This window comes from Phaseolus vulgaris, chromosome 9, assembly GCF_051622355.1.
Source record: "Phaseolus vulgaris cultivar YP4 chromosome 9, ASM5162235v1, whole genome shotgun sequence".
In the NCBI taxonomy this organism is placed as follows: domain Eukaryota; kingdom Viridiplantae; phylum Streptophyta; class Magnoliopsida; order Fabales; family Fabaceae; genus Phaseolus; species Phaseolus vulgaris.
This window is the reverse complement of record NC_143506.1, coordinates 33627806-33688753: the sequence shown is the minus strand read 5'-3', so window position 1 is coordinate 33688753 and position 60948 is coordinate 33627806. Positions and strand designations below refer to the sequence as shown.

The 60948-nt window shown below is 32.4% G+C and overlaps 5 protein-coding genes and 1 long non-coding RNA gene across 10 annotated transcripts; 3 read left to right on the top strand and 3 right to left on the bottom strand.

Moving 5' to 3' along the window:
- The first annotated feature begins 1013 nt into the window (after positions 1–1013).
- Positions 1014–9612, top strand: LOC137820318 (RAF-like serine/threonine-protein kinase 20). 3 transcript variants are annotated; one of them, XR_011082605.2, is made up of 11 exons: positions 1014–1433; positions 1517–4786; positions 4882–5060; positions 5395–5515; positions 5603–5671; positions 5763–5915; positions 6013–6176; positions 6727–6874; positions 7531–7653; positions 7756–7843; positions 7930–8495. XR_011082605.2 is itself a non-coding variant. In XM_068624346.2 (10 exons), the coding sequence occupies exons 2-10, from the start codon at positions 1639–1641 to the stop codon at positions 8145–8147; spliced, it is 4290 nt and encodes a 1429-aa protein (XP_068480447.1). In that variant the 5' UTR covers positions 1014–1433; positions 1517–1638; the 3' UTR covers positions 8148–9612. The 3 variants fall into 3 exon arrangements, 2 of the variants coding, with proteins under 2 accessions (XP_068480447.1, XP_068480448.1); XM_068624346.2 differs by lacking the exon at positions 5395–5515 and having other exon boundaries at positions 7930–9612; XM_068624347.1 differs by lacking the exons at positions 5763–5915; positions 6013–6176; positions 6727–6874; ... (1 more) ...; positions 7756–7843; positions 7930–8495 and having other exon boundaries at positions 5603–5674.
- On the top strand, positions 9065–9612 carry LOC137822394 (uncharacterized). Its single transcript, XM_068627281.2, has one exon. The coding sequence runs from the start codon at positions 9065–9067 to the stop codon at positions 9485–9487; it is 423 nt and encodes a 140-aa protein (XP_068483382.1). The 3' UTR covers positions 9488–9612.
- Positions 9613–16501: 6889 nt separating this feature from the next.
- On the bottom strand, positions 16502–22809 carry LOC137822941 (homeobox protein knotted-1-like 3). Its single transcript, XM_068627969.2, has 6 exons — positions 21626–22809; positions 19806–19926; positions 18214–18407; positions 17869–18000; positions 17386–17522; positions 16502–16981 (listed from the first exon to the last, which is right to left on the bottom strand). The coding sequence occupies exons 1-6, from the start codon at positions 22091–22093 to the stop codon at positions 16942–16944; spliced, it is 1092 nt and encodes a 363-aa protein (XP_068484070.1). The 5' UTR covers positions 22094–22809; the 3' UTR covers positions 16502–16941.
- Positions 22810–27298: 4489 nt separating this feature from the next.
- LOC137823078 (uncharacterized) lies at positions 27299–29405 on the top strand. The gene is made up of 3 exons (XR_011083054.2): positions 27299–28201; positions 28292–29062; positions 29197–29405. It is a non-coding gene; the product is annotated as an uncharacterized LOC137823078 (long non-coding RNA).
- Positions 29406–35335: 5930 nt separating this feature from the next.
- Positions 35336–43667, bottom strand: LOC137820590 (PPR superfamily protein). Of its 3 annotated transcripts, none has more exons than XM_068624740.1 (6): positions 43182–43667; positions 39712–43088; positions 39167–39318; positions 38850–39079; positions 37556–37679; positions 35336–35679 (listed from the first exon to the last, which is right to left on the bottom strand). In XM_068624740.1, the coding sequence occupies exon 2, from the start codon at positions 43057–43059 to the stop codon at positions 39799–39801; it is 3261 nt and encodes a 1086-aa protein (XP_068480841.1). In that variant the 5' UTR covers positions 43060–43088; positions 43182–43667; the 3' UTR covers positions 35336–35679; positions 37556–37679; positions 38850–39079; positions 39167–39318; positions 39712–39798. The 3 variants fall into 3 exon arrangements, with proteins under 3 accessions (XP_068480841.1, XP_068480842.1, XP_068480840.1); XM_068624741.1 differs by having other exon boundaries at positions 38850–39059; XM_068624739.1 differs by having other exon boundaries at positions 38850–39056.
- A 10571-nt stretch (positions 43668–54238) lies between these two features.
- On the bottom strand, positions 54239–57956 carry LOC137822923 (LRR receptor-like serine/threonine-protein kinase EFR). Its single transcript, XM_068627947.2, has 3 exons — positions 55177–57956; positions 54701–55061; positions 54239–54584 (listed from the first exon to the last, which is right to left on the bottom strand). Exons 1-3 carry the CDS (start codon positions 57875–57877, stop codon positions 54518–54520), a joined length of 3129 nt encoding a protein of 1042 aa, XP_068484048.1. The 5' UTR covers positions 57878–57956; the 3' UTR covers positions 54239–54517.
- Positions 57957–60948: the final 2992 nt, after the last annotated feature.

The following is a 60948-nucleotide window of genomic DNA, read 5'->3' as shown; positions in this document are numbered from 1 at the left end:
TATATTAATATTCAATAGGTCTCAAATATTAATTATACTTGTAATGATTTAATAAATTAAATTGTTGAAATAGATAAGCAATGTGCGTTTTGTTGATTGCAACTATTTAAGATAAACTTTAAAGAAAATAAGCTATATATATAAATGATTATATAAAGAAAATTGTTTTTCTAAATTATTATAATATTATCAAATATTTTAATCTATCACAATTGATAATATTATCAATTGTTCCCATAACTCTTTGGTATCTTTTACTTTAGTGAATACAATTTATTATCGATTTACTTTTATCAATATATTCTATTTTATTATTTTATTCTTTAAATTTTGTAATTGTTTGAAAATCAATTAACTACTCACACCAAATTAATATGGACTAAATTTAAGTTAATATTAATATGATTTAATTTAAATTTACTTTTTTATTTAAGTTTTTGGCCCATTCAGTCTGATATTCAAGATTTGTGGATCAAATTAATGAATTTTATTTTTAAATATACATTCTTATTTTTTTAATTATTAATTTTTAATGATTTTTAACTGTGAATTATTTTCTAAGATATGAAATAATTTCTCTTTATGATTGTCATAAATATATATTAAATTAAATATTTTTTATATAAGTCCTTGCATTACCAAAATCAATTATATTACAATAAAATAAAAATATGTATGATATAATTTACAATAATTAGTAATAATATATGCATTGAGAACACATGTTATGAAAAAATATGTTTTTAAAAAAAATTAAAGTAATATTTTATTATTTATTAAATATTTAATTTAAAAAATAATTTTCCAACACTGAAATTATTTAAATCGTAAAATTTAAAGGTGGCGTGACTAAAAAATGTTAAAAAAGATAGAAACAAAATAAAATAAAAAATAAAGAGAGAATATGGTATGGTGAGATTTGGTGGGGGAGACACGAGGCCCCATCCACAGAAGTCTTGGGCAGATGCAAACATGTCACCATAAATCACTATCCACTTCATTTTCCTCTTCCCAAATTCATTACACTCTGCATGAAGCGGTCCACTCCACGTGCCCTCTCTTTCTCCCTTTCTCTTTCCTTCTTTGCGTCTCTTCTCCACCGCCGTTTACCACACTTTCTCACTTTCCCGGCAAAAAATCTAACTGCACGCCTTCTGCATGCCACCGCATTCTCTGCCACTGTGCTTCTTAGTTTCAAACCGAACCAATTTTCTCTTTGCATTTGAATAATAGCAAAAAACCGAGACAGAGCAAACAGAGTGAAGACTACAATTACAGGGATAAGTCCTCCAAAACCCCCCAATTTCATCGGGAAGACGCGATTTGTTTTGTCTTCTTTCGAATTCCAAACTCCACCAACTTCCGCGTTGTTTTTGTTTATATCTTTCATTCTCTCTCTCTTCTCACTGTCACACTGCACCGCTTGACATTTGGTATTTGCTCTTTCTCTCAATTTAATGTGTTTTTTTTTTGTTTCTATTTGACTAGGGTTTTAAACTGCGTTTTTTGTTTGCAGGATTTGACATCGAGCTCTTTAGGCGAATCCGTTGCCTCTCTAATTTACAGGTTTTGTCTTCGATTTGCGTGCTTCTTTTATTGATTAGCGGTTTTCTTTGTGATTTTGAGTTTTCGGTGGTTATGGCGTTTGAGCAAACCTCTGTTCCTGGCGGCGATGTTGTGAGGCCACTGAATTCAGTAGCCCGGAGTGTGGCGGAGGAGTCTCTCGTTTTGCCGGTGTCTACGGCGGTTCCCGGCGGAGCGGTGCCGATTTTCTACCCTGCGTCTGTCTCTGATGCTGGCTTGGTTGGAATGGGGTATGGGAATGTGACTTCGGGAGGTGGCGGTGGGGCTGCCACGTGGTGTGTTCGCCCTGCTGTGCCTATTCATAATCATAATCCCTCCGTGAATCCTGCTGTTGGGTTTGTTCATGTTCCTAGTTTTCCCAATAGGGTTGGTGCTGTTGGTGGCAATGCTGTTGATGTTTCGAGTAGTTTTGTGGCTGCTACTCATGGGTATCCTATGAATTTGGGGGGTAACTGGGTTGCCTCGGGTAATGGTCTGGATAGTATTAATAGTAGTGATGTTAATAATAATAATAATAATAATAATGCTGTTCCGGCGAACAGCAGAGTCATTAGCAATTCTGGTGATCATGTTTGTGGTGGTGTTGGGGTTGGTTCCATTTCCAATACCCCGTCAAGCCAGCGGACAGATCAGGCGAGTGAGGAGGGTGGGGATGATTCGGTTTCAGGGCGGAAAATGAAGTTGATGTGCAGTTATGGTGGGAAGATTTTGCCTAGGCCAAGTGATGGAATGTTGAGATATGTTGGAGGGCATACAAGGATCATAAGTGTTAAGAGAGATGTGAGTTTTAATGATTTGGTGCAGAAGATGGTTGGTACATTTGGGCAACATGTGGTTATCAAATATCAGCTCCCTGATGAGGATCTTGATGCATTGGTTTCGGTTTCCTGCCCTGATGATCTGGAGAATATGATGGAGGAGTATGAGAGATTGATTGAGAGGTCTCCTAACGGTTCTCCCAAATTAAGGGTCTTTCTTCTTTCTGCTTCAGAACTTGATCCTTCAGGTGTAGCACAGTTTGTAAATTTGCATGATGGTGGACTGAAATATGTTGAAGCTGTGAATGGAATTACTGATGGGATTGGTGGCAAACTAACAAGGAAAGCGAGTTATACAAGTGCAGTCTCTACCCAGAATTCTGATTTTAGCGGGATAGATGCTCTTGATAGCTTGAATGCTGCTCAAGGGGATGTCACTGGGGTACCTGTACCTATGCCCAGTTCTTTATCACCTGAGGGGAACGTGGCCTCTTCTCATGATGGTACTTCAAATTCTGTGGTTCCTGAGCCTGGTACATCTTACACAGAGGCCTCTGCGCTTCCACTGGGCATTCCTGTCAGTAATTCTGGTCCAACCCACACTCCACTTCTCCAGAATGAGGTTGAGTTAGAAAAGTCTGTTCCTGTTACTTTTTCTCAACCTCAATTTGGGGTGCAACAATCTGGTTTGGAAATTCCACCCTCTGCACCTTTGCAAACTTTTGTTGATCATCGCCAGGAGATTATGAATCATGCAGATTATGTCCAGCTTCCTCCCCATGTGGGATTCCTGAATCCTCAGCTTCTAGGTAAGCCTGGCTCCATCTATTCCCAACATCAATTTCATGATAATACTTCCTGTTTTGGGTCCCATCAGGTAATCCCTGCAGTGCAAATGACCATGACTCAGCCATTTTCTCTTGCTGGTTTAAGACCAAGTGTTATTCAATCACAACCATTCATGCAACCTCAGCAAAACCGTTTGGACCAATATAATGATGAAAATGCTACAGGGCTAAGGATTCACCAGGTTCCTGCTGAACAAAGTTACAAAACATTTCAGGTTCAAGTCCCTTTTGGAGGTAATTATGGCTGGATACAGGTTCCTTCAGCAGAGCATGTAATCTTTTCTGATGCATTTGTACCTCAACAACCAATGATGACCTCTGAGAAATTCCAAAGAGTGGAGGACTGTTATATGTGTCAGAAAAAGTTGCCTCATGCACATTCAGATCCTGTGGTTAAGGATCAGCAAAATAGTTGTGCTGGTCCAATTTCTGATTCAATCCCAAGTTTCTATAGTCTACCTACGGAGGACAATTCAAGGGCTCAAGCAACAAATATTGTTTTGGTATCTGCACCAATGAAGGAAGACAATGTTGAACAAGCAGTTGTGACCAGACCCAAGGTCCTAAGCAAATTGGATACTCCACCTGGAGTAGCTTGTACAGACACAACTGGACTTTCTTTGGAGTCTGAAGGTGAGAGGGTTTTTATACAAAAGCTGGACAGGTCTGATCATCCCAGGAATGCAGTTATCCAGGAAGCAGTTGTAAGAATAGGAGAAAAACAGTTGCCAAGTGATGGGCTGATGGGAACAACACCACTTTCTTATCGAGATGATGTCACCCGCCAGCATATGGTGCCACTTGAAAACAGGTCTAAAAAGGATGCTCCTGTGAATAAACCTGTTAATAATGATATACCTTTAGTTGTTGGCACATCTATTGAAAATTCTGACTGTATGGTTCAAGAATGTCCAACAGAATATACTAATGAACTTGCTAGCACTATTTCAAAAGCAGATGCCATGGAGAATTGGATAGCACAGGATCTTCTCAAACCTATTGATGGAAGAATGGACAACCTGAAAATAGGTAATCCTGAAAATTTTCTAAATAATGATAAATTTGATTACAGCAGCACTCAACATATTGTAGAGAAGAAAGGGTTGGCTCTAGATAACAACCTTAAGTCAAAGTTGATCACTGATGCAGATCAAATTAATATGATAGATATGCTTCCTAGTTCTACTGTGGAAATTTCATATGGGAATAATTCCAGGCCAGTGGAATGTAATGAGGTTCTACAACCCCCTATTTGGGGTATACCTGGCTCAAATCCTCAGTCAAAGAGTGGAAACCATAACAGGGATGATGCAGTTTTATCTTCAGTTCCTCCATCTTCTAGGTTTGGAGATGTGCAGGATTCCTCAAACTCACTTTTTAGCAATCAGGATCTATGGAATATACACAGTTCATACTTTCCACCACCGAGACCTAACAAAGTTGCATTGAAGAAAGAAACCTATTCAAATAAGGATCAACTTGGTGAGAATCCGGGCATCAATGGGGAACAAAATTTAGAAGCTCAAATAGACAATGGCCTCTATCAGACATTCAAACAGAATTTAGCTTTGGAAGAAGCTCGATCTGCCGCCAAGGGTATGTGAATTTGTTAACACCATAAATGAGTAATATATTTATCTTATTTAATTTTAAGCTTTTGACTCACGGTCATTGTCGTTTCTTTATTGAAGTCTCATCAGAAGACCGACAACTTCAAGCCATTGCTGAAGGTTTAGCCGCTTCCGTTCTGCACTCAAGCACTTCTTCAAATATTGATTTGAATGCCAGAGATTTGTCCCATCATGAGGACATTGGCGATGGAGATGTTCGAAATAATCAAATAGATATACAGCATAAAGATAAAATTCAGGTGACATTGCTTGCACACTCCTTGCTATTATCTTCTCTACCTTGAAATTGTAGGAATAGTTTCTATAATAATACATTTGTCGCCCCTCCATCGTACTTTCCAATGGGTGCAGACATGGCAAAAAAACTGTACCTGCCTGTACTTGTCCCATCATGATATTGATTGTGCTTAGATGCCTGCCCCGGACCCAGTCCCACTTTGATAATAAAACAATGTATTAGTTAACTGTAAAGTTAAGCTTACATCTCTGTAGTAACAATATGTTCTACAATTTCTTATTATCTTATTAAGTTTTTACTTTCGTTTTTATGGGGATGACACAAAACGGGACAAGATTGGGCATCAATGTTTTCATCTCTGTCTGTCAGAAGGATGTGGATTCATGGGTGGGTTTGGGGAGGTGAATCGTGTGGAGGGAAAAACCCACCCTATTCCATTGCTGCCCTTATTTGGATGTGATTTTTCTTACTTTTATTATTATTGTTATTGATAGTTTTTATTATTATTATAATAATAAATACTAATATATATTTTCCTCTCAGGATCTCAAAAGCAAGCTTCCAGAGAAATCAAATTTTGGCTTTCCAGCATCAGATGTTGGAGCTTTGCAGGTTTAATGTTTTCTTTTGCATGTGTTCTCTCTTCTATGGTTTCATATTACCAACTAAGCTGAGCTAAAACCTTAACTTGCGATTTGATTAGGTTATAAAAAATTGTGACCTTGAAGAGCTGATAGAGTTGGGTTCTGGGACCTTTGGGACTGTATATCATGGAAAATGGAGGGGCACTGATGTTGCAATAAAGCGGATTAATGATAGGTGTTTTGCAGGAAAACCTTCGGAGCAAGAGCGCCTGGTCTGTGTCTCATCATTAATTGTTCTGATTTCTATTTCCCACTTATTTTTCCATCCAATGAACTGACTGACATTGTTCATGATTTATACATCAACAGAGAGCAGACTTTTGGAATGAGGCAATCAAGCTTGCTGACTTGCATCATCCAAATGTGGTAGCATTCTATGGTGTTGTGCTTGATGGCCCGGGAGGTTCTGTGGCGACAGTGACGGAGTATATGGTTAATGGTTCTCTAAGAAATGCATTGCAGAAGAATGGGAGGTACTAGTAATGTATTTGTATATGTGCATGTCCCTAGGTGCATGCTCACAAAACCATCTGTTGATTAATTTGCATTACTTTGATTTAATGCATTACTGTTTTCATAACAGTAAATTGATAGGCCATAGTAAATGTTTATAGAAGGAGAGGTAAAAAGATGGACTGGGGAAGGGGCCATGGAGATAGTGGTTTAGTAACAGAATTGCCAGGTTTTTCCGGTGACAAGGAGAGAGTGGAGGATTGAAGTCTGGGAATCATGAGTATTTGGAGAAGGTTAACCAAATGGGGAAGGGGGGTTGCGTCTTGGTATTGGGAGGTTTGGGTTTGAGCAGAGGAGGTACTCTCTCAGTTGGAGTGTCAATGTTTTTTCTTTAACTTTAAGGAGCGCTGTGCTCCAATTCGTCTTTATTTTCAGTATTTCTTACTGTTTCATTAGTGATCAGAGTATTCTGTGAGGTTTAGTGAGCTATCTTAAAACAACTTTCAGTTTCTTTTCTACTTTATTCCTCTAGTTCCTATCATAATTGTTTGATTTATGTGATAATATCAGGAATCTTGACAAGCGCAAACGGCTTTTGATTGCAATGGATGTGGCCTTTGGCATGGAGTACTTGCATGGAAAAAATATAGTACACTTTGACTTGAAAAGTGACAACTTGCTCGTGAATCTCCGAGATCCACACCGTCCAATATGCAAGGTTGAAATATTTTGTTCTTATGTGGTCATATTTGAAATATTGTTGTTCTGTACTCATTCATACTATAGATGCATTACACTATGTTGTAAATAAGGAAGTGAATGATTTGCGGACCAATTCCCGTAGATTTAGGTTAATTAATGTTTTATAATTAGGTCCACCACTCCAACAATTTTTTCGATCAGAAATTTTCTTAACGGAGTTATGTTACATGCTTTCTTGGTCCACGCGGCACTACTCATAGCATAGAACACTTGAATATATGGCCGGTTTTTTAAGATTGTATAAAAAAGTGAATTATTTTTTAGAGATTTATGTAAGGGAAAAAGTAGTGTTTTGTTTTTTTACGGAGTTTAATGGTTATGCAATGACGGTATAAATATATTTTGCATTTTTCTCTTATAAAAGACACTTTATTTTGATAGGTGGTTGTAATTTCAACATTGTTTTTCAAATCTATTCAAAGTAACTACTCAAAATAAACATAAATTTGTTTCCTATAGATTCTTTTTTTTTTCTTCAATAGAAGAAACAAACCCATAAAATTTATTGAAGGGATTGTTTAGAAGTAAAGGTGATTCCCTCATAAAAATGTCGATACAAATGGGCTCATACATTTTGTATCCTAGTTATCGACCTTCTGACTTTCATTTCAGGTTGGTGACTTGGGTCTGTCCAAAGTAAAATGTCAGACTTTAATATCCGGCGGAGTTAGAGGAACTCTACCTTGGATGGCCCCAGAACTGCTTAATGGGAGCAGTAGTCTTGTATCAGAGAAGGTATATTTTGTGCTTTAACTTGTTAGAAAGCTGATTTATTTTTATGCTTCCTTCATATTTTGTCATTCTATAAACAGTTGTTTCTCATATTTATCGTTACAGGTTGATGTGTTTTCGTTTGGTATTGTTATGTGGGAACTGCTCACGGGAGAAGAGCCATATGCTGATTTGCACTATGGGGCCATTATAGGTAGTTAGTCCAAATGTTTGAATCCATACGTAGCATTTTATTCACTAGTTTTGGTTATTGATATTTTGGTTTGTCACATAATTCAGGTGGTATAGTAAACAACACTTTAAGACCTCCAGTTCCAGAATCTTGCGATCAAGAATGGAGACTGCTGATGGAGATGTGCTGGTCTTCAGAACCATCAGAAAGACCTTCCTTCACTGAGATTGCCAATGGATTACGTTCCATGGCAACCAAGATCTCTCCTAAAGGACAAAATCAACAGCAGCAACCTACTTCATCGCTTAGTCAAGTGCAGAAATAATTTCCAACAACTGCAGTGTGCTAAATTCCTGTTTTGGATCTGATTTGGTGAATATATACTGTAGGAAAAGTATGCAAGTGTGAGACGGTAAGGTAAGGTTAATAGTTGTGAGTCCTTTTAGTATTCTTGTATTACACCCAAACCTCAGTGAATATCATGTGTCGTACTAGTTAAAACAGAAAAAGAAAGATATTGATATTTTTTAATTTTTTTATAGTGGTTGTAAAGATGGACATTGTAAAGAGTTAAAAAGCACTTAACAGTAATGTTGTTATGGTTACTGTTTTGAAGTGGTTAATTTGATGTTGATAGAAAGGGAGAAATTGAAGTGATTACTGATCCTTACTAGTGGTGTGTTATTGTATGTATTGACCAAAGGACCTTTCCTTTTCTTCAACTATTTCTCAAGTGACAAGACAACTAAATTTCTTTGCTACCACTCCTCCATCAATGGACGTGGGAGCCACCAACAGCTGGGCATGACACGGCGTACCGTTGGGTCGGCTATATCCTTTCCGTTAGGTGTGGTGTGGTGTGGGGCACATGAAACTCAATTCATATATTATATTAACTTTTTCCACTCTTCATTTACTTTTCCTTTTCAACTATTTAATTCTATTATTATGTCTTATGTCTTGAGTGACGGACATGCCAATTGCCAATCATCGGTTGAAACCGTCCTTGGCGATTCCAAACTCCTCAATGGTTTCCAGTTTAAACAATTGTGATTTCTTTTTTTATTAATATCTTTTAGTTAGAGATGTTCCAGACAGCTGTAGCTTCATTTTCTTTGCCATTTCCTCCTTTGCAACTCTCTCTTTCTCTCTCTCCCAACTCTTTATAATCATCATCTATTTGTTAGAGCTATCTACATAATTATCAGCTACAATCCTTGCAAATTTCCCATCCTCTGAAATATGGCTGCTTCAGAGGGAATGCCATTGGTGGAGGCAGCGGAACACAGGGAAGATTTCTTCGACCACCAAGAGCCCACTGGATGTAGGTATGGATGCTTTCGAGGTTTTGGGTTGAGTTGGTGCGGAGGCCGTGAACAAGTTAACGGCTCAGTCGAGCAAAGGGGTGATTCGTGGGTGATTTGCAAGTTGAGGAATATGAAGGAGTTTACAGAAGTGATTGCAGGTCCCAAGTGGAAAACATTCATTAGAAAGATAAGCGGGTATGGCAGGAAGCAGCAGAAGAACAGATTTCAGTACGATGAGCACAGCTATGCCCTCAACTTCAATAGTGGGGCTCAGAGTGAAGATGATGACATGCCTCCCAGTTTCTCTGCTAGATTTAGTGTTCCCTTTCCTGCTGCTCGTCGCCAAACTGAACAATGATTTCTTCCTGCTTCTTTCTCAACATTTTATTGCTTAACTTGTTAGTGTTTTTAATCGGTAGAATCATTAATCATTCATTCTGTAAAGATCATTCTTTTTGTTCAAACTGTTATGCATTTCGTCTTTCTCTTTTTGCACTTGCTCAATTAATGTTTAAAGAAATAGTAGATGCAGTTGGAGACTCTGCCATCGTTACAAGCCGAATGTTGCCTAAAACAATTATCTTTCCAGAACAAAAGGGAAGATGGGGAAAGATCATAAGATAAAGTTATGAAAATATGTAGCATTCAGGAGGTAACGTGTTCCAATCAGAGACGCTTGAAAACGTATCACTCTGTTGTGTTTAGAAAGTGCAATGGAATTATGTTTCCCCTCAATAAATCTTTTCCGAAATGACACTGTTAAAAGAGAATTACACAGATAGCATAATAACTAGCATGTCTTTCTTTTAAAAAAAAAATAACTGAGTGGAGAAAATAATTTAAAAATTTTAAATTTTTTGTTTCATTATTGATAATACAATTTACTATAGAACTACTATTATTTATTTTTTTATAATTTTCTATTCAATAAAAATTATTACTAATGAAACGAGAGGCATATGCGCGTGTATATATCTTTTTATGATAATAGAAAATAAAATTAGAAATGACAAAAGTTAATTATTATAATAAAATTAATTAAAAAATAATATTAAAATTTATGTTAAAGTTGTAAGAAATTATGTACATAAAATACTTTTTTATAATTTTCTATCAAAATAAAAATAAATTTATAATAGAATGTATATAAAAATAGTTATAAAACATTTTAATTTATTCATTATTGTATGTATAAAAATATTTTCTACGTATTTCATATTTTAATTTTATCTTTAATTATATTCTAAAATTAAAAATAATGAAAATAAATTATCTAAATCCTAAAGTAACTTCACAAACATTTCAACATCATAATACACTATAAATTACTCACATTTTTCCACAACACAATATATATCAACTATTCATTATTTTTATTTATAACTATTATTATTAATTTTATTTGCTTATAGAGTACATAGGCACCAAGTATTTCGTTCCACTAGTAATTGTATAATGAAATGACATCCAAGAGTAACTTCTTTTAGATACAAAATCTAAAGAGTAGCTTAACAAATATTAAAAGAAAAAAGAAAAATAATTATAAAATTCAATCTCTATTATTAACGGTTATCGATTAGTAATAACTTATATAAAAATTAAATAAAACAATAAATAAAATTCAAATAATTGAATAAATTAAGAAAATAATTTTCAAAATAATAAAATTTAAATTAAAAAAAATTATGAAATCGTTTACACATATATGGAATAATATAGGTATAATTAGGTATGGTTTATTAGTTTTTATTGAGTTGAATTTAATTAAAATATTTATTAATTAAAATTTCTAATATTTTATAACTTTTTAATAAAATATTAATTTAATTTTAAAATATATGGATACCCTTTTAATTTTTGTAATATTTAACTACATTGATAAAAATATGAAATTTTGTATAAATAAATTTTATGAATAATAAATTAATTTTGTAGATAATATGACAAATGAGATATATGCATATAAAAATTACCTTAAAGTTAAAAATTTAGATAATATAAATTTATTCTTTGATTTATTATTATTTTTGTTGTTATCTTTTTTTTTATATATTTTGAATTTAGTAGTTATATTTATTTCAAAATGAAATGAAATAATAAAATTAATATTAGAAATACACATTTGTTATGAACATGAAAAGTATAAATTTTTAAAAATTACTAAAACCTAAAAAATAAAATAAGAATTTTGAAATTATGAAAATTAGTCTTTCACATTGTTATTTGTTTGTTTAAGCTCATAAAGCAAATAATTTCTTACACATACCTCTTAAAGATAAAAAAAAATTAGACATCCTTACATAACTTTAGATTAATGATGTATGAAATGTCAACATCTTTACTAGTTTAGTGACATGATACATCAAGACATCATTTTTTTCTATCTATCGATTATCAAAAATATAGTTTGTTAATGACTTTAAACCCTAAACTCAAAAAAGTCATTAATTATTTGCTTAAGAACTTCAAAAATGCATTAATAAGGTATCCTAAACATTTTGAAATTTGTACATTGGAAATGATTTTCTTGATGATTTTCTAGTATTAGAGGATTGGAATGAACAAGTGGAAAAAACAAATATAAAAGGTACCATTACTCTCTAAAGTATGATTCTTAGATAAAGGTGGCTGTTTTTTTCTTAAGCATGTTGTCAATGTTCTTTTTAATTTTTTGGTTCATATTTATAGAGTAAACCTTTGAGTTTTTGACAATCACACTCTTCAATACAAACAACCTAGATTTTTTTTGTCGAAAAATTGAAAGGCGTGGATGACTCTAGAATATGAAAACTAATATATTTAAAAACTGACAATATGTAAGATGTTGTAGGATTCCATATGCAAGAATAATAATATTGATTAACCATAAATTGTGACATCAATGTTAAGCACTAACTGTGCATGAACGAGATATTTGCAAATATATTAACAATCACATAATGCCACATATCGATCATGCATAGTGAAAAGAGTGTCACTTGCTTGATTAGTGGAGTGAGATAAATGCCATTTGTCCTGAAACATGTGAAGTGTTAGACATGCAAAATGTGTCAAGTGTTATGTCAAACATGTAAAATGCAATTAACACGTCCATATTGAGGCATGTCTCATGTGTGACATGTAGAGTGTGATAATGTCATGTATTAAACATGCAAGATGTGATTAACATATGTCAAACATCCATATTAATGCATGTTACATGTTGAACATGCAAATTAATCATTAAGAGCTAAAATTTGTTTCTGACCTAAGATTTCTTTCCAAGCATGAATTCATCTATTTTCTTTACAATTGTACACCACAACAAGAGAGTGATGGAAAATAAGTTAGGTTTGACATGCTTTACAAAATATTTTTGTAAAGGTACAACAAAAGCTTAAAGATTGTGTGTATTTATCTTCTAATGAAGGTTTCAATTATCATACGAAGCAAAGACTACAAGTTGTTGTATATTTTTATCAAACAAAGTGATTGCATCTTATATGATCTCCCATTTTTCAAAGACACCATCTTACAAACAAGTAATCTTCATGTTTTACACTTTGTTGTGACATGCACTTAATCAAAATTAAGGATTATTGAACTTTGCTCTAACATGATCTAATTGTTTGCAAGAAAAATCTTGTAGTTTTATTCAATCTCCTTTCTAGAGTATACATGTTACTTCAAGAATCAAGTATGTGGCATTGTACTTAAATGAGTTTTGAAAACAAAGTAGATGAGGATGGATACATAACCAAAAGTAAGGCAAGGTTGGTTGCAAAAGTCAATAGGAAGACATAGACTATGATGAGAGATATGCTCATGTTCCAAGATTAGGAGAAATTTGAATACTCCATACTTATGTTTCTATCATGGATTTCAAACTATATAAAATGGATGTGAAGCGTTGATAACTTTCTGGAAAGTATACCAATTTTTTTGCTAGTAGTAAATGAATAAAAGCCCAAGTATCGAATCTACATATACTTTTTATATATAACTATTTAATCAGAATAAAACTAAATCTAGGATTTTATAACAAAAAAAAATAGTATTTCATAAAATTCATTCAATATAGAGGAAACTATATATTTGGTTTTGAATAGTGGCCAATAAAAAGGAATTGAACAAATTAGACAATAAAAGTCAATAAAAATGAATTGGTAGAAAAACACACACAAATTTAAATAAATAAATATCCAAATAAGAATTGTTGGGCTTTTTTTAATATAAAAACAAAGGCTATTCAAATAATTTGAAATTTTAAAAATAATAAAGATAACTAAGAATGAGATGATAAAATAATTGTCGGATATTGATTTCACTATCTCTATGAAATTGATTTTAACATAATTTCTCAATGAGAAAATACCTAGGTCGCTTAAAGAATATCAAATTGATTTCTTAGCGAGGTTTGTTAAGCAACCAGCATTGAGATTAAAGACTTCGCTTGACTTGATAATTCTTATATTTGTTCCCACCCTTGTTTCTAGTTGTAGGTTGTATCATAGTTCTCACATAGATTCTAATTTTTTTTTAAAGTTTTTCAATAGTAATTAAAGTGATGTGATTTGGTTAGTTAGGTCAAACAAGCATTAAGAATAAAGTAAAAACAATTAACTGGATAACTAAATAATGTAAAAAAGGAGAACACAAATTACATGTGTCGGGTAGTTAGGTCAACCTCTAACAACAATGTTTAGCCACTCACGACCTTACACTTACACAAAAACAAATAAAAAGAGAGAAAAAAAACTCAATGTACATATACTTAGGATGATTTACAATATTTGTTAACTCATGTATTTATAATATTTTGAGTTGAATTTTTCTCTTTACAACACGGTCTTAGAATGTCTCTTTAGGTAAAGCAAAAATAACAATAGAGACAACAAGTCACAAGTTATCCGAAATTTTTAGAATCTTTAAGAGTACAAGTCATGTGTCTCTTGCTTAAGCGCCCTAGAGGCTTGCTTAAGTAAGAATATTAGTTCTATTTTAACCTAAAGTCTTCTCATTTTCCTACAAAAATAAACAAAACATAAAGCCATAGTGAAAAAAAATTGATTTTGAATTAAAAACTATTACGAAGACAACCAAAAAGAATGACGATTACCCAAATATAAGTCAAAATTAGGTTCATAATATACCAATATGTGTAATTTATTACAACACTTTAATTTAAAAGTTGTCAAGTTAAAATTTAAATTTATTGAAAAAAAATATAATAGAAAGACATATATAACGTGAAATTCTTAAAAAAGCTTGGTATTTTACAAATTTACTACATATTTGAAATTGATATTTATGCCTATCAATATGTGATTCTTTTGTAATTTGTTGTTAGTGTTTATTATTTTCTTTTAAGTTATAGTTTTTTGTGTTTATATGAGTTGATTTTGTGTTACAACACTTATATCACTATGTCTTTAAGTCAATCGTTATTGCATTGTTTTTAATAGTTTTCTAAAATAAATTTATATTTTTCTTGTCATAATATTTGAACTTTTGTAGGAAGAATAATATTGTTTTTATTCAGTAAAAGAAATATAAAGAGTTTAAATAAGTTGAAGTTGCAAGCACACAAGAAGATACAAATGTATCTCCTTCTGTCTATTAGTGATAATGAAGTGTGTTAGTAGATTGTTAAAAATGATGTGCACAAAAACTGAGTTTGATAGATTGAGTAATGACTTACTCAATAAACACATTCGAAGTCTACTATGTTAGACACATCACCAATCACTCTTAACATATGTGTTGCGACAGTCAAATTACCCACTTGACAATGTCTTTTATATGGATGGACCAATTAAAGTTTAACTTAGGTCCAAAAAGAGGGACAACATTCTCCTTTTGATTCATAGAATAAGTAAAAAAACATTAAAAGTACTAATATTTCACTTTTATTGTTTTCAAATCCTACTTTTCCTACACATTCCAAGTTATTTCATAGAGTTGAACAACGCAACTAAGATTCTAATGAAATAGTTAAAGAGCAATGATTCATCAATTACTAATTAAATTGATGACCATATGGTAAACCGGATTTGATTGTTAATCTTATCGTCAAACTAAATATCAAGCAAAATAGTTTAAATAACAATTAATTTTGAGGTAGTTAAAATTTATCTTTTTATCCAATAAAAATAAAATGTTGAGAGATGGAAGTGTGTGCTTGACTAACGACATTGAATTCACAATATTAGAGTTTGAGAAAAAGCTTAAGTAATAAAACGAGAATTTCAAAAATTTGAACGAACACAAAAAATAATTTCATGATTATAAAATTTCGTCATATCACTTAGTGTTACATGAAATAAATTTGACATAAGAAATCATCATAAATAAATTTTTTATTAGTTTGTATACTTCAATGCTTCATTTGTTCTTTCAATTGTCTTGTTAATCTTATCTACACTAGTATTCTTAATTCCTTTAATTTATTTATTTTTTCTTTTGAATCGTGTTATTTCTCGAAATTTAGACTTAGATTGAAGCTTCTGTGTTCATTTAATTCATGAATCATTTTACAATTTTCGATCATTTGCCTTCGTTCCCTTTTATTTTCAACTCTGCAAATTATTATATACTGTTTATGTTCATATGCAATTTATTTTTATTAATGATTACGACTCGAGAAAATATTTATATTTGTTTGTTACATTGTTTTTAACTTACACACATTATTTACCGTCACTGTTTTTCGAATTAAGTCATTAATTGTTATTTTATTTTTAAAAAATTAAATTAAAAAGTTCAAATTTACTCATATTTTTAATAAGGCATTAAAATTATGATAATCACAAATATAATTTTTAATCCTTATAATAATGATCAATTAAATACCGAAATTGATTATTTTCCATCAAACTTATAAAATCATTGAAAAACGTATTTGTCTAATTTTAAAATGGTGGAACATTGACAGCCTAAACAAAATTAACTTACAAGAACTTGAATTTTGATTTATATATTTTCACAGGAAATAAATATACATATAATTTTAAACAAAATATACATGTTTTAAATGTTGACTAAATTTATTATATTGTTTTTAAAATTAAAACTTAATTGTATTTTCAATGTTTGCGTTGCTCGAAGAAAATATTTTGCCTCCACCGCTTGCTTGAGACAAATACTTGCAAGTTGCTTTGTTGTTTGCACTGTTCTTCAAATAAAAAAATTAATTTTTCAAAAGCAATCATCTTTGAATATATATATATATATATATATATATATATATATATATATAACAATTAAAATTGATTATGAATAACGAATACAACGCACTGAGATTGGGATAAAAAGAATATTACTTTGATGAGAACCACAAATATAAAAGAATCAATTTACAATTTGAATTTGGTTCATACAATTTTAAAATTGATTTGTTTAAAAAAAATATATTTTTATTTTCAATTATGACGAGATGAAAAGTTCTCATCATATCAACAATCAAAACGATCTAACAGTTCTTCGCTTTTTATTAAAAAGCAAAAAGAAAATAAAAACTGTGAAGTGAGGTAAATACATTACAAATACGTATCAGCATACTTTCAAAGATACCCATTGAACCCAATAGATAATGCCTGCAACAATATCAGGTATCAACTCAGCAGCCTCATATACAGCAATACTAGGTTTTTCTGTAATTCAACCAACCAAGTAATTAATCGCTCCCAAATACATGTTGCTATCACAAATTATGCTTTACCATCATATTCCAACACTTCACTTTCATGCTTTTCCCTGTAAGCTCCTCTCTTTTGTTGCATAAACTGAAGAATAGCCAAACATAATATTTTCCCTGTTCAAATCAGTGTCCATTCACATGAAGCTCTGGTTACTTGTTTCACCTGCACCACTACTGCTCACAAGAAACACAACATTCAGCATCTAAATGTATGTTTAGATTACATGATTCACAAAGTATCTCAGCAAACTGTCTATCAAAAAATAAATGAAAAAAACAATCATAGAACCATACAGATCAAACTCCTGTGTTCCAAGATAAGTCTTACAAGTTACAACCACCGGGTCAAAAGATTGTGGGATATGTTTGACATAGTTTCATTATGAGAAATAATCAATTGATTTTTGATGAAGATAAAGCTTGCTTTTACTTTTTTTTCATACTATAACCATAAATTTGTGGGGTAGAGTTTATTAATTATTGTGTGTTATCCAAACAAGATATAAATAATTCCAATTATAATGCATGATGTGCATGATGTGGTGGATACAAAAGAGGCTAATAAACTACGAACTCACCTCTTGCGTTTGCTTTTGGAGCCACTAGAAGACGAAGGATTAGTATGCCAATTCCTTTTCCTTTGATTTATGAACCAGTTATTTATCTGCTTTAGTTGCAAGCCTGTTTCCTGCACCAACCTTGCCTTGTCTTCTTCCTGAAACAACATTCACGAGTGCAACTAAATGTATCAGCAATCATCGATGAGACAAAAGCCCAACAATACCAACAAATACGTATAGATTAATCCTTAGTTAGGTACATTATAATAATCTTATCCTTTTCATAGTTATCTCCTCATCATCATTGGCACTAAAAACTATAAATAACAAAGTTAAAAATGAAGATGGTCCACACATGACTAGACAGCAAATGAGTAATATAAGTTTATTAATATTCTCTACATGCTTTTAAAATACGTTGGAAGATAAGTTTTTCTTTTAAACAAATCTTCTAAAAAACATTAAGTGCAAGCAATGATTGGTGCTAATGTGTAAACTTACCGTTGGATATGGCCATTTGGAATGTGACTGCCACCAAGCTTTTAAAAGGGAAGTGGTGTCACCTGGGAGCTTCCCGGCTCTTCTCTTTCGGAGAATTTCTTCTCTTATGTCCACGATCTTCTCCTTGTAACCCTGTTCGAGATCAAGAAGTTTTGTAAAAAAATTCAAACTCGGCCATTGATAACTACAACACAAAATATTCTCTGATAACATAATACAACCAAGTTTATCCAATTATATATCATGAAAAGTTTTTATGTGTAATTAATATCGATCTCCAACCTTATATAACTTTTTGCTAAAACAATATCACATAGACCAGGTTTTGTATTCCTAATTAACTACCTGTTTTAGCTCATGCTTCAACTCCTGCCTAACACGCTCCATCAAAGATCTTTCAGTTTCGGTGGGAACTAGAGGTCCAAAGCTGAGACTATCAGCGCCGTCCATGCTTCCTTCATATATGTTGGCATTACTCTCAGCCTGGTCTTCTTCATCGTCGGACATTGTTGCACCAGTTCCTTCTCCGGGGGATACACCTGTTCATGCACCATATATATACCTTCATTTTAAATCTTCCATCTATTCTATGCATGCAATGCACCAAATAACTAATGATGGAAAGGATAACACATTCTATACATGGTGTGAATAATGGAATGCTAAAGCTCAAAGATCAATGACATGCTCCTGCATGCATGCTTGGTCCCTCCATCAACCCGCTATAGCATGCAGGGAAAACCCTTACAAGGCTTTTAAGTCTTAATGTGTGTGGTTTAGAAACTTATTAAAACCTTAATTATTTAAATGATAAAGTGAAAGTACTCATTTTAACATTTTTTGTCTAATCAAAGAAATAAAACGTAGAAAAATGTAATATTTTTAGCATGCAGCATTGTTCCTCTAAAAAACCTGGTTGCTAAGATGGTAGTGGACTAACTGGTCAGACCAGTCCAACAGGGAATCAAACGCGAGAGTGGTATTTTTAGTGTAGAAAACTGAGCCTAAAAGCTGGTATGAAATTCGAGTAAACTGGTTCAAAATGGAATGTTGGAAAAGTTTTATCTATTAATCCAAAGCCAATATTGTTCTTCGAATAACGTTTATTTCACACTTTAAAATAGTAAAAAATAACAATATTCAACAGCTTTTTTTAGTAAAATATTATAATAAAATAAAATATATTTTTTTCCAAATAGTTTTGGCAGAGTCTAGGGTTTAGGCAGCATATTGTCTTTTCCTTATTTTTAAGTTTTTTTTATGCAGTTTTTGTACTTGAGTTCGACATCTTAATACCTCCTTCTTTTACTTATATATTATTTATAAAAAAAATATTATTAAGGATCAGAGATGGATATGATTTTTTTTTTAGCTAAATATTACCTATAAAAAAAATGTTTAATATTGGGTGTCGAAGTAATATAAATAATAACCTTTTTTTGAAAATATTAAACATAAGTTCGAACTAGAAATATATTCAAACAAATATATTTTTACTCATTATTGCCTATGGCATCATGGTAAAATTAAAAAAAAAAAAAACTACAGTATTAATCTTGAACCATTATTTTACCTGGTTTTCAATTATTCATCCAGTTTAAAAACGTTCTTTTAAAGCTTAAGATACGTTTGTTTTATTATTTTTAACATTTATAATTATCATTATCAATATGATATGATGACGGACTTTTATTTATCATTTTTGTTTCCTGAACTTCTTTCTTCCTTTTTCGGATTTAATTTATTCAATCAACTTTTATGCATAACATCATCATATTTTTGTCTTAGTGAAATATACTCATCTCTCTTCCTCTAATTATACTTTTCTTCCACTTTCATCATATACCTTTTTACAAACAAAGAGGGTAACAATTTATAAAGCACACTAACTAACATGGAGGATCCAAACAAAGATTTATGAGATAGTTGAAACGTACCAGTCAAGGTTTGTAGAGATTGCTCCAGCTCCCAACAAGCCATAACAGCTTCCATGGCATGAACACGGACATGTTGTTGCAATTGTTCTTTGAAAGCACAGAGCAGTATAACATAATGCGTCTACAACAAAAACAAGAGCAAAACTTGTAAAGGAGCTTCATGTGAAATAAGCACAAGGTTACGTCCTGAAAACTGAACTCAATCATGGGGAACTAATTAAAAATACCGAAGAAGGGAAAATGGTATATGTTAATTCAACATGTAACTCTCACTAAAAAGTGAATTTTTAAGTCTAATTTAACAAATTTAAAAGATGAAGTTTGTATCTAGTTATATATTATAGTTAGAAGGATAATAAGTGACTTTCTAAGTTTATAATAAACTTCTTTGGATATGATAAACTTTAAATGACTCTGATATTATATTTAGAAGTGGACTTTAAGTCTAATTCAATATTATAAAACTATTTTATTTTATAAAATAAGATTTACACCCATGTTCTAATATTTAATTGATGTAAAATTTACAACAATTCTAATATCTTTTTCTTGTGAGTTACTAACTCACTGGTTGAAGGTACTTGGTGAATATGTCACGATCAATGAAGCTAGCATAGGCATTAATTAAATATTGAAAACATTTTAATACTATAATGCTCATCATCTTTGGTTCTCTTGTGTGAAGTGATTATGAGGTTTGAATATTGAAGGCTGAAAGGAATGAAAGTAGGAATGATTTATGCGTGAACTAATAAATAGATACACCAACTGCTATCCACTGGAAGACAACTATAATAACGACTTAGGTCCCATGGCTTCATTATTTTTTAGTTGGCAAACCAGTAACGTATACAATGGGGAATGGGCGACAAAACATGGTGAGAGCTCCTTCCAGTTGTTATGTGAAAACATATGCTTCTAGAATTTAGTAATTCGTAACCACCACATTAAGTTTTCAGACAAAAAAGAATTAACAAGTGTAACACATGTGTGATTAAGATTCTAGAAGAAGAAAACACTCATTGAATTGAAAGGAATACGATCATGCACCCTTCAATCTCTTTATTACATTACACCAAAACAAATCAGATTCATTTACTCACTACTAGTACAGCCGTCAAATCTGTAGAAGAAATGTTACTTTTTCCCTCCCTCTCTCTCTTGTTTTTTTTTTTTTGTCCATTTCGTGAATTCATACAATCTTGTCACTGTTCTGGTAATCGACATACATTACCCTTTCTTTTATTTTTTTCAAACTGCAGAGAACAAATTCCGGAAAATCAGGACGGGAAGGTCCTCTAAGCTTAGCCGAATAAACAGTAAAATTTTAAAAAATGTATATGGAAAAGATTGAAACACAAAAGAGCTGACCTTTGCCATTAAGAAAGAGCATTTATAAACTTCGTCAACAAAAAATAAATATACAATAAACAAAGAGATAAAAAAAAGAACTAAAATAAGCAGAAGATGATTAATGCACTCAAGTGGGAGATTAAAATAGTACCCTCTTGGAAGATATTACTAAATTTATTACATGAAGCCATTAATTATTAATAATAGCTGAATGCTAGCTGAATGACATTAGTGAAAGCATCAGAAATTCACACAACCCAAAAGCAGCTGAGTTTGGAAAAGAAAGAAACAAGAACCAAAAGGAAACAAACACGCTCTCATATCAAATGATTAAACTCGTTGGAAAGTGGATTAGCGGAACAGAAAACAAAAACATTAATCATAGAGTAGGGTTGATAGTTGATTATGATGAAGTTATAAGCAAGCAAACAATTATAGGTTTTGAGAGAGAGAGGAAGCAAATTAACCATGAATTGATCGAGCTCTTTGTCATCGACGACGCCGTTTCCGAGGCTAGAGTACTTATCAACGACTCGCTGAGACTGCTGAAGCTGCGCGTCGATCCGTGGAAGCTGGTCAACGGGCGTGGCGATCCTCAGGCACGAGATGTGAGCTGATAGGAGTTGATCGTAAAGCGGGTGTCCCAGAATGTCCGCTTTGTATTCCGCCAAATCGTCCGGTTCCGAGTTGCTCTCCGTCCGGTTCCGATCTATGCCCCCCCGAACGTCGTCGTTTTGCTGCGCCGTACCCGACTCCGGCTGCAGGTGGAGGAAATTCTGCTGCCGAAGCGTCGCCGCGTTGCTGCCGTTCAGCCACGTGGGTGCTCCGCCGGAGAGCGGCAGCAGGCGCTGCATGTCTCTGCCCTGACCCATCTGCTGCTCCTCCGTGAACGACTGAAACGTGATTTCATGTGCCAGATGGTCGTGAAAAGCCATTATTTTTGGATGCCCAATTGCTTAATCTCGTGTTCTCTTTCACTGCATCTCCCAGTCCCAGGACGTTCAATTGAATTTCATGACAGTGAAAACGCAGCTTGAAGCATCAGAGAGGAGTGGTTAGAAGAAGAAGAAGAAAAAGGGATTTGGTGTGGGGGGAAGACTTTTCGAAGTTTTGACGCGAAGACCGAGGCAGAGGGTGAGAGAGAGAGGGAGAGGATCGAGGGTGGGATTGGTGATAACGTGGAAGGATTTGTGGTGCCACCTTATTGGAGATTTTGGTGTAATAAGACAAGGTTTGATGAATGATGTTGGAGGCAGCTAATAACTACACAATAATTATAATTATTTTATTAATTGTTTAACTATGGCAATAGAATAATCCTATTTGGAGTTTGGTGTTAGGAAATGGTTGGGAGAGAGGACACAGTGTGCCGACGTGTTGTCTTGTTTTTTTTTTGTTTTGTTTTGAGATGGAGAAAGATATGTTTCAAAATTATTATAATTGAAAGATGCGTGTGTTTGAGAAGAAATGAAACAGTCCTAAATCCTAAGTCGCACTGCAGAAAAGAATGATAATAAAAAAAAGGAAAAAAAAAAGAGAAACGGGTAAGACAAGGTACTAGGTGGTGTTTAGGTAGAGCATAGGGTGGCAAATAGGTGATGGTAGGTGCATTGTAGGGATTGGCGCGAGATTAGAAAATAGTAAGCAATCCAAGAATTATAGGTACACCAAAGGACCCTTTATTTATTGGGAACTCACAACTTACTTTTTCACTCACCTTCTTCCTCTACATTCTCTTACCACAAAAATCACCAACAACACACACAAGAAAATACTACATTCAAAATCGACTCCTTTCTTTAAATTTTGGTCATTCAAAAATGGTTAAGAAAACACATACAAAATATAAAATAAGAAGATAGTAATAATATCTACATAGGAAGTTATATGTAATATAGATATAAGGACCCTTTTTATATTGGTTATTATACAAGCATTTTTTTAGATTGGAAAGAAAATATCTCTTTAGTAATTATTTTTGCCAAAAATTTAGTTTGGTTTTTTCAATTAATTTTTCTAACAAAAAAATGTTGATATTTTAAATATATATCAAGGCTTGAGTTTAGGGAAAAAAAATCACTTTATACTCAAATCTGTTATTTTTCTATTATACCAATTTTAAAACTAAATCAATCATTCACACTCCACCCTTTAAACATATAATAAGTTATCTTTTAACTATTGTTATATCTATAATGTGAGGATGATTTTTATTTAATCTAGGATAATAGTTGTTTTTAAATGTCATTATATATACTAATTAAGAACTGTCTATGGTTTTTACATTGTACAAGATGAAGTTGATTTAAATAGTTTGTCTTTATGTTTCTTTGATTTTCCTATGTTCCTCTTTCTTGATCATTCTCCCTTAAGCCTTTACCATTAGGACTAAGATAGTTCTTGTGGTAGGTACACATTAGAATTGCCCTAGTTGTTCATTGCCTCTACCATTCATTGTATCCTTGCTATTTGAAATCTTCATTAATTGCATTGTGACCACTACTACTCTCATTGGATTGGATTGATTATCTTTTTGTTCCTAGATTCTCTTCTGCTCTTTCTCATGTTTATTTTAATCATTTTTAAGTTCAGTTTCCATTATGAGAAGATATGTAGTCAATAAATATATTTTAATTGTATTGATATTTTTTTATTGATTATTTTTTAAATGCATTGATATTGAATTTGGTGTTTGTATTTATACTGTTATATATAAAATAAATAAATTTAAATAAAAATATGAAAATATAATGAAGATTATTTTCAAAAATATCATCATATATAGTATATATAATCACGGTTCTATGTATATTCAAATCATAGTTGAAAATCTAAAATTTCAATAACATATTAAATAAGAACAATTCCAATTCCAAAATCCTGTGTAAAAGATTCTAATATTGAATATTAATGTGTTAGTTTTAAATTTGCAGCATCAAGAATAGTATGAGAAGTATTATTTATCTTCGTTATGAGTGTGAGTTTCACAAATTTATCTTTAAAGAGTGTTTTAATGCATTAATATATAGAATTGTTTTTTAAATACATTTAAGTGAAATAAGACTTGTTCTCCTAAGAGGGGCTCTGAGACAGTAGTATAGTATCCTTCTTTCATTCATTCGGGCTTTGATTTTCGGTTAGAAGGGCACCTGCAAAAGATTCTCCAATGTTGAAGTAAATGTTCGATATTTTGATGCAATAAATATTGTTATAATGACGTATATTTGTCTTGTTTGTAGTATCTAATGGATCATTGGTGCTCACATTACCTAATTTTTATGTGATTTATTTACGATTAATACATACTTTAATAAATACGCTTATCCTTGTATTGTACATATAATTTTGATACTTCACCGCCTAAAACTTAGAAATTTATTAGACCAAAAGTGTTTTCTTTTATTAGTTTATGTATTCTAATCATTTTAAAATTCCTAGAAACATATATAAATATACCAATTATTAATAATTTAAAAAATCGATTGTATGTTTTTTTTCATTTGTCTGTCATTTTTTTTTTCATTTTTCTCAAATACTCTTAAAATTCAATTTATTGATCACATATTCTTTTACATCTTATTTATTTTCGTTCTACCAACCACAACAATAAAAATAAAATAGAAAAAAATATTGTGCTCACTCCAAAAGTTATTTACTATTCAAAATGTATCTTTCATATACATTCTCCAATTATATAGTTCAATTAAGCAACAACTCAAACTAATTATTGATATGAAAATTTCAGAATGAATTAAATATTTGAATAATCATTTGATATTCTCAATTAATTCAATCAACATTTACACTTTACATTCATTATCAGATAATTTTATGTTTATCATCCATGCCAAATAATTTTACATGTTTGTTTTTCCAGAACTTGAAAAGACCCTTTCTTTTTTCTCTTTTTTTTTCATTTATTTCACAAAAAATTAAACGAAATCTTAAACTTTAAACCATCTAAACATAAAGAGTGCATTCACTAACTTAATCTTTGAATTGGTAAATACACTATTAAACAAAATATTAATCACAAAAAAAATGTCAATCAACATTTTTTCTCATTTTTTAAAAATACAAATATATTATTATTTTCATTTTGAGGAAATTGAAAAAAAGTGGGTGAAAGGTGTTTGTTAATTTATAACAATGGGAGAATCATTATTGTGTGAGTGTTTGGTAGGGTAGAGAAAAACCGTAAAAAAAGGAAGAGAATTATACTTCTATCTTTGGTAGAAAGAGAAGAAGAAGAAGAAAAACTAATCTGTAAACCTTTTATATTTCTTTTTATCATATATTTCTATAAAATTATATAAGTTTTATGTTTTTTTTTTTATTTGTGACTTGCTTTTACTTTACTTAACAACTAATCATTCCATGATTATTTTTTCTTAAAAAACGAGAGAGCATTATTCTGGGCAGAAGGCCGAAACGAACGTATGAGAGGAGTAGTAGCAGTAGTTTGGGCTAGGCACTACCCAACCCGAAAACGACGTGAGCACCCAGGAACGACACGTGTCCTAAGGAGGTTTCATGGACCACAACATAGTACTGCACAAGATTTAGGAGTGCGGGCCAAAGGGGTTGTGAGGTAGAGGGTGGTGGGGCTGGAACCGAACAGAACACAGAACAGAAGACAGAACAAAGCACAGAACAGAAAACAGAGAAGAGTGCAGATGAGCACAGTGAATGAAGATGCGTGGTGAACAGAGAAGGAAGGAAGGAAGAGGTGCCGGCGGCTGAAGCAATTTGTTGGACAGAGAGAGAGTGATAGAGAAAGGGAGACAGAGGTCACGCGGAACTGTTTGGTGGTCCCGAACCCTGCGTTTGGGTTAAAACAAAAACATAAAAGAAGGAATTGGGATTGGGATTGGGATTGGCGTGTTCTTGGGTGAGAGTGGTCCACTCAACTTTCACTTCCAATGCCCCATACTTGTACAAATCTCCTACTACTACTCCTCAACTAATCATTCACCTTTTTCTTTTCATTCTTCTCAATAATCCTTAATACTAACATGCTCTTTTTTCACTGTCACTTTTCTTTTCTTTTAAATTTAACAAAATCAATATATATATAAACTTTTTCTCTCCAAGTTCAAATTAGCTAATCATAAATTTCAAATTATAAAGAAATTTATGTCTTGTTTCATTTTTACCTTTCTAAACTGCTCAACTACACATGTAATATATTAAAAAGTGAAAATATAATATTTTTCAAATAAAATATTTGTATTTATAATAATATATAACGATATAGATTTTCTTAGTAATCGTTCTTTTTTCTTGTAACTTTTTTTAAGTATACATATTTTTTTAATTAATATATTTTAATTTTAAAATTATGAGAAGAGACATTTCGTCATTTTCTTATTAAATTGTTATTCCCAATACAAGCATGATTTTTATATTTGAGAAACCACCAAGTTATCCCACAAGAAATAAATAGAGGCTACTTCTTCGTAATAAATCGATAGGGTTAAAACAGAGACCAACTTAAAGAAACGTTGTCCTGAGGAAATTTTGAAAAAGAGTGTTACGATGAGGGATGAAGGGTAGTAAAAGATGCAGGTAAGGAAAACCACTACGAGAAAGAACTAACTAAAGATATGAAAATTCTAACAATATTATTCTCTGTCTCCTCTGAATACACAGATACATTTTATAATATCCTTGTCAGCTAATAACTATGAGACAGCTGTAACTTTTAACAGAAAACATAACAAAATTGTGACAACTCATTTCCTTCTAGATGAAATCTCTGAACCTTATAAGTTTTTCTCTATTTCAAATGGGCCTTGATGTTTTGGGCTTGTCCATTCCCTCTTGTGAAAGAACCTTGTCCTCAAGGTTGGTGGATGGGCCTACAGGGAAGGGCGGTACTGTTATGGTCATAAAAAGGAAACTTAATCATGTTGTGGGTGGTTGGGTAGGAGTGGAGATTGGGCATTGAGTTATGGTCTTTGGGATGTGTATTTCGTTGGGCTCATTGATTAGGTGGATAAAGGGAAAAGTAGGTGGCTGATGTGGGAATTTAATATTGTTCTTAAGTGTGCTCAGCGTGTGGATTTCGGTCGGTCCAATGGTTGGTTGGATTGAAGGCAAGAGATTGGGTTGCTGTGTGAAGGTCATATTGGGAAGAAGTGTGCTACTTGTGTGGATGGGAGACATAGCATTTGGGTTTAGAAACTTCTAGATGGGAAAAACATTTGGACAGTGAGATATAGTTGGATGCTTAGTTATGTTTTCAGAAGCATGTGGGCCAAAGTGGTATACAATTGGATATTTAATTGAGTTTGCAGAAGCATGTGGGTCCATTGTCATTAGTGCAAGTGAAGGTGGGATTTGGAACGTCGATGAAAGTCGTGTGTCCTTAAATGCTAAAACTACAGGGGAGTTAGGTGAGTTCGTGGTTAAAGAGTTATGTGGTGTAGTTGGGGTATCAGAGCTTACTTCTTCGTTTGGAATGAGAGTGGGGAGATTGTGTGCTGGTGGGGGTGGGATTTCCAAATCTTGCGTGTAGTGGAAGGATGGGGGAGGAGTTTGACCGTGATAGGGTTTATGTAGTTATATGTAGAAAATTGGGTGAATGTGTAAGAATGGTGGTAGGAGGAGTTCATAGGCCACTTCGCTGATGTGATGCTTAGTGGGGTATGGCAGAAAAATCTTTGTGAGAGCTTGTAGTGAGTTTTGGAAGTGAGTGAAACTTAGTGGTAAGCTTGACGACAGAGAAGAACCCAATCGTTTACTTCGAAAGTGTGGTGGTGTCGTGACCGGTTGGCTATCTGCGCCATTCTTTGTTGGGTTTGTGTCAATGTATCTTTCAATTGGTGAAGCATTTGTGTGCGGTCATGTAGTGTCATTTTCAAATTTGGTTTTATGGTGGTTCCTGGAACGTAGTTTGACATTGTGTGTGATGGTCGTTCGTACAAGGATTGAAACGAAGATGTCTTGATAGCGGAATGGTATGAAGAATTGTACCAAAACTCAATGAGATGCAAGTATTAGTACCACGTTCTTGGATTTTTGCTGGTTAAACATCTGAGGTAAAGTTTTAAACTTTGATTGACAATCTCTGTTTGTCTATCTGTCTGAGGGTGATACGCAATACTGAACTTCAACTTTGTACCTTGCAGGTGAAACAATTCCTTCCAAAAACGGCTTTGGAAAACAGGATCATGATCAGAAATAATGGACTTGGGAACTCCATGTAACCTGCAAATCTCAATAGAAAAACGGTTAGCTAGTTGGGTGTGTTGAAGGACGTAGGAAGAGCAATGAAGTGGAATGATTTGGAGAGCCTATCACAGATTACCTAGATGACTCTGTGTCCATAAGACGAAGGTAAGTGGGCGATGAAATTTGTAGTTAGTTCTTCCCATAATTTATTTGGTAGGGGTATGGGTTGGAGTAATCACAAATGTTTTTGATTTATGGGCTTGTTGTGTTGGCGGGGAAGACATTGTTTGATGTATGATTTGGTGTCACGGTACATGCCTGGCCAGAAGAGTGAGGCAGCAAGTCGAGCCATGGTGGCTTTAATACCGAAGTGGCCTGCTGTGGGTGAGGCGTGTAACTCAGGGATTATGGTGAAGTGCAACCTGTCAATGGAAGGAACATATAGGCTTTGGCCATGGTACAAGAGTTCCTGATGGAAACTGTAGGACGTTTTATGTAAAGAAATTAATTTGCGCACTTCTTCTTCTCATTGGATTGTCTTATAATACTATTGTAATTCTTTGACAATGTTTGGGATTGGGGAGGATATGGCAAGAAAATGGGATTTGGGAGGTCGGGATAAGAAATCAACAGCTTGATTGTGGCGGCCTGGACGGTAGATGATGTCAAAGTTGTACCCTAGCAGTTTGGTGACCCATTTTTGTTGTTCCGGCGTGTGACATGCATTGGTAAGTAGCCCTTTGAGACTTTGTTGATCTGTTATAATTTTGAAGTGAGTACCAATGAGGTAATGACGCCATTTTTCATTACTTCTATTATAGCTAGCATTTCTCTGACATAGACTGAACTAGCTTGCTTTCAGGACAAAGTTTTTTGTTGAAGAACATGATGGGATGTCCGTCTTGGGACAGCACGACGCCAATGGCTATGTTGGAAACATTAATTTCAACAATGAAATGAATGGAAAAATTTGGGAGACTTAACACTGGAGTGGTAGTTAGGACATTTTTCATTTGTATGAAAGCTTTTTGTGTATTTGTATTCCACGTAAACTTTGATTATTTTAGTAAATTTGTGAGTGGAGAGGTAAGAGTGGCATAATCGCGAATGAACTTCCGATAGAATTCCATGATACCCAAAAATACACGTAGGGTGGTAAGGGATGTAGGACTAGGCCCAAAGTAGAATGGCTTGAATTTTATCTGGGTATGGGGAAACAATGTCATCTTGAAGAAGATGGCCCAAGTATGAGACCTTGGTGGTTGCAAACAAACATTTAGATTCATTGATAAAGAATTTGTGTGAGGTGTTGAATATGTTCTGACATGGAGTTGCTGTAAATGAGAATGTCTTAAAAAAAACAAGGACAAAGTGTCGTAGGTGTGGCCTGAGTAATTCATTAATGGTTGCTTGAAAGGTAGAAGGAACATTAGCAAGACTGAATGGTATAATGTGAAATTAGTAGTGGCCATCGTACATTCTAAATGTTGTTTAGTAACAGTCTGGAGGGTGAAACCTTATTTGATGTTTACTAGAGCGTAAGTTTAACTTGGTGAAAATCTTGGTTGTAGTGAGTTCATCCAATAATTCATCAATTGTAGGAATAGGAAACTGGTCTTTGACTGTAATAGCATTTAGGCCTCGATAATCTACACAAAAATGCCAAGTCCCATCTTTTTTTATTAGGATAATTGGGGAGGAAAAAGGGCTAGTGCTAGGACGAATAATGCCTTATTGTAGCATTTCTTGAATGAGGGAAGTCATGATGTGTTTATGAGCATGTAGGTATCGGTAAGATTTAATGTTAATTGGGGAAGATTGGGGAATGAGGGGAATATGATGGTTATGGGGTCTATGAAAGGGTAATCCATGGGGAAGGGAGAAAACGGAATTGTACATTTTTAATAGCATAGAAATATCATGATGGTTAGAAGGATTGGTTGGAAGTGAGGGTGATGAAAGTGGTTGAACAATGAGAAGGTGTAGTGAAGCAATGACATCAGTATGTAGAAGGTGGCAAAGATGGGTAAAAGAGGTTTGATTACGGAGAAGGTGAGTAGTGCGATTTAGGGTAATAGGTGAATCGTTGTGTATAAAAGAGAGGTGAGGGGTAGAGAAATCAGCTTGTAAAGGACCTAAACCAATCCATACCAAGGACAACATCAACACCCTTAATTGGGAGAAAGTAAAAAGGAATGGAAAAAATATGGGATTGTATAGAAATTTGAACATCGGGACACAATGAAGAACAATGAACTTGTTCTCCATTTACCACCATGTCAAAGAAAGGTGTGATAGGGAGGGTGCAAAGTTGGAGGTGAGAGGCAAGGCAAGGTTGTAATATGTTATGGGAACTACCAGAGTCGATTAAAATAGTGACCGAAATGTGAGCAATGGGGCCTTCATATTTAAAAGTATGGGTTGAGGGAGTGTTTGATAAAGCTTGAAAGGAGAGATGGATGTATGTATGGGTATCGGTTTCAGGGTTTGAGGGGGTGTTGTTGTCAATTTCACATGGTTTACTAACGAAGATTTCTCACTCAATAAAAGAAGGAAGCGGTGGGTTGAACACTTGTGATCGGGGAAAAACTTTTCGTCACAATTGTAACACAATCCAACAACCCTACGTTCTTGAAGTTGGGTTGATGTAAGCTTTTTTTATAGGAATGGAGGGAGGTGCAAGGGGAAGTGTGGAAGTGGAAGTCGAAGGGCGTGGTGAAGGTAACAAATGAGTGAATGGTTGGGGGTAAAGTGGGTAAAAACTGTAATGGACGTTTGGAATCAGTAATTTTTTACTCCAGAAGCTTGGCTAGGAACATAGCCTGTGTGATGGAGGTGGGTTGTAAGACAACAAATTCCCGTCGAATCTCAGGAAAAAAGCCAAAGATGAAACAATTATGTATCATTTCAGGAGTTAATCCCATAACCCGATTGCAGAGTTTTTCAAATGTCTTTTAGTACTTTGTAACTGTGGTGTGTTGGCACAATTTAAATAACTTTGTCTGGTGATTAGCGTATGTTGAGTGTAAAAAATGTAGTTCCAAGGCTCTACTAAAAGAAATTCAATCAATAAGTTGGTGGTTTTGATAAATCCATTTAAACCAACTCAGTGCATCACCTCGCATATAAAAAGCAACCATATTTAAATGAAAGTCCCAGGGAATATTGTAAAATTGATCAGCTCGGAATAACCAGTCTAAAGGGTTTGAACCAACAAAGAAGGAGAGTTGAATTTTGGGTGGTCGTATTGTGGGAGAAGGAAGGGGAAAAGATGAATGGGGAGGTATAGTTGTGGTTGTTGAAGTAGTGAAAGTAGCGTGTGAGTTATAACAGGGGATGTGATGGAGGATGTAGCATCAAGGGAGAAGTTGGTAAAATGAGAAACATAATCAACATTAAGGGGAATAGAGGTGATTTGAGATTATAAGGTGGTGATAAGGCCAGTAAGAGTATGAGTGATTGTCTCTTGTTTTGATTCCAAAGCGGCTTGGCGTTCTTCTAAAGTTTGCTCGAAAGTTTGATAACAAACCTCATGGTTTTCCTGTGAGGTGTGAAGTTAGGTTTGGAGGTTGGCTAATTTGCCAATGATGGATTAGAGAATATCCTCCATATCTTGAGTTGGTTTGAGAGAAATGATAATAAAAGATGCACGTTAGAGAAATCATTGTAAAAAATATATAACTAAAGATATGAAAATTCTAACACTATTATTATTTATCTCCTCGAAATACATAGATACATTTTATAATATCTTTGTCAACTAATTACTATAATAGAGTTGTATCTTCTAAAAACAAATATAACAAAATTGTGACAACTATTTTTTTTAAATGAAATCTCTCATCCTTATAAGTTTTTCTCTATTTCATATGGAACTTGAAATTTCAAAAGAGAGTATTCCCAAACGAAAGAAGTCGCACACCAAGTATTCGACAAAACGCGTCTCTTACCATGATTTTAGAAACCTTGGATTCGATTCTGGACGTGGTGAGGTTCTTGGACAGTGGGAAGACATGCTTAATAATAAGGAGAGGAGGGATAAAGCTATTGAGGAATGTCTTTGGTATCTATTTGGAGGCTTTAACCACTTTCCATATTTCACCCCTCACTTCCTTCCACAAATTTGTAAAGTGGGTGTGGAGTATACTAATCTCTCCAAAAAAAAAAGAAATTCTTATCCTTCATTGCTTAAATTGTTAATGTGAAAAAGAAAAATCTAAACCATAAGAAGAAAATGGGAGAACAAATTTATATATAATAAATTCAAAGAAATTCTTATCCTTAGACTGTTAATGTGAAAAAAATTTAAATCATAAGAAGAAAATGGGGAACAATTTTTATGTATAATAAATTTTCCTTTACTAAGAGTGCTTTTATTATTATTTAATTTTAATTTTATCATAAATTTATATATATATATATATAATATTATAAATTTATACTATAATTTATTATATATATAAATTTATAATAAAATTAAAATATACAGATACATAATCCCAACACAACCTGTGTTTCTAGTAGTAAATCTGAAAAAAAATTGAATAGTGGTGTACTCGCATAAAACTTTACAAGGTCAAAGTAAACACGGTCTTTTTATTACTTAACCTTTATTAAAAATATAAAATCATACAGAACAATTAAATTAGATATAAAACCATTAAATTTATATTTTAATATAAAATTTAACAAATAAAACTAAAACGTGTCAAAAAATATGTTACTTGTGATTTTGTAATAAAGAATTATTTGTTTGAAGTTAAATATCTTGAACTGAGTCTCATATAGATAATAAAACAAATCATTTCTGCATTATTTTCCTCATTCAACTTCAAGAAAATTTATCCCAGCTATCTACCAAAAAAATTATAAAAAAAATAAACTACATAAAATTAATTTTTAATTTCTTAAATGATTAATTATTCATTTATGTTTTCTTAAAATTCAATAAATTATTGTATCAACACTTACATATTAAAATTAATCCAATTTATTATTATATTAGGTTGAAGAGTGTTAAGTAGGGCAGTATAAGGCATAAAACGAGACATAGTGAAAGATGGATCCTACAGAAATAGATCCAGACACTGCAACAGTGCCTCATAAACCCAGATTTCTATATTACTGTTTAAATGTTGCTTCTGTCCATTTAACTTTAAGATAAAATATTAACCTCAATTTAGAAAATTTAGAAAAAATTAGATCAATTTAAATATTTATAATGATTATGAAATAACTTGAAAATAATAAAGAAATTGTGTGACTATATATTAAAAAAATTATTAAAGAAAAATAAATTTTAAAAACAAAAAATAATTAATTATTATATTGATTAAATTAGATATTATTGTAGAAACTAAAAAATTTATTAATATCTAAATTAATTTTTATTGTTAATAAATAGTTTTTAAATTGATATTTAATTAGCTACTAAGATTTTAACTATCAATTTTAGACTATAAATACTTAATAATTAATTAGATACTAATTTAAAAACTATTAATTAGTAATAAAAATTAATTTAATAATTTTTGTTTTTTAAATTTTTCTTATCAGTAATTAAAATTAATAAAAATGAAACACTTCACGTTAATTTCAGTCTTTATATGTGTAATATTTAAAATAATATTTAATTTAATTAATATAAATTAATTATTTATTATTTTTAATATTGATTTTTATTTAATGATTTTTTTAATAGTAAAAAACAGTGACTTATATTTAATAATTTTTAATAGTAATAAATAGTGACTGAGTCACTCTGATTATTCGGTGCTGATAAGTTTGTCAAAAGAAGAAAAGAAAATAGTGACTGAGTAGTGTTTTGTAAGCTGAGATCAGTTGTTCTTCCCTGTGTAAATCGGTGATACCGGAGATTGCAGATATGCAGAATGTAGCAATATACAAAAATAAACTTTTCATCTTTCTTGTTAGATCTATTTTTTATCTTTAGTTTATAAAAATCCAATCCATAAACGTTATCCTCATTTTCCAAATATGGATTACGACTATTCTTCACTTCACTTCAGCTAATTCTTCTTCTTCATCATCAGATCCCAATGAAAGCAATGTTTTAATTAGATAGACTTTTATTTTTGTCTTGGTTTTTCCCTGCAAATTTAGGTTTAATTCTTTTGAGGGCTCTTCCTTTTTCTTTTGAGGGATCGTTGACATTATTGATATATATTTTTATTCTTTTGAGGGATCTTCCTTTTTCTTTTGAGGGATCGTTGACATTATTGATATATTTTTTTATTGTTTAAATTTTTCTGCTAAAATTTTTTCATGGAACTTCTTTCACTAGAATATTTTTATTTTTACCCTCAAGCAGAGGGATTTGGGAAAAGGTTCTGACTTATGTTAGTGGAATTCATACAATGATGACAAATTGATGCAATTCCTTTGAGAGTGTTCCTCATCCCAAGCTTTTGGATTTTTTCTTAGTAGTTGTTGGGTTTTATTTTTTATCTGAGCAAAATCATTTTATCTGGCTAACAGCAACTGTGGAAATCTTCTGTTCCTTAAGTTGCAAGTTGGTAAATGCCCGTTAGTTTTCATGCTACCCAAAGACTTATCCATGGATTCTTGCTTCTCAATTCCAAAGGTAATTGTTCTATATCCTATCTCTCTTGGGCATGTTATTGTGGAAATGGAAATAGGCGTAGCGAAAGAAGAAAAGTATCCAATTTCACTGGATGACCAAAATTTGAATAAAAAATTATTTGCAAAATGTAGGAATGAATACCATTTATTATTGAAGAAAATGAAAAGTATAAAAAGTTGAGTGTTATGTCACCTTCAAAAGAACTCACATTGAAAAACCTACAATCTATGAAATTACTCGGAGCAGATAGAAACCGATATTTGCACAGTATAAATGATGAATTACTAACTTAAAAAACAAGAGACGACAGTATCAGCGTTTAACTTCATTGCCGGTATGTATCATGTTCACCGAAGCTTTGAAATGAGATGAATGAACTAAACTAAAACCTTTCAAGTTTGAACTTCGAAGACATTCATGATGTTTGCTTGAGGTTTTATTCATCATCATTGATTTCAAAGAATGTGAGTATGATTTTACATGTACATGAAATCCGCTGGAATAACACTAAATATACATTCATGGAAATAAATTATGGCAAAGAAGGCGTGAGGGAAGGCTTTGTCACTTTCAGTTCTCCACAGTCACTAATATAAACAGTCGTAAGAGGCCTGTTCCATATGTTACGTGCATTCTGAGCCCTTCCATCTCCAAAAAATTCAGCCAAGTCATTAAACTGGCGAATTCTCTCAGATGATTGGTAGGTAGGAATGGAAGCTATGGCTGTGATGACATCCAATCCTGCAAGTAGATTCATTTAAGAGCTAAGCACTTCATTGGTGATAAAGATAAATTAAAATTCATATAATGTAATCAAGTATTTCAACATTCCCATAGTTTAAAACACAATATGGTTAAATGTAAGTCAAAACTAGATATTGGAACCTGAAGGTACAAGACAAAATTCATCTTTTTGATTAGTTACTTGTAGCAAAATAGATAGGTAACACTCCTCAGGAAAGTCTCCTGATATATAGGAACAAGTTGAGTAGATATGACTCGATAAAATCTTCAGTTTAGTCCTGTACAATAATTCTCTGAACAGGCCTTTACTAGCAGTCCCAACATACCCTTAGTGTGCTGCCCTAGTAGTGGAGTTTCTCCGTGTTCTTCACACTACCACCACTTGTCATAGATGCTTGCATCCAATGATATTTCAAACACGAATTTATACACACATAAATTCTCAGAAATGATAAAAGTCACTCAGAATGAATAACATTCATAATTAACAATAAAATGTGATAAGTGTCTTTAACAAAACAAGTAAAACACCAACAAAAGTCAAATACAAGTTTCCTAGATTGGAATAATCAGTCATCATTTCCTAAATTCAAGTTCTCTTTATCATTTTCACCATTATTACATCTATAGATTTCAGTTTTTGAATTGAGCTCAAATCAATGCCTGTACTAATTATTAATTTTTTTTATAAAGTCAAGGTCTTTAGAGAACTAAATTGAAGGTATTATTGTCTAAAGCAGATACAAAGCTTCAAGAAATGATCCTATTTTCAAACTTTAGAATCTGCAGTACTCAAAGTAACATTGTCATTAGCATTACCTTCGAGAACTGTTCCAAAGACAATGTTCTTGTTATTGAGCTGGGGGTCAAGGCCCGGGTCCAGTGGTGAAATTGTCCTAATTATCTTGTGAAATTGCACTAGAATAGTAAAAATCTCATTTATAGAACACAAAATAATTCCTTAGATCTTTATCTTCCCTCTAGCAAGGTAGATATTCTCTTCATAGGGACCAACAACAATCTAAAAGGAAATCCTTGCATAGTACATTCATATGAAGGAATTCATTCTGATAGAATAGATCACTAATTATAAAAAGATTCGAAAAGCACAAATACTTCTCCAATTCTTTGAAGCTACTTTTCATAAAATTTGTGACATATTAGTCATTCTTCTCTTCAAAATGTCCAAAGAAGAATCATCTAGTGGTACTACACATATATTCGAGTATTGACATTAAATTGATGACTCTCTCGTCTATCTAGACCAAATATATATGTAATAAGATGTTAGGTTTAGAAGGATTTCAAAAAATTCACAAAAGTTAGTTCAAAATGAGATATAGATAAATTATCTACTTACTAGTGTGTACTACTTCAAAAAGTTCTCTAAAACACTTTTGTAAAACTTATGCAAGGATAGATGGGACAAGTAATATAAGCATGTAATACAGAGTATAATGAAAATTTATTTTATGTTGATTCACTTGACCTAAGCTACATTTAGTAATAAGAACATAGTGCGGTGAGTACAATATTAATTATACACATCCCTTTTTCTTAAGCAAAAATTCATACTTAACCTTGTCCTAGAAGGGTACAAAAGAATAGAGAATGAACTTGAGAGAGTAAATTTTCCTATCTTAGGATCTCATATTTATAATAACTTTGTAGATTTCAAACACAATGTATGAGAGGGAAGAGAAGAGAAAAAGAAAGATCATATCTAGGAATTGCCCAAAGCACACAACAACTTTTCAATACATTCTATTTAAGACAACTTATTCTAACAAATGGAAAAGAAGATAGAATTTATGGAGGGTGGATGATGCTGAACGAAGAGTAAATATAAAGAATAAAAAATAAGAGGACTTACATTGGAACTAGAGGTGGTTGCTCACACAGAGGTGGGACAGCAATGCCCCTGCGCTGGAACCAAAGGAAGTTGTAGACGAATGGAGTCTGTGAACCCTAGGAGGCCTTGGGTGGGGTGCTTGAGCCTGAGAAAAAATTAGTGTGTTTGGATGAGGCATTTTAAGAGGGTAATTCATTTTTTTAAAGAATTTGAAATGCTTATATGACAAATCTGTTGTTTAGGTAAGAAATTTTGAAAGAAATTGAAATTCTATAATTTCCTTAAAGCGATTGAATTATTTAAAATTAAAGAATTTCAAATTCCACCTAAAAAGTAAGAATTTGAAATTCCTAATATTCTCAAATTCATATTTTTTGGTATTTGTAGATTGGGTCGACCTAGGCTTGGGTTGATTCCACTCAAAATAGGCATGGGTAGACTTGGCTCGACCTAATTGAACATGGGTCAACCTCAACTCGGATGAACGTGGACCCTCCTCGACTCAATTGAATGCGGGTTTGCCCTAACTCAGCTCAACATTTGCCTAGGTCAACTTGGATTGACTGAACTTGCCCAGGCTGACTTAACTCAATTGGGCCTAGACAGACTCAACTTAACCTGGTCTTGATCGGGCTAGGCACTACATGGTCTTGATCAGACTAGGATCAACTTAAGCCAAGCCTAACTTGGCTAAACGTGGGTTGGCCTCAACTTGAATGAACATGGACACACCCTGACTCGACTAAATGCGGGCTTGTCCCGACTTGGCTTAAACTGGGTTTGGCTTAAACTGGGTTTGGGTTGACTCAGCTTGACCAGGGTTCGGGCCTACTCGACTTGGGCCTAGACTGAGTCAAAATGGGTGGACTCTAACTCTGGCTGACTCGACCTAATCTTGCATGAGCTTGACACGCTATTTTACTTGGTTCTGACTTGATTTAACATTGCTTAACTTGAAAATAATTCGTTTAATGTAAATTGAGAAAAAGTTTTGCAAATATAAAATGAAAAAATCTTGAAGAACTTTGGAAAAAAAAAACATCAATCACGATCTACTACAGAATATTATCAATATTGATATTTTTTAATTTTTAACAATTATTTTATATTTAAATAATTTTTTGAATTTGGTGATAATTGGAATACTTTATCCAAATAAGAAAATTTAAATTCACTAAATTTAAATTGCCTCATCCAAACAAAACATTTGAAAAATGAAACAATTTGAAATGATATCAATTCAAATTCAATATATTTGAATGTCTTAAAAATTGTGAAATTCCCTATTCAAACACAAGGTTAAGGTTTTCTTTACCTCGGATTGAACTGAGATGGAGCTTCTTCATTCTTATGAAGACCAAAGCCATACGGTTCACAATTTCTGCCATGGCCACTCCAAGCCACCACTCTGCCCAACACGACCACTATAAGCCGCCATGCAAAACCCGATTTTCCACTGTCATGTGGTGGTGGCCAGCAAAATGTCCGCACCAAAATCGTCCATGATCATTTTTTGATAACACTGCTAAAAATCATCACCAGACACTGAAAAACTTGTACAAAAGATAAAGATGATGACTGCTTACCTTAAGATTTTGATAAATACACGAGACCCAAAATGTATAGTGTTACCTGAAACTCTAAACAAAAGCCCAGGGCATACAAGGATTTCCTTTCCAGTGCAGGTGTCTCTCAAAGGATTTTAACTAAGAGCACAGTTGCGTTGCTCTTGACTGCTGGAACAAATTTCAGAAAATTGAACTGACCCAGTAAAAAGCACAGACCTGCAAAATTCAGATTTGAATATCAGCCAATATAAATTCCATGATAATTGACAGACTCAGTTGATAGTTAACATCGTTAATTATTTTACTGCAAACAGTTTCTTTGTTGTGTAAAAAATCCAATTTTCAAGATCATATAGCATACTAATTATGCTACAATATTTAGTTCAGAAGGGAAACTAAAGAAGCTGAGCAAAACTAAAAGCCTTGTGAATGTATTCTCTTAATACTGTCAACAAACTTATACCAAGAAGAGGGATTTTGTTCATATAAAGTACAATATGAAAGAGAGTAACCAAAAAAAAGAGTTCAGAAGGGATGAAGTATACTAAAATATGAGAATCAAATTTTCAAGAAACCAAAATAATGATACTGGAGGAATGTAATACAAACCGTATATGAATATCACATCTGGATGAGTAACAGAACTGTTGGTTCAGCCACATCAACACATTCTGGAAAAGAAAAAGCATAATGCGATCAACCAAAATTTCTTCTCATTTTGTACCTCAAATGAATTATTTTTCTCCTAGCAATAATCAATAACTCATTCAATCTTTTGGTTCCTCCATATGAATTAAAAGAAACCAGTCCCCTGGCTTGTATGTCCCTCAAAAGTTTTTCACTTTGAGTATGATAATTTCCAGCACAGAGAGAATCAATAAGAACAATGTATATAGAGGTATTAGGCCAAAGATTTCTTTGTTTCATCTCTTCATAAAGTTTAAAAGCTGCTTCAATATCTCCATTAGCACAAAGGCCAGATATAAGAACATTATACGCAACAACATCAAGCTTCAAATGACAATGTTCCATCGTGCTCCTCAATTCTAAAGCTTTTGCAACATTAGCTTCTTTGCAATAGACGTGCATTAATGTAGTGAAAGTAGCAACAGTTGGAATGACTTGCATCTCAAGCATCAAATCAAGAACCCAAATAGCATTTTCTGTTTTCTTTGAATGTGCAAGCCCTCTAACAGTAGCACTCATTGCAACATAGTGGGAGCTGACACCATGTGTTTTCATTTCATCTTGAACTTTCAATGCTCCTTTTATGTTCCCAAGTCTACACATACCATTGATTAAAGTAATATATTGTTTACTCGTAGGAACAGAACCACTTTCCAACAAGGCTTGCAAAACATGATGAGCTTTATCAAAATCACTAGTTCTAATGAGTCCATTAAAAAGGGCATTGTATGTATCTACATTAGGAATTATTGTAAACTGATTCATGTGATTTAACAGATCATAGGCCATTTTCATCTCATTCCTTTCACAGAACTTGGACATAAGAATGTTAAATGTAGAGCAATCCGTTATGAAACCTTTAAGTGTTATCCATCTTAAAATTTTAATAGCAACATCAAATGATTTGGACCTACAATATCCAAGAATAAGAGAGTTCCATGAATACTTATCTGGTAGAAAACCGTTTCTGATCATGTCTTTGTATAACATTAAACATCTTGTCATTGCATTCCTCTTTGCATGTGCATGTAGAAGGATGTTGTAAGTAGCCAAATTGAAGCATACATTTTTACTCTTCATTGTTGAAAGAATATCATTGACCTCCGACGTTCTCCCTCTCCTTAAGTATTGATCTATAATCACATTGAATGCTATAGTATCAGGCTCCACTCCTTTGCTTAGCATTTCTTCAAAAATAAACAAAGCTGCTCTTGAATGTCCATGCTTAAGAAGACCATAGACTAAGCTGGTGTACACGGCAGGATTTGGAGATAATAATCTTTTTTCAATTGCCTTTCCTGACAAAAGGAGTGCTGCAACTATTTTACCCTTCTTGCATAGCCCCGTAATAAGATTAGTGTATGTAAAATTGTCAGGCAGAAAATCATTTGTAACCATCTCATCAATAAGGGCAACTGCATCGGATAAATTTCCTGATCTACAAGTAGAAGTAAGCATTGTGTTGAAGATAACATTATCGACAGCATTAGGAACAGAACAAAATCTATGGAAAAGCTTCCAGGCTTCATTAATATGTCCACTTATGCAAAGTGCTTTCAATAAACTCCCATACGTGAATTGACTGGGCAAATGACCTAACCAATTCATTTTATCAAACATATAAAAAGCTTTTAACGCATCACCAGAATTTCCGTAACTATTTATAACACAATCAAAAGTAATAGAGTTAGGATCAAGACCAATTCTGTTCATGTGTTCCATAAAATACTCAGCCTCTTCAAGTCTTCCACATCTACAGAAAGCGGCAATCAACACATTACATGTAAAGTGATCAGCAGCATAACCACTATGATTCATAATTGCATAAGCATTTAATGCCTCTTTTAAGTATCCCATTTTGCAATAATTGTATATTAATGTTGAATACAAAATGCTATTTGGCACAAGTCCAGTCTTATACATCTTACACATAATCTCCTTTGCATTATTTATCTTCCCCACCCTGAAAAATCCATTTATGAGCACCGAAAATGTAACAACATCAGGACTAACAGAATTTTTTAACATATCATCCAACAATTGCACAGCTTCTTCAAGCCTGCCATTCTTGCACAATCCATCAATCATTGCTGAGTAACTAATGTGACCAACTCCCACCCCATCCATCCTCATTCTCTCAAGAATACTAGAAACCAATCCAAATTCAGCATGCTTGGATAGCCCATTCAAAAGAGCTCCATATGTAACTTCATTAGGTCTTAAACCACATGATACCATAACATCCATCAGTCTCAATGCCTCCCCATTGTTGCCTGTCCTACAGTGCCCAGCAATCAAAGTATTGTAAGTGACAATGTTGGGTAACAAATTAAATGATGACATCTCATCAAAAACTTTTGCAGCAACTGCAATTTTCCCCTCCTTAACAAATCCATTAATAAGAGAATTATAAGTTATCTCATTAGGATACACCATATTTCTTCTCATCCTTTTCAACAGTAAATAACCTTTTGCACTCCTGCCTTCCTTGCACAAATTCCCTATCAAAACATTATATGTACAAACATCTGCCGCAATACCCTTAGATGTCATGGAGTCAATCAACTTAGATGCTGCTTTGTACCTTCCTTTCTTGCAATACCAATTAAGCAAGGTATTGTATGTGGCGGCAGTCGGATAAACACCACTTTCTTCCATTTTCCTCAAGAGAAAGCCAGCACTTTTAAACTTCCCCCGTTGGCACAATGCATTCAACAATATGTTGAATGTAGCAACATTAGGACAAATCCCTTTGGTAAGCATCTCTTTGAAAAAGGACCAAAACATATCAACTTTCTGCTCCTTTACAAGGGAACCTAACACCATGTTACAAGTATATACAGACGGCTTCAGTCCCCGAAACCCCATTAAGTAGAAAGTCTGCACAGCATCTCCAACCATCTTGTCCCTTAAACAAACCCTAATCAGGAGGTCAAAAACAGCTGGGTTTGAGTTGCAAATGGGGTATGTCTCCATCAAAGCACAAAAGACAGAGTTCAAACCAATAGGCAGTTGTAGCATATGCTTTAAGGTTGTTTTGGCAAAGTTGTACATTCTAGCTCTAACAAGTATGTGGGTAGTAGTGCAGATAATATGAGTAACATGTTTGAGCTCTAAATTGCGTTGCTTTATGACCCAATTGAGAAATTTCAGAGCCAACCTTCCATGAACAGGCCTAAGGGAAGACAATCTATATTTCATACAGTTCAGTGACTCCCAACGGTGTACTGTGAGAAAAGTGTATATACTCTTTTCCATATCCAGAACCATCCAATGATTCGAAAGGTACAAACTTTATACTGAAAATCAGAAACAGAGAGGGAAGGACATCGTGGGTTTAGAGATGGAGAGTAACAAGTAAAAGCAAGAAGTTAGAAGGAACAGGGGTTTACCTTGAATCACAATAAAACGAAATATTGAAGGATGACTACCGTCTTCCATATTATTCCAGGATTGAAAGTGGTAAGAGATGACCCGTTAAAGACCCGACCCAGAAGTGAGCTTTGAACTGTTGTAACCCAAATAAATGATAATTTTATCTAGCTCCGCGCAAAAGTCTGGAAATAATTCAACCGCCACCACCCCGCGACCTAACCGCAAATCACCGCCGTTCAGAGAAGACGCGCCACCTCCGCGCATTACACAGAATTTATTTCATTTAATATTCCCCAAACCGTTTTGGATTAAAACGAAAACCCTGTTAAATTCGTCAGTTCAAAATGACTCGCGAATTTGACCGACTTTACTGGGTTCATTCCGAGTCTACCGAGTTTATTCAAAACCTAATCTACTACCGAGTTAACTCGGTAAGAATATGTGAAGACGGACGAGTCAACGCGAGTTTGACAACATAGTAAGAGCATTTTTCATTTTCTTCTAACGTTTTTTTAAAATTACTTATATTATATATAAAAAAAAGGGGTCGTTGTTTAAGTCTTCAAGAGGAATTATTAAGGTCAAATGTGTGAGATATGAGGTGAATTATTACTCTTGTTGAAGAATAGTAGCGTCTAGGATACAAATGATAATGAAAATTATACAAAGACAATAACCACCTCGAAGATAAATATAGAAAGAAAAATAAAAAAAGAATCACACACTTAGATAAGGTGGTTTAATTGATATATTAATAAAATTTAAATTATATTCACATAATAATTCGTTACTGTATAGGGATTACAACCTATGTAACACAAACACTGATACGACACGGACACAGACACGAAGATACGTATAATGTCTAAACACGGGGACACGGATCTATATATTATATAATTATAAATTATATAAATTGACAATAAAGATTTATGTGCACAAGTATGTTTCAGAATATTTTTTGGAGCAGAAAGATTTTTTTGTTGGAGATCCCACATCGACTAGAGATTAGAGCCTTTCATTGTATATAAGTGGGTGCAAACCTCACCCCATGAGCCGGTTTTATGGGGTTGAGTTAGGCTTAAAGTCCACTTCGTAATATGGTATTTGTTGGGCCTATCGTGCCACCCGCTATCGGGCCGCTATCGGACCACCCATAATATATAGTCCTACGCACGAGCTTCTATCTATCACTCTCGGCGTGAAGGGGGTGTGTTGGAGATCCCACATCGACTAGAGATTAGAGTCTTTCATTGTATATACGTGGGTAATGTATTTTTCCTTTTTAAAATTGTGTTAGAACCGTATTATAATTGTGAGAAATTCAACAAATTCTTTTTGAATTTGACACTTCATGGATACGTGTCATACGAGTGTTGGTGTCTGATACGTAACTTTAATATAAAGTAAACATTAAGATTTTTATTTATAGAATAAAATATATATAACTAACTTTCATCAAACATATCTAAACTAATGGAAAAGACACATGAAAAATATTTATGGTTAATAAGTTGGAATATCCCCTAGACAATTTCTCTAAATGAATCAATTCTAAGTAAACGTTAAAAAACTAGATGATCTACTCAGAATGATCCTATGAGCTTATAAGGATCTCAAAAAGCTTTGTTCTATCAAATTTCAACATACCATTTACTTGATTTTGTTTTTATGCTTAAATAAAAAAAGAATAAAGCATATTTTTATGAGCATCAAATCCTATGAGGCACAAGTCTCTTATTCAATTTAGCATGATTGAACAAATGTAAGTGACTTGCTTATGTTCTTTGTTTGATAATTTCTTGTTTGGACAGGTGATAAGTATACTTCGTCTAACAAATAAATGCAAGTCTTTAGCATTTCATGGTACACATAAAGCTTATAAATGTTTATTGTATATTTACCGTGAATGTTTGTTTCTTCATTACTTTAAGAGGATCTTGCAATATTTTGTCAACATCAAGATCTCTTGAAGTGTGTGATTAAAACTACTTCACACAAATAACTTTTATGGAAAAGATGGAATGTCAATGCTATTGAGCCAGCCAGTTATGTCATGCCCTTTGCTTTTCACTAAAGAAGAAAGAAGCTACTTGCCAAGGTCTAACAAACCTTACCATGTTTAAATGAGTTGTGCAAATAAGACACACACATTTAATGCTAAGTCAAGAACATTTAATGTGTCCCTAAACTCCAAATGGGGACAAACATATGAAGAAGAAGAAGAAAAATTCAATTTATCTCATAACGACTCCAAAGGATTTTCAACTACTATTTTCTTCTCTACTCTATGTAAAGAAGATCTTTGCGAAGAAGGAAGGTTAACAAACCTCTTACAACAAGAATGAGATCAAGTTATTGTAATCTTAAACAATTTGTAGTCTTGTATTTGTGAGAAAAAATATTGTTTGTGTTCCAAAGCTATTTAAAATAGTGCATAAACTTTGTATTCATCTTAAGACGTAACTTTTCTTTCTCCTGTGATCTTTTATATCACTTTCTTTGCAAATCTCTATGTTTTAGCTAGAAGTTGCTACATTCCAAATAACACTTAGTCTTAACCCAAAGTAGTTGTATTACAAACAATACTCAATGGTTTAACCCAAAGTGATTGTGTTCTAAATAATATTTGTCTTATCCAGAAGACTATTGTCAAAAGCATGTCCAATCTTATACAAGAGTGATTGTGTTCCAAAAAATATTTAGTTGTGTCCCAAATAATACTCATGTTTAACTAGAAGTGGTTAAATCTAAATAATACTTGATTTGTATCTTGTAGTGTCAATTTGCCATGGTGATCTTGATCAAGAACTAGATGTAATTTGGGTTATCAAAATAACCAACGTAAAAATATCTTGTGTAAATATTTGTATCTCTTATCCCTTTTATATTGTATGTCATTAACCTGCATCTTACCTAATAGAGTTTTGAGACAAAAGTTGAATAGCATGTTTGAAAGTGTGTCTGTAAAACGCTACTTCATTAGATGAAACTTTGCACACAAAAAAAAAGTTGAAAAGTTTTAATATAGAACTTAACCTACCATTCTTATGTATTTGACATGTTCTCACACTCAATATTAGAGCTTAGCCTCTTAGAAGGTTGAACGCATTACAATGTCTAAAGATAAAGATCCAATGACAAGATTTCGAATAGAATTGACACAAAAGTTGGGAATTTAGGGTTAGGGATTGGGATAAATTAAAACAAAAAATTAGAAATTGAAAATGTTAAAGCGAAAACTTAAATAAAGGAAGGCACCACAAATAAAGTTTGACACGTTTTTGGATGTCGTCACAAGAATTAGTACGACTAATAGGTACAAGGAAGAGCCCTAGCAAAGATATTTTCGCTATTATTTTGGCAAAATAATCATCCCTTATTTTCAATTCCAAAAAGGCATATACACAAATTTAGTTGTAGGTATTGACTAGTTTGTAAGGAAATAAAAAAAAATACAATCTTTATATTCCAAGAAAGGATAATTTGTCCCAATGGTTAAGTTAACACAATCTAACTAGTTTTGGGTTCAAATCTTAACTCAAAGCAAATATTAATAATTTTATTTTAGTACTCCAAGCATATTATATATGTAATCAACTTAGTCTTTTCAAGGTGAGGGACCTTCATTCCTCCCTCTCGTCATTCGGGTCCACTTAAGTCTTGAATTGGGTCTTGGTTATGATCTTCCTCACTATGTCCTTGGTGTTTTATGTCCACATCATTATACACATGAAAATATATCAAGAATGACAATAATATAATATTTCCTTCTTTGAGTTTGTCCCAATATAAATATATTGAAATATCAAGCCAAGGACTATCAAGAACAGGAAAAATAGTGTATAAGGTCTTTAAACCCCAAATTATCCCATTAACCCTCCCTCGGGTGTTTCTCTTACTAAAAGATCCTTAATAAAACATTTAGGCACACAATCTTTTTTTCTTTAAAAAAAATAATCATTTTTTTTAAAATACCCATTAGTGCTAAAATTTGTGCCAATAACAAAAATTTCATAATCATGCGGATATATTTCTTTCAAAAATTCAAGACCAAATAATTTTTGTTTCGAGAGTAGAAATCAACACATGTCTTATACATAAAGCATAAACCACAATATTTCCTTTTCCATTTTAATGATTTATGACATACGGAAATCATTCTAAAAATTCAACCCATTGTCATGTCTTTTATTTATTTTTCTTTGATCTTTTAAGTACTTTAAAGACTCACGATCATTATGAATCACAAGTTATTTAGATAAAATATAGTGTTGTCAAGTTTGTGATGTTTTCACTAAGACATACAATTTCTTATCACAAGTGGGATAGTTTAGGATGACCACATTTAACTTCTCACTAGAATAAGCAATTGGATTACCTTCTTGAATCAAAACAATTCATATACCCACATTATGCATCACATTCAATTTTTAAAAAAATACAAATTTTTATAATGCTAGAATGGGGGCATTAGTCAACTCATATTTCAGGGAAACAAAGACTTTTTTTCTTGTTTTTCTTCCCATTTAAACCCAAAGTGTTAAAATTCTTTACAAATCTCCTGTTGAAACTATTTAGGCCACGGAAGCTCCTAACCTCACTCAAATTTTTAGGGATAGGTTATTCTTGGATAGCCTTCTTTTTCATAATCTACTTAAACCCATTTGACACTCACTACAAAATCCAAGGATGCAATTTGTTCGATGCAAAATATGTATTTCTCAATATTAGCTTACAACTTTTCCTTTCAAAGCATAGTCAAAACAACACACAAATATTCCACATGCAATTATAGACTAGTGTTATACATCAAGATGTCATCAAAATACACCACAACAATTTTGCATAAAAATTCTCTCAAGATATGGTTCATTAACTCATAAAAGTGCTTAAGGTATTAGTTATCCCAAGTGGCATCACAAGCCACTTCTTACAATCCATATTTTTGCTTTAAAGGGAATTTCCAATCATCCCCCCCCCCCCCCCCTCAATCATAATTTAATGGTAACCACTTATTAAGTCTATTTTTGATAATATACAAGTATCATACATTTTATCCAATAAATAATCTAACCTACGAATAAACTATACTTGATGGTGATGTTAGTGTTATATAATCTTTGTACATCGTCAAAGAATGATTCTTTTTAGGCATCAAAATAACTGGAACAACACGTGGGCTCATGCTCTCTTGCACCCAACCTTTGTTCATCAATTATTCAACTTGAGTTTGGATCTTTTTTATCTTTTGAGGATTGCTTTTGTAGGCTAGCCTATTTGGAAAAGATATTCCTTGAAGTAGGTCAATGTGGTATTTAATTCCCCTTAGAGGTGGTAGTCTTCTAGGTATATTAAAGGATATGGATACTAAAGTTATAGAAGAATCCTAATATTAATTGTGTTTTTTCTAATTCTTAGTTGTTTCTCTTTATAGAGGTGAATAACTTTTATTTTGTCTGGTATATATTCAGACTATTTGTTTTGATCTCTGAAATAATATTAGAGATATTCATTATCATATCTTTTGTCTTCCTTTTTACTCTTTTGTTTGTCCTCTTTTGTTCATCTCTGTTCTATTTTATAATAAGGTATTTCATTGGGAAACATGTCTTTGAACTCCCGCAAAAGAGAATCAACACTAATAGGAACATTGACTTGATTGGAGTGGTTAGCAACCAAATTGTTGTTCTTGCAGTAAAGTAAATTGGAGTCAACCAGTGAGAACCGTGTATGACTTGAGACCTTCATACTCCCCATGTCAGTGATAGACTTAATACAACAAATCTTTTTCATTTATGTGGAGATTCAAACAATTACAAATCATCAAAACATTTCAGTAATTTTCATGTAAGAATAATTAGTAATAATCAACAAAAGAACAATTACAAATCAACGATGTCACTACCTAGTAACCATGGTCACCTAATCAAATACAAAAAAATAGTAAAATCACAAAATTGGTGTGTTTTTGCCCATGAAAAATACTTATGTTTTTACAGGTCAAAAATAGATGATCGAGTCTAAACGGAAGAATACAACTCTATTGTAAGAGTTTTATGATTATCTAAGACAAGTAAATGTGAAACAATTATAAACATAAATATTAAATTAACTCGAATCAATCATATTAATCTTATCATTTAGTGTCATAAAAAAAATAACTTATTATTTGATCGATATAAGAATAAATTAATTTAAATTAGATCATATTTAACCTAATTATAAATTAAACCTAATAATAAATTAAGGTAAACTCAATTTAATTAGATTATTTGATTGAGAAAGATCGAGTAATAGAGAAGCGATCCAATAAACACCTAATTGCTAAACATTATTCATTTAGTAAAAAATATTTGAAATTCATTGAATCTAAGAAACATTTAGTGAATGTTTGACCAGTATACAAGATTTGAATACCGAACGGAGTAATCTGGTTGTTTCTTCCTAGAGTCCATTGATGATAGACACACGTCCTCATCTCAGATGCATGCGTACCATCCTTCCCGACCGTCCCATGTGGGTCAGTTCCCAAAACAGGTGGAGATTCTTTAATAATACATCCTTAACTTCTGGAAAGACAACTTAATTAGCTGTTACTCCCTGTTGCCACCTTCCACCTTCTCACCTACTCTTCACAAATCACACCACATCTTCATCGCAACACTGTTTATTCCTTAAATATCTAAGATATTTTTTTATTTTTATTTTTTGTATATCAAAATTTATTACAATTTTATGCATGTAAATATACGAATTTCATCATGTCAATTCTCCGCAAATGTAGCCTGAGATATACCTTTAACCTAATATTTTTCATTAATCACAAAAGAAACCACCGCAAGATCTCTTCTTGGATCACGATTTGCATTAAAATGTAAACCACATTCACATGAAAAGAGGAACGAAACCAATTTAGATATATACACTAAAAGATTAATATATTAATAAAAAATAATTAGCTTCCTTACAAGAACCTTGGTCGTGGAATTCAGAAGCAGCCAAATTGATCAGGAATCTCCAGAACCAAAATGGCGTATGAATCAGTACAAACCCACGACAACCTTGGACCAATAAATTCCACATTACTTAAAAATATGAACCAAGAACTCAACTGAACCGGACTCAAATTATTCAAAACTGAAAAGAGGAAACAAAAGAAAACAAGAGTTTTTATCAAAAAGAGGGTGGTTAATGGTTACATTAAATCTCAAATAAAACCTCTAATTTGTGACTATGTCCCTCTTCGTCTTGTTGGGGCCTGGGCGCGGCGGGGGAGGAAGATGGCGAGGAATAAGCGGCGGCCGCCATGGCCAAGTTCCCTTCGCTCCAGGCCCGCCTTACAGGATATGAGACGCTGTTGCAGCGCGGCATCTTGTGCGAGCACGCTCTGCCGCGGCGCGACTTGTTGTGGAGCGCGCAGCTGCAGTTGCGGTGGTAGGGGCGGCGCTCCACGTCGTTGTCGTAGGCGGAGATGCAACCCTCGTAGATCGGCCGGAAGAGCCCGTCTGCGGCGGCGCTGGAGGCCATTGTGCCGGAATGCCAAGAATTACTTCGATGGCTTAAGGCGTGGCACCCACCAACCCTTAGTTCGAGTTCCTGAGGCTTTGAAGAACAGTGGTGGGCGTTTATATAAAGGAGGGGCAGAGAGCGTTAAATAGTGGTCATGGAGAGAGAAGGTAAGGCCAAGTTTCTTCCTTCTCGACAAACGGCACATGCGGAGTTCCAAGCGCTGTAAAACCCGTGTGCTGTACGCGCAACTGCTTTTAACGTGTGGCTGGTAACATTTTTGTTTCGGCTTTTGTAACTGTTTTGGGTTGAATGGGTTATGCAAACCTAAAATATAGGTTACCCACTTCAGCTTTTTAAGATCTTCATTATGTCCCATTAATTAATTGGATTTACTTTAAGTATAACTTTTTAAATATTATGATTTAAGTTTCTGATATTTTATAGTAATATCAAATATATTTTAAATTTATTTAAAGGGATACTTTTATCTTTACTCTCATCTCTTTTTAAACAATTATATTTTTTTACATACTTTCAAAATCTCTAAAAATTGCGTAACACGATTAAAGATGATGGCATATATATTTTTAGGATTCTTAAAAAAATAAAATCTTGAGATGGTATTATTTCAATGTAAAATATATAGGTGCGGACGATATTGTTTTTAATTATATAAAATTATTTTGATTAATTTTTTAAAATATTAGAATTAATTTACAAATACAAGAAAAAGATTTAAAAGAATTAGGTTAAAAATAAAATAAAAAGATAAAATTAGATTCATCTGAGTTAGTTAAAAAATATATTTTCAAATCAAATTGGAAAGCTAATAAATATGTTTCGAAACAAAAAATAAAATTAAGATTTAAATTAAATATTTATTACATGATAAATCACTCTACATAAACACTTATTTTTAAGAAAATTATATGTTTAAATTGATATGCTGAGACTCTATACATGTTAACCTCTATGTAACACATGTCTAATTTTAGTATAGTTTTGATGATAAAAAAAATACTAAGATAAAATTATATTTATATACATGTTTTTATTATTTAAATATGTTAATGGGTATTTTGTGTTAGTTCAAGGACAATAAAATCATCTAATGGTACAATTGTTTGACAGACGGTCTAACCATATATTTTATTTTATGTATGTGCTTAAAAATTTAAAGTATTGACTTACATAAACAACTCGTAACAAGAAATATTTTTTAAAATATAATTTATAAAAGTTTTAAATATAATGATTCATATCTTCCATGTTAGAAACTAAGAATAGATTTTTTATTATTATGAACGATTATGAAATAATCTTATGAAAAAAATATTAACTGCGACGTGCTTTAAATTCTTATATGATGTTATATGGTGTTTTTATTTGAATTGTTTCTTTCTAAATAGGAGTGGTAATGTAGGTTAGTCTGTCCCGTATAGATAACTCTCCATATTTGGTCTGCAAAATATGGGTTGGATTGGCCTGTTCCACCCGCGCAATGAATGCGAGAATATTTTACTGGTCGTCCCGGCATAAAAGGTAACACGTGGGTTTGTGTCCAGCTCTTATAAAAAAATATTTTTTTTGAAAAATTAAAATTTAATTAATTATAAAAAATTTATTTATGTTGTTGCAAAATAATTATTTTATCAATGTTTCAATTCATTTAATTAAGATAAAAAAATATATAAAGAAATTCAAGTATGAGGGTTGTTATAAGGCTTGATTAAAAATAATTAAAGTTTTGTTTTAAGGAAGATGACAATTTTTTTAATCAGTGTCTTATTGAAATCTCTTCTTTATATTATTTTTTTATTAACAAAATTTTAAATACAATATTTTACTTAAAACTAAATCCATTATCACTCTTAATATTAACTTCTTTAGATGATTAAAATAAAACATTCATTTTTTTAGTACATTAAATTCATTTTTTTAAATAAATAAAAATAAATATCACATTGCAATAATGTGAGTGAGGTATGATTTAATTTTTGCAAAAAAATAAATTAATTTTTTTTATTTATGCGGGCTAGTGAGCCAACCTACCCCACTCTGTTGTTGGCCCGCACCGGTTGCGGGTTATGTGGGACGGGTCTAAACAGGTCATTGATAGATTAGTGAGTTCGTCTCGTGCTTTTTGATAGCGGGTTGTGGACCGGCCCGCATGACCCACCTCGCATTGTTATCCCTATTTATAAGTTAGAAGCAAGACTTACATAAGATTAAGACTTTTTATATAAAGCTTCTAGTATAAACATATATCATCTACCCATCTACTTTGAAGTACTTTTCACTCGATGCATGTAAGGAGCTGGGAATCTTGAAGTTGAGCAAAAACCTTTGTTTTTGTTTATCTATCACGAGGTTCCTTCATATGGACGTAATGTTTTCTATCATATCCATAATGTCTAAGCAATGTCAATACTTGGTTTATATACGAAATTGGAGTAATTTACTTTGAATTTACGTGAGCAAATCTTTAAAAAAATACGAATATGGTTAAGTTGTGCTTACATGACACGACTTCATTGTGAAAAAGTCATGTTACCAAAGCAAGACTATGACGGTGTTTGAGTGAAGTCATCGTAGAATTTTACGACTTTAGTGTTAATGGAGGTAGTGTGGGGACAAGACGAATTTTATTAGTGTTAATTTTTGTTTTGAATTTACAAGATCGTAAAGAGAAACACAACTTTAATACAATTTTTTTTTTTATTTACACTTAAATTGTGCTGGATGACACAACTTTACATAAAGATAAACACAACTTCAATTCAACTAAATGTTTATAATCATGATAAGTTAAAATTTAATGAGATTTAAATCTAGATTCCTCGAGTAATATTTATTACATAACCTAAACCCTAAACTCTAAAGAAAATAAAAATTATTGTTAGAATCAAATCTAAATTAGTTAAATGATATTATTAAGACTAAGTATTTGTAATAATGACGATTGAATTATAAACAATCAATGTGTAACTATTTTAATTGATGAATTTTATTATTTAAATAAAAAATGTTTGAGTTGAAGTCGTAGCTCTGCACAAATTTAATGTAAAGGCACAACTTCAATGTAAATAATAATATTATAATAAAAATTTTAGTGTTCTTTCACACGACTTCACTGTAAATAAAAAAAATAGTTTTTATTTAATGATTATTTGTATTAACACTGAAGTTGTGTAGAGCTAAGACAACTACACTTAAGTAACTTCACTTAAGTACTACCAAAGTCATACAATGGTAACTTAATTTTTTTCAGTAAAAATATGTTATCCTAACACAACTTACTCATATTTATTTTTTGTAAAAAAATTGCAAATTCGAAAACAAATTGCACCAACTTCGTAAAAACCCAGCCAATATTTGGTTTTACAAATATGCTAATTTTTATAAAAAAAATATTTTTAAATTACTTTAGTTCTTATAAAAGAGAACAAAAGTCGAAAAAGAATTAAAATAATATACGCTAGAAACTAAAGGATATTAAAATTGTACGTGCAAAGATTGAAATGGTACGTTTTTAAGTATATGAAGAAAAATATATTTGTTGTGATTATAAGAACGAAATTAGTAACCTTCTCTTAATATCAATAAAAACCACCGTGAGCAACATCCAGCCAAATTTAAAGTACAAGTAAAAACAAGTGGAAGCTTTATGTTTGATATGGTCTTGGGTGAAAGCAGTAAATTTGCACAGTCATGATATGCTCTTAAAAGCAACCATTTAAAGAGTACATATCTGGCTCCAATTATTAGACCGTTCTATTTCCCGTGGATGCAAGGTAGCATACACATTTGTTTTTGCAAAGTTGTGGCATTTGATTTAAGCTTAAACTACATTTATGGCATCTGCTCTGTCGCTGACCATTCTACTCTCTCTGTCAATGCCTCCGCACCTGTAATCACCATTAAAGATGGACAAAACAATATTATTATGAATGGAACTATTATTAATATTTGGCAAAATAACACATAATGACATTTTTTTCTATTAATTCAAAGAGAATAATACCATGCTTTTCTGATTTTGTTTAGTTCTTTAGTGACCTCCATAATATGCATTCTTTCTTTGGGTGATTCCATTGAGCAAGCAAGTCCAATCTTAAAGACTGAAACTAAGTACTTTTCATCAACTGCAGTAAGATTTTGACTGTTCTCTTTTTCTATTGTTGCTCCTTCATGATTTAGAACAAGTGTTGGGTCCAAAATTTGTAAGACATTACCAAGCAATGAATTTTCCACAAACTTATGCAAATTTTGACCATTTTTAAAGATTTCTTCTGTGGGTCTTCTTCCAGTAAACATTTCCAATAAAAGGATCCCAAAACTATACATGTCACCATTCATAGACACCTCAGAACCCATTCCATACTCTAAAATATACAGAAAAAAAAATGTCAATACTTTATAACTAGTAACTAAATAACAAGTTTTCATAAGAAAATAGAGAAATTTAACAAAGCAGTGATTCAAGAGTTTAGAACATACCAGGGGGAGCATAGCCAATTGTCCCCTTGAACTCAATTGTACTCGTTTGCTTACCAATACCATTAATAGTCGAGAGAATTCTTGCTATGCCAAAATCAGACACACGAGCAGTCATGTTATCATCAAGAAGAACATTGCTTGGCTTTAAATCACAATGAACAATCGATTGCTCACATTCATGATGAAGATAATGTACTGCAGAAGCAACGTCAATGATGATATTTAATCTTTGACCAAGGTTTAATAATCTTGGAAGTTGTTCTAGACCCAGTGTCCTTGGATGTAGCCATTGTTCTAAGCTTCCATTCTTCATGTACTCAAAAATCAAAGCTTTAAATTCTTGACCTTTGTAGTCTGTGCTTGAACAGCATGTTAAAATCTTAACCAGATTTCGATGTTTAATACTTTTGAGTGTGTTGCATTCAGCTATGAAGCTCTTGTGGGATCCTTCTTTTTGAAGATTTAGGACCTTTATAGCAACAACTTTGTCTTCGAACTCAAGAGTTCCTTTATAGACAGAGCTAAAATTTCCAGAGCCAATCAAATTTGTTGCTGAGAACCCATCAGTTCCATTGTGTAGGCTTTGGTATGAAACTTTAGCTAGCTGGTCAATCGTTGTTGAATCCAAAGATGGTTTGTTATTCCTTCTTCTCATCCAGTGGATAGTTAGGATAATTGACAATATGAGAAGAAAAACAACCACACTAACTGCCACTGTTATCAACCTAAACTTAAGGTGTTTTGCAGGTTTCTTACCTTTGAAAAGACATGGTGGTAGGTGCAGTTTGGAAATACCTCCACAAAGGTTATCATTTCCATTCACCACAAAGCCGGTTGCATTTTGAAACACACCTCCAGTTGGCACTTCGCCATCCAACATGTTGAAGGATACATTGAAATATTCCAAGAAAGAAATATTCTGCAAATCAGTAGGGATTGATCCAGACAAGTTGTTTCGTGACAGGTCTAAACGTTGAAGTCCTTTGAGTGATGCCAAAGAGGATGGTATGCTTCCCTGTAAAGAATTTCCTTGCAAATAAAGGTACTCCAATGTTATGCATTCTCCAATAGTTTCAGGAATGTGACCAGACAACTGATTCTCAGACACATCTAGATAATCAACATTTTTTAGCTTTCCCACTTCTTTTGGTATACTGCCACTCAATGAGTTTCCTGACAATTTCAACAAGTTTGTCAAAGAGGAAATATTAAAGATCTCTAAAGGTATGGTTCCTGTAAAATTGTTTTGTGAAAGACCCAGATGTTGTAACTTTTGGCAATTTCCTATACTCGAAGGGATATTTCCTTCTAACATATTTCTTCTCATATCCAAAAAAAACAATTGACTAAGGTTGCCAACAAAGTCTCCTATGTGTCCTGACAACTGATTTCCACTTAAGACTAACTTTTGCATTTTTTGAAACTTTCCAAAACCTGATGGAATAATCCCACTAAAGCGGTTAAATTCCATCGCCAATTCAGTCAAGCCAATTAGATTTCCCATTGATGTAGGAATATCTCCTGATATCATATTAGCTCCAAGATACAACTGGTTGAGTGCGGTGGACAAATTGGCTAAAGAATTTGGCAATTGACCTCCAAAATTATTGTCAAAGATATCCAACATTTGCAAACTACTACAATTTGTCAATGATTTAAAAAACTTCAAATCATTAGTTGAATTGTCACCTAGATTGTTGTGAGACAAACCTAGATAATAAAGATCTTGTAGCTTTTCCAAAGCTGGAACTTGTCCTGTGAATTGATTGGCACTTATCTCAAGTAATGAAAGGATAGATGCATTTGTAATGGAAGGTGGGATTGAACCTGAGACTTGATTTAGAGCAATATAAAACTGTTGGAGATTGGGGAGGGTGTGGAACATGTTCGGTGGAAGAGATCCATTAAACTGATTTCCTGTAGCTGAGATCACAGTCAGAGATGAGATGTTGTAAAAGCAAGAAGGAAATGTTCCAATCAAATTGTTGACAGCTACAAATATCTTTACCAAGTCTTTTAGGTGACACAATTCATGTGGAACTTCTCCCTCTAAGTTGTTCATACCCACTGAGAGAAGATGTAGAGCAGAAAGATTTCCTAGGAACGATGGGATTCCTCCTGTTAACTTATTGACCGCAACATTCAAACTTTGAAGCTTATGAAGGTAGCTAATTTCTATTGGTATTCTTCCAATCAGATTGTTCCCACATAAGTATAGGAATTTGAGATTAGTGCAACCTGTCAAGTTTGTAGGAATTTCTCCTACCAATGAGTTGTTTCCAACAGAGAGCTCCTGAAGTTGTGACAATTGTCCCAATTCTTGTGGGATGTTTCCGTACAGGAAGTTGTTGTCAAGGTACAAGATTCTCATGTAAGAGAGATTGCCCAGGTGAGGAGGTATGAATCCCTTCAACTTGTACCCCTTCTTCAAGTCTAACTTTGTAACTCTTTTTTGCATGGAATTGCATGTGATTCCATCCCATTTACAAAAGTGAGTAGAACTATTCCAAGATAGCAAAACTCCGTAAGGATCACTGGATATGGATTCTTTGAATTTGAGTAGTGCCAAATGATCAGTATTGTTGCCTGATGCAAAGACAATCATGTTTGTGCTAAGCCATAGCGGGTTCAACGTAAAGATAGAAATCAAGTGGACAAATATATAACAGAATGCATGAAACATGACAGAAAAATACTTCATTTTGATGAGGAATCAGAGGTTGCTAGATGGTTGTATATATGGAAATTGTAATTGAATGTGATCAATGAAGAAGTGGAAGTCAAATCAATAAACAATTGGCAATGAACTGTTACTAACATGGGACCTGGTTTATGGAAACTTTGTTAAAAGTTTAATTAATCTCTGCATTGATTGTCAAATAATTCCATAGCTTTTTGTTGTAGCAGGACCGATATGTATATAGCTTTATATAGAATTGTAATTGAAAGTGATTAATGAAGAAGTGCAAGTTGTTTTGGTCAAGTCAAGAAATTGACTATCACTAACATGTTTATACTTTTTGTAAGTTCTTATATTTACAAATTTCAAGTTGTAGTTCTTGTATAAGAATCTTTTATGTTTTAATCTCTGCCATTGTTTGTCAAATAATTTCAGTAGCTTTTCTTTTTCCAAGAATATAACAAATTAAAATCGGTGGTATAAAATAGCTACAATGTTGATATAGAGACTAAAAATTAGGGTGGCAAAGTGGGGTGGGTCGTGCGGGTCTGTTCGCGGTCCGCTGAAAAAAACGCGGGACGAATTGCTTATTTCAACCCGTTGGCCTACTTAGGTCTGTCCCGCATAATCCATAGTTCGCACAGATCAAGAGCGGGGCGGGGCGGGTTGGCCCGCATAACTCGCATAATTTTAAAATGTATAATTTTTTTTCTACACCCCATATTTTCTTCATATAACCTCATATTTTACTTTCCAAAATTTTTAATAACATTACTACGTATGTTTCATGAAAATAATATTATGATACCATTTACCTAATGTATCTAAATAAATAAAAAAATCAACCTGCAAATTTTATGCAAAGCGGGTCAACTCGATCCATATTTTGCAGGCAAGTGCGGAGCGGGCCAACCCACATTGCCACCCTTACTAAAAATGTAGAGTTTCTATGAAAAATAAAATATAAGTATGAATATGTTGAAGTACAAATGAATAATTACATCTTAATCAAATTATCACATATGAAGACTTGCAAGTCCATCAGACAAAAGTCACTGCTAGTCAACAATGTGTCTCTTTAGAAATTATAAATTATTTCTGAGTAGTGAAGAATTTCTTGAATGAATTGTCATTTAATAATTTAATCAATATAATTTTTCATTTTTTTTTTCTATTCAAATAACAGAATAGAAAACAAATATATAAGCAATATTATTATGTATATTATTATATAATAGAGTGTCCTATTTGATACATGTAAATTATTTATATATTATTAAATCAATAAATAAAAATCAATTTTAGAGACAAAAAATAATTAGTTGTTATATTAACTAATTGATACTATTTTAGAGACTAAAAGAATTATTAGTTTCTAAATTAATTTATATCATTAATAAATAATTTTTAAATTAGTATCTAATTAACTATAAAGATTTCTCTATCAAATTTAGAATTTAAATAATTATTAGTTAAAATTTTAGTAAGTAATTAGATACTAATTTAGAAACTATTTATCAATAATATAAATTAATATAGAAACTAATAAGTTTTTTAGTCTTTAAAATAATATCTAATTTAGTCAATATATAACTAATTATTTTTAATCTCTAAAATTAGTTTATATTTAATAATTTTTATTACTGAATTATAATATAAAATCACAGTTAAATGATATCGATGTAAAAGGAAATAAACAAAAAATAATAAAAAGGAAAAGGAAAAAAAAAACTCACAAATATTAAGAAAGAAACTCCCACGTAAATTAAAAAAAAAATCACATATAGTTTTATGGATACAATTAAATTGTAAATAGTTAAAATATTTAATTTTATATAATTAAACTTTATTATAGAATAAATTTTAAATAATACATAACTATTTTACTTTTATACAATAAATAAAATTATATTTATAATAATATTATAAGAGATTATGATAATAAAAACATACACGACACATATTTTTACATTTCTTATAATATGGATTACTCACATAACATCGATTATAAAGGTGATTATATTTGAGTCGACTAACAACTATTATAGAAGTAATTATATTTGAGTCGTAAATGGACAAAAGTGTGGTTAAAGTACTGGATTTTAAAAAAATAAAAAAATCATATATAGAATGCAAAAACAAACATTAAGATTTTATTTTACTTTAGATAATTAAATTATATAGTCGATGACACAAAACATTATTTATAAATAATAATTTAAATAAAATATTATGCAAAAAAATCAATTAAGAAAATAATTATTTATTATATTAATGTCGACTTAATTAACACTTTAATTATTAAGATAGTAGCGTCAACTTGGTCAATGTTTATGGATTTTTTTTTTTTTTTTGGAATTGATGTAAGAAAAAAAAAGTAAAGTGATTCAGTAGTGAGTTCACTTTCTCTCGTTTTCCATTTCTTCGTCAATCAGATACTCTAAATCTCACATTTTAAGTGTCATTGTTAATTCTAGATACTTTAGATTCTTAGGTTAAAAAAAAAGATAAACCTAAAACGTAACATGTTTTTTTATTTACAGACAACTTAAACTATATGCATATATATAGTGATGCATTCCTAAGTTTTTCATTAATAATTGAGGAATGTTATGATTTTATATTATATGCAAATTGGATAAGCTGATAAAAAAAATGCAAATTGAATAATAAAAATATATTCTAAATATAAGAAAAATACAACACATCGGTGAATATTACCGATAATGTTATGAAAAAATGTTAACAACATTTATCATAGCTAGCTAGTGATTAGAAATCATACAAAAGGTGAGTTTATGGTAAAGAAAAAAGTTCATGTTCTTCATAAGTGCACACCATTCTAAGAAATCATGCAACAGAAAATGTTCTCAAAGGAACTAAACTTATTAAGAACAATGTTATATATGAATCTGGTTCTTGTTTGGTGGGACACGAATGGAATCAAAGGTCTCAATCTCATCTCACAGAAACAAAAAAAATGTCTGACTCTTACTTAGTTGTTCATAGATAGATGATTAGGTTAACCAAGTATTCATTTATATATTTTTTTAACAGATCTAACCTTAAGAAACACCCTTTAAATAAAAGAT

Coding starts and splice junctions, on each gene's coding strand:
- LOC137820318 (XM_068624346.2), top strand. CDS start 1,639: ATGGCGTTTGAGCAAACCTCTGTTCCTGGCGGCGATGTTGTGAGGCCA. Junction 4,787..4,881: donor AGCTCGATCTGCCGCCAAGG/GTATGTGAATTT, acceptor TCTTTATTGAAG/TCTCATCAGAAGACCGACAA. Junction 6,875..7,530: donor CACACCGTCCAATATGCAAG/GTTGAAATATTT, acceptor CTTTCATTTCAG/GTTGGTGACTTGGGTCTGTC.
- LOC137822394 (XM_068627281.2), top strand. CDS start 9,065: ATGGCTGCTTCAGAGGGAATGCCATTGGTGGAGGCAGCGGAACACAGG.
- LOC137822941 (XM_068627969.2), bottom strand. CDS start 22,093: ATGGCTTTTCACGACCATCTGGCACATGAAATCACGTTTCAGTCGTTC. Junction 18,001..18,213: donor TGAAGCATGAGCTAAAACAG/GTAGTTAATTAG, acceptor GATCTCGAACAG/GGTTACAAGGAGAAGATCGT. Junction 17,523..17,868: donor CCAAATGGCCATATCCAACG/GTAAGTTTACAC, acceptor ATGTTGTTTCAG/GAAGAAGACAAGGCAAGGTT.
- LOC137820590 (XM_068624740.1), bottom strand. CDS start 43,059: ATGGTTCTGGATATGGAAAAGAGTATATACACTTTTCTCACAGTACAC.
- LOC137822923 (XM_068627947.2), bottom strand. CDS start 57,877: ATGAAGTATTTTTCTGTCATGTTTCATGCATTCTGTTATATATTTGTC. Junction 55,062..55,176: donor AATTGGCTATGCTCCCCCTG/GTATGTTCTAAA, acceptor TGTATATTTTAG/AGTATGGAATGGGTTCTGAG. Junction 54,585..54,700: donor AACAAAATCAGAAAAGCATG/GTATTATTCTCT, acceptor TGGTGATTACAG/GTGCGGAGGCATTGACAGAG.